Genomic DNA, 72,089 nt, shown 5'->3' with positions numbered 1-72,089 from the left:
CTATTCATATTGCAAGTATGTTATTTTTATATAGTATGCATTAAATATTGTGGTTTGTTGAACCTTGTTGACTGATATTGTATTACCGAATGGTATTGTATGATATTGGGGGTCTGAATAATATTTCATGTTGAATGGTTTGCTAAACCTTATTGTCTGATATTATTTTGCTAAATGGATTTGAATGAAATTGAGGGGGCTGAATGGTGTTTTTGAGTGGTTTGTTGAAGGGTGTGTATGAGCACATTGCTGAATGGTGTGCTAAATGTTGTTTTTGTACATAGTATGGTATTAGTTGTATTAAATTAAGTACAATAATCAATTTAAAGGGTCATAATATGTAATTCATATAATTATGATCAATATTACAGGTAATATGGATTCCAAGCAACATCATTCTCCTTCTAATAAACATGCAAAAGAAAGAAATGTAGGGTAAAAAAGAAAGATAAGGGGCCCAAATAAACAAATCAAAGTGACTGACACAAAAATTCATGTTGACTTCAATCAAAGTGGGCAGTTTGTGTCAAAAAGAACTGCCAAGGTGACTACTCATATTAGAGCCATCGTCCGTCGGAGGATTTCAATTATGTACATCGATTGATGATGAGTTCTTGATGATCTAAAGGATGAGATATGGTAGTCCGTTGTGGTATGTTTATTCAACTATTTCATAAAATTTGTTATATGATCATTTAACTGAAATTCAATGTGTTGATACTATTTGTGTTAACTTATTTAAGAACGGTTCGACGTCCCAATTAAGTGTAAAAAAATTATGTTGCAATCTACTGAAAAAGCTTTTAGACACTTTAAAAGTAGATTGACAACTCAATATATTTTATCGCTGGCTGGTGAAGGTGATGTTTTGGCTGTTCCACCTACGATATATGCAGATGTCATAAGTGTTGAAGATTGGATAAATTTTGTTCAATATCAACTTTCAAAAGATTTTTCAGTACGTAAATCCATTACCAAATTAGTCTAAGTTTATAAGTTTTTATGCAATATAGCCTTTCATCTTCATATGTGATTAAGGTAATTTCTTGATTTTATAGAAAATCAAAGAACAATATTAGTACATTTAGGCTAAATAGTAATATCACCATCAAACAACAAGAAAAGGATATGCAAATGTGAAGTATGAGCTTGTATGTATTCACACACTTATTTTATACTCATTAATGAATATTTATGAACATTCATTTCATACATTTTGATTCTTTTATTACAATAATTTAATAAGAATCACTAAGTTCAAACACAGAAGTTTCTAGATGGGATGTCTGAAAACAAAGATATCTACGGAATGATGGATTTTTAACAGATGAAGCAACCGAAGAAATGGCAAAAAAGATTATATGTATAACTATTTTTTTGATATAATGTATGATTGACATTGTGGTTGTATGCATAAATGTATACTAGCTTACTAGATTTATTCTAATAGCCTAACTTATTATTGTCTTTCAGGATGATTATGCTGCCAAAGTAAAATCTGGTGAATTGGCAACCTAATATGGTAAAGATCCTTTGTCTTTAGCATTAGGCGCTAAACAAAGGCCTAATCGGATTTGTGGGGTTGGTAAATTTGTTTTGCCATCAACGTATTTTGGTAAACAACCAAAAACCCCACAAATGAGAAATGCACAATATGAAGCAATAATTGAACAACAACAGTAACAAATTAATAACTAGAAGCAACGCTTCAATGACCAACAGTAAAGACTCACTGCTTTGGAGTCCATGTTGGCAGCAATGCAACAGGTTATGCTAGTACCCCGGCTTGATAGCATCGTCCCCGTACGAAAAGCTACCATTGCAAGTAAGAAAGCCATCCCATCATCTGCTACCATCCAAGAAGTATGATATTGTTTATAATTTGAATATTAATTTGTTTATTATATTGATTGATTTGGTTTTAATACTTATATTTCATTAAATATTGTAGGATGTTCAGACTTAAAGTCTGACCCTTGCCCAGGCTTCCATAGATGAGTTAACAAAATATTTGTTGAAAAATTATACTAGCGAAAACTTCATATCCATTGAGTCTGAGGAAGACTTATTTGATAAACAATCTTTTTTTTTCATTGGTGTGGATAAGGTTAAAGAATTTTGTGAAATTGATGAATTATCAGCTACTGAAATCGTTACTCATATAAGGTTAGCTTATAAATACAAATATGCACATTCAATATGTAGTAAGTTAGTATTATGGTGTAATACTAACCAGTAGTATTGATTGTTATCGTGTAGCTTCTTATATAGAGAGTTAAAGGGGAGACAGTTGACGAACAGATTTAGATTTATTGACCCCAACTTCATTAGTAAATAGAGTGGTATAGTCATGTATCGTGCTAATCATATGATCCTTTGCATGAAAAGACCAGCTGATTAGTATTTGCTCCCGTATAATACGTAGTAAGCTATATTCCAATCTTAATTACTCCAACCTACTCCATTTTATGATCTGATGTGTATTCTGAGTATATCAGTATTTTACAATCGTCATTGAGTGTTTATTGTAATTGACACCAAATCCTTAAGGCCATACTTTCTTAATTCAGTTAATCCAACGGTGATGCCTAACCTCAATATTCAAACTTTTATAAAGAGGTATTATAGTACTTTATTATATTATATATGTTTTATTTCTTCATAAGAAATTTTATTTATGTTCCCACTAATTTTTTTTTTCAATTTAAGGTAATATATGCATTCAATAAAAAGATAAAGAAACCGAAATGGGTGTCATTACCTGTAAATATCAAATTTATTCTTTTAATGCTGAGTTTGTTTAAATAAATATTTTCTAAACCGACTCAATTTAATTTTCAGTACCTCATCAATCCGGTAATACTGAATATGGATATTATGTCTTCATTTTATACGGGAGATAGTGTTACATGATTTTATGACCACACCATTCAAGGTTAGTATAAATTTCATAAACCCATTATATATTCAAAAAAATAAAATGGTACATTATGTTTTCATTTTTTAACATTTACTTTTGATTTTTTTTTAGTGGGAGGGTAAAGAAAGCTTCACAGAAGAGAAGCTGGATGAAGTCCGTAAAGAATGGTGTGATTATGTATTATCATTTATCAATGTTGATAAACCTTCAGGTTAGACATTGTTGGTTAAATGTAAATATATATGGAACAAATTGTTATAATATTTTTAACATGCCATGTTGATTGGAAACTTTAAGTTTGTACATTGGGGGCATTGGTTTAAGATTATTGTTATACTTAATATGAATACACTATGTGTACTTAATAAATTACTCAGTACGATTATTTTAGAAAAGTATATTAATATGACAACGTTATCAGTTTTAATTTTGGATGTATGCTCAATTTTTTGAAATACAATAATGTTCATTATGCAAATTTCAAAATGTAATTCATAATATCATATATATAAACCAAATATTTTTTGGGTATAAATATACAACTGACAGCAAACGTTTTTCTTGGCATAAACCTACAACTGACGTCATATATAAAGTATCAATTATGTTTTTTTGATGCGATTAATGAAGGCATTTTTAGCAAGAAAACACATTTAATCACCCCTAATAGAAAATATTAAAGGCGTTTTTTTACCAAAATCACATTCAATAATCCCCTCAGGAAATTATTGTCTAGAATATTAAAGGTATTTTCGGTAAAAAATGCCTTCAATAATATCAACTAAAAATTAATCGAATGGATTATGAAGGGCATTTTTCTATGGGTAACACCTTCAACAATCCCTACCAAAATGTTTATGAAAGCGTTTTTGAATATAGCCACCTTCAATAATCCAATCATTAAAATTTATCGTTGAGAATATTAAAGGCATTTCGAGCCAAAAATGCCTTCAACCATCCCATCCAAGTTTTGTCTATGGAATTTTGAAGGCGTTTCTTACAAAATCACCTTTAAAAATAAAAAAAAATTTACTGATTCGATTATAGAAGGTGAATTCGACCAAAAATGCCTTCAAGCATTGACTTCATATTTTTTCTATCGATTATTAAGGGTGTCTCTCCATGAAAAACGCCTTTAATATTCTATGAAAATTTTTTTAAAGCAATTGGTGAAAGCGTTTTTCCCCAAAAAAATGCCTAGAATAATCAATAACAAATAATCAATAACAAAAAAATGCCTAGAATAATCAATAACAAAAAAGGTTAAAAGACGGATAAAACCAACAATCTTATGGTAAACATCCGTACGATCCAAACAAGTTATAAGCTTAATATTGAATGTATTTATAAAGAAAATAAATTCAATAAGCCTAGGGAAATTTTTGGTCCAAATATTAAAGGCATTTTTTTTAGACAATGCCTTTATTAATCTTATACAATTTTTTATGACGTGATTATTAAAGGCGTTGTCTGCCAAAAATATGCCTTAACTAATTACTAAAATTTTTAATAAAAAATATTCAATGTATTTTAGTCGAGAAACGCCTCTAATATCAAGTCTTAGGTGGCGTTTATAAGTAACAATGCCAGTATTTGAATATTTAGTAGCGTTTGGATAATAAATGCTTGAATTTTTATAAAAACACAAAAACTAGCTATATTTGTAAGTGAAAGGCCGCTGCAAAACTGTTGCTAATACACCATTTTGCTGTAGTGGATTGATGTGTTTGAATGTACCTTTTGCTCAAAACTTCATCTATTAATGCGAAATCTTAGGAGTTCAAGAGAAGGCTTTGATTGCAACCATATTTTGGTCGAAGATATAGATATATATATATATTTATATATATTACCATATATTAATAATAAAAATTAACTTTTACATATATATAGCATCCAATAGTGAAGCTGTATTTCTTCACTACTATAGACATATAGCATATGGGCGTTTTATTGATTCCATAACTCATTTTATTATCTTATGCTACATATGAAGCCTTTATTGAATTGATTATGGATCCCCATGACCCATCCTCTAAGTTCTACAAAACACTTAATTAGATAACACTTATAATACAAAAAAAAGGGTACAAGAAAAAGAAATCTGTAATGAATTTAGTGAGCACCAAATTTTTTGAGCTTTAGTTTGGTATAACTTGCATTTTTAGTCCTAATATTCTCATTGTTAGTCTAACTGTAACTGCTGCTACTGTTGTTGTTAGGAATAATAATTCAAATCTCATAATAGATTTATTTGAAATTAGTTAAATATTATTGGATGGACAAAAAGACTTGTAAAAAAAGAATTTTAAGAGGAAAGAGATTCTTGATAGGTAAGTTTGTATACTTATAAATAAGTAGAGTCTCTATAGGGTTAGGTACGAGAAAAATATGTAAGAGAGTTGTTTAAATAACAGTCTCCTGTGTGGTTAATTGATTATTTGATTTTACTTTCGCTAATGTGAATGTTTAATTAGATTACGGTTTTTTACCTAACAAATGGTATCAGAACTGAAAGTCTGAGACACAGGAAAAGGCAAGCCCATAGAAGCTCGATTCAAGGAAAGAGTTCAAGTTTGCATTTTGAATATCGATTTGCATAAAGCATAAAAATATAAGAGAAGATTGTTACAAGATTTCCATTGTTTAGGGAGCTAAACATGTCTAGCATGAAAATTGATGATTAATAAAATTTGAGTCAAGGTGGAGATTATTGGGAATAGTGACTCAAATCCCATAATAGATTTTTTTAAAATTAGTTAAATATTACTTGATGGATAAGAAGACCTGTAGAAGAAAAATTATAAGAGGAAAAGGATTTTTAATAGGCAAATTTGTATGCTTATAAATAGGTGGAGTCTCTATGGAGTTAAGTATGAGAAAAAAATATAAAAAAGTCATAAGATTTTATTGGGTGGACACCTCATAAAATTATTAGAGATCAATGTCCTTATAAGTATGTGTGAATTTGGAATGAATTAAAATGCACTACTTAAAAAATAAATACAATCGGGTTTTATGGATAAAAGAAAAATGAAATCGTCCATAATAGGTAACTAAAAACTAGGAAACAAACTTCCTAATAATCGGGTAACAATCTTTCACAATCTCTTAAAAATGGAAACAAATAAAACAAATAATCATAGAAAATCCCTACCTTCTAGTTTCCTAAAATTAACAAAATAAATAATTACAATAATAATAAATGCTGAAATATTCTACACTTCTTCTCAAGCTAAGCTAAAGATATTGTACATGCCAAGCTTGGAACAAATTAATCAAAGCTTTTCCTTGGAAGGGTCTTGGTCAGGATGTTAGCAACTTGAAAACTAGTTGGTGTGTAGCAAAGAGAAACTATTCTATTGTCATAATGTATAGATCTATAGACCTATCACTAGACATAGATTAAAGGAGTCACTACCAATCTTTTTTGTTTAGGTGTGATTGGCCATCTGACAAAGTCTGTCCCATTTAAAGAGGAGTCTCAAGATTGACTTAGATATATTTAAATAGTAGATTATAGTCTATATAACTAAAATTTAGGTTTGAGAGTACGGTTATGTTTGAGAAAATTTATAACATCCTCATAGCACTCATCTAAAAGATGTTATCAGTTTATTTTCAAGTTATATAAACCTTAACCATATTTATGCTTTACCAAAATATTTAATATTGAAAATTGACTTTAAAAGTACTCTAATAGTTTGATAACAATTTAAGATAACTTTCTCACCTTAAGAGTACTCATGAAAACTAGTGTCCCACTTTGAAGAGACTCCATCTTCGAATACCTTTAATTTTGCTTCTATAAATAAATATCTATAAACCAAGTTTATAGTTAGAAAGGTCATTTAATTTGTTGGTAACATTTTTTGTTAAAAATTATCCTCCAATCTATTGGTAAGATTTTTTTAAAAAATATTTTTTAAGAAAATTCATTAAATCCTCCAATAGTTTGATAAGACTTAATTCAAAATTAGTTTCTCTAATAGTTTGGTATGATTAAATACATTTTTTTGAAAACCTTTGTTTTTAATTTGAAAAGGAAAAAAATTAATTCAAATGAAAAAAATCATTATGCAAATAACACCATGCAATAATAATATATTATATTATGTAATAATAATATACCATGCAGTAATATAATCATGGAACAATATAATATATCATGCAATTAATGCAATTAATTAATAATCATGCAAAATAAATAGCACAAATAAAATGAAATATACTCACATAATCACATAAATAAATATAACGATAATTAGGTGATTAAATATAGTCATACAATCATGCAAAATATATCATGCAAAAATTAAATCTTAAAAATAAGAGAATAATTTATAATAATAATAATAATAAAAAAAAGTTAAAAAAAGAAAAAAGGAAAAAATCAAAATAAAATTAGAAATCAAAAATAAAAAAGAAAAAACAACCTATGATCGGGTTGGGTCTGGAGTGCGAGTTAACATGCGATCACCGAGTTTACCTAGGTCAACCCTTTGCCAAAATGACACCATTTCAATATGGGTATAAAATGTTCAATCTCAGCCTTTTTTTCAGTTTTTCACTTTCTTCTCTCTTTCTCTCTCTCTCTCTCTCTAGTCTTAGTTCTTTTAACTTCTCTTTTCAACCCTAAGTCAAAAACTTCAAAAAGTTCCAAAAATAAGTTAAAAACCCAAATTTTAGTTTCGGAATCTTCAAATGAACCCGGACTCCACCCAAAAACCACCATTTTCAGCCATTGTGAATATCACCAAAATCTTCAAAGCTTCACTAGAAAAACCAAACTAAACCTAGAAAATTATAAAAAAAAACCCAAAATTTTTCAGAATCTTCCCAAACCCAAAAAGTAAAAAAAATTTCAAGAAATTCACCAAACTCTACCTAAAAACCCAAAATTATTTTCACAATTTCAAATCAAACAAAACCTATACCCAGACTTCTAGAATCAAAAACAAAAAAATTAAAACCAAATTCCTGAAACCCAACCTTCAAAACCCAAAATTGAGAAAATAAAAATGAAGCTTAAAAACTCATCCCCCATGAATGATAAAACCTTAAACCAATTTTAAAAACACTTAGAACCTAGAAATAAAAATCTAGCTACTTTTCTTTCTTTTCTTTTTTTGTCTACCTTAGAATATTTATAAGGATTTCTATTAAAAACCAATTTTAGGGCTCCTTATTTAAGATTGAATCTGTCATAAACAGATTTGATCTAAATCATGGCTTGATTTTAAGTTTTAATTTGATTGTGGTTTTTTATTTTGTTTCCAATTCCACGCACATATGATTTTTGGACTGATCTTTAAAAAAATCTGATTTCGTTTCCTTTTTTTTTTTTTTGTTTTTAATGAGACTTTTGACTTTTTTTTTTACTTTTTAAAACAAGGATAATTAAACCAAAAAAATAGTAAATAAACGAAATTAAAAATTTTTCTATTAGGTTCGAAGCTTTCCAATTGGACCCAATTTACTATCGAAGCTCATTTTTCAATTTCAGATCCATTTCAAACAAAATAGGGTGTCTACAGTTGTCCATCTTTACGCATTTTATGTAAAACAAGAATTACGCAAAGATATAGACAATTATTATATCCAGTTCAACTTAAGGATCCTCTAACTAGAGGCATGCAAATTTTAAAAAATAAATCAACAAACGGGTTCCTTTAAAAAACTTTAAATAGGAAACGACTTCAAAAAATCTTTAAATAGGAAATGTCAAAAGACATTAAAATTTTTAGCTTGAAATCCAAAGATTCACGGTTTAAAAATTCAAGGGTTCACAAAACTGCAAAGATTTGCACAATTCCATAACAAATATTGAAAGATTCCAAGACTCCAAGATTAGTAAAAAATTCGTAATTATCCAAAATTTGCAAAGATTCAAGATTCGTAAAAGTTCTCAGATTCGTAAGAATTTCAAGTTTTGCAAAGGTTCCAGATTCATAAAGATTCTAAGTTTCACAAAGGTTTTAGTTTTGCAAGATTCTCAGTTTCGTAAGATTCCAAGTTTTGTAAAGGTTCCATTTTCTCAAGATTCCCAATTTTGCAAAATTTCAAGTTTTGCAAGGTTCCAACTTTCGTAGAGGTTTCAATTTCGCAAGATTTCCAGTTTCACAAATATTCTAGGTTCACAAAGGTTTATGGTTTGCAATGACTTTCAAATTCGTAAGAATGAAAGATTCATAAGAGTTTAGACTTGCAATAGTTTGTAAGAGCTTTAGATTCACAAAAATTGAAAAATTCATAAAACTTTTAGACTCGTAAAAATTTTAGGTTCACAAGAAATCAAAGACTTGCAAAACTTTCAAATTCATAAGAACTTTAGACGGAAGATTCACAAAAATTTTAGATTCGCATGAACTTCAAATTCACAATAGTTTCACAAACTATAATTCACATATAAGATTAAAAAATTCACATTCAAAAGATTTTTGTTAATGATTCACACCCAAAATTTAAAGCTTTATATTTGAAAAATTCATAGATTCACATAAAAGATTTCAAGGTTTATAGCCAAAATTCAAAGATTTTCATTCAAAAAATTTTGAGATTCATGTCCAAAGTTCTAAAGATTCATATTCAAAAAATTTTAATATTCCATAACCAAAATTTCAAAGATTCTCATTTGAATTTTTTTTTTGTTTCACTTTTAAAATTTCAAAGATTCACATTCAAAAAATTTTGGTGATTCACATCCAAAATTTTAAAGTTTCTCATTCAAAAAGCCCTTTTAAACAAAGGCTTTGTAACTTCTAAAGTTCAAAAAGTTTTCCTTGTAAAAAATCTCATCATGAAAGATCTTCCTCATTTAAGGAATCAAAAATCAAACATTTTCTCCAATCAAAGTCAAATTTTATAAGCAATAAATGTCAGTGCAAATGTCTTCTATATGTTACAAATGTAACAATCTAGATTCTCACTAAATGATGCAAATACATGTCTTAAACAATAATGCAAATGTCATACTATGATTCAAATATTCCCTACATGATGCAAATGTATGCCCCAACCATAATGCAAATGCAATTTTTAAGAATTTAAATACAATGTAAACATAATGTATGTAATGCACATGTCACTAAATCAATGCCATGAAATTCCTATTGGGGTAACAAGGTTCTTAAGACATCACCATTTCATATATTCCTAATTAGCATTAATGATCTTAAAAAAAATTTCATCATTCGATCCATGTTATTTTTCTCATTTGGTCACAACTCATAAGTTATGCTGATCAATCCATCATTGTATTCATCACTGGGTCATCTTATTTGCCTTTTTTTAAATCATCTTATCAGGCTTTTTTCACTTTTTTCATCTTAGATTTCTTTCAAAAGAATGAAAAATTCTTTTACAAACATTGTCATTCATTTATTTATCATCATTTCAATTTATAATAAACATTATACATTTTCTTAATTCACTCAAGGGATGTATACTTCGTAAAGAATAAGAAAAGTAAGTATCATTATTGAAAGAAAATCTGGTTAAGAATAAATTAAAGATAGATAAAAGTAAAATACTGTGGTTGTTTAAATGGGATATTAACATCCATAATAATGAATGTTCAGACAATTTTGAACTTTGACTCATAATTCTTTTTCAAAAACACATTCTATCGATATTCTCAATCTTTAAGCTAATCATTATCCGTATTCTTAAAATCTTCAAATGAAACTTTTTTTTTTTTAGTCTCTATTTTTACTTAAACCGCCATTTTGGGTTTTCAGTTTAAATCTTCATTTTTCTTTCTTTTTTTTTTCATATCTTTTTCTCATCCTCTTTTTTTCATTTCTCTTTTCCCTTTATCTATTAGTAACATTGTGATTAAAATCTTGAATAATCTAATGGCAAACCTATCTTGGTTTAATTCATGATTCTTTAATTTGAGTATTTACATTCAATCAAAATAAACTTTTAAAGGACGTAATGCAAGCTAGGGTAAGGGTTTATAAATGAAATGGATAAAATATACCCATAATGTAATTGAAGGGTAATCACACTAAAAATCATTTCTTTTCATGTAGAGCCCTTTAACATTTTGCCCCATCAATTTTTTTTTCTTTTTTTTTGCATTTTTCATCATTTTTAAAAAAGATTTAAATACAAAAAGGCTTTGCCCTTGAAATCAATAAGGATCTTCACTTTTCTTTTTGTAAACAATATTTCTCAAACTTTGCTCCCAATATAGGGTGATCTTTGGTTAGAGTTTCTAAAAAAAAAAAATTTAACAAGCTCAAATGGGAAAGCAAAGGATAATTTTATTCTTTTTGTGAATGACAGAAAAAAGATAACCATTTATTATTTCCAACATGAATACTCCCAATAGAAAACATTGATTGACCAAAAATAAACTTGTGAATGAACTATTATAAAGATCATGTCCTGCATTAATTTCATCTTTCAACGTGCAAAAAGTTTTTACCACATGTATCTTCTCTTATTCAAGAATTCCAATAAATCGACAATCTCAATTTATCAACATGAATGATGTTTTAAATCTTGAATTGTTGTCATGATTGTCTAAATATTCATTTTTTGGAATCAAAGAATAGGTATAGAAAAATGTGAAAAGGTAAAAGCATAAAATGGTAATTCACACAAAAGAAGAAATGAAAATGCAACATATCTGCCATTTTTATTAAAATGATAAAAAAAATAAAATAAAATTCTAGTACAATAAAAAAAGTCCATTATTCCAAAGAAATCATAAAATGACAAGTAATTCCAATCAACATTTTTGTATCCTTCCCAAAATTATGCCCATGAGTGATTATACAAAATGCCTTTATAGATATTTAGCTCTCCTGATTCGTTAAAGCTCACTGAGCTTGCTCGAATCAAACTTTGCATTGATGCTTGAAAATAGGGTAAGTTTTTATAAAGTAACCCACATTCCAATTATGGTAGTCACATATGGCATTAACATTGTACCATTTGAGATACGGAGGTTTCAATGGTTCTAAAAAGATTGGAGATACCAATTCATTCTTAACCAATTTTGCAAATAGTTCAGTATAGATTATAAGGATAAGATCAATATGAGCTTTTTTTTTGTTGCCCCTAGATATTTCCAAATCACTCGCTTGATTGTTAGACCTTAAAACTAGTGTAGTGATAGGATTAGGCCCATATGCAGGTACTTGAAAGGCTAGTTGATAAGAACATGGGTAAAGGTTATTCATGGTTGGGTAATGAGGTTGGTAGGGGACTTGTGCAATATTATTGATTGCAAGGTAGTAAACAGGATGAACAGGTGGTAGATATGGAGTATAACCTCTGAATTATTGTCTTTCAAAACTCATAGCATAGGCTTCAGCTTTTTTTTTTTTAGGCCATCCACCTTTCTTAGCGTCATTGGTCTCTCATTCCTTAAACTTGTCATCTTAATGACATTTTTAATAATCTCCCCTGAGATTACCATGTCAGCAAAATTTTTTATTGCATTTCCTATCATATTCTTATAATAGGGTGCTTTTAAGGTGCTAACGAATAATACTATCATTTCTTTCTTAGTCAAAAAAAGTTGAACTTGACAAGCCATATCCTTTCACCATTGAGCATACTCTTTGAAGGACTCTATTGCCTTCTTCTCCATACTTTGAAAAGAAATAAGATCAAGGGCCAAGCCAATAATGTGACAATATTGGTTGATGAATGCTCAAGCGAGCTCATTTTAAGAGCGGATGTGAGTTCGATCTAATTGAACATACCACTTTATAGTTGAGCCAATAAAGCTGTCTTGGAATGGATGTATAAATAGCTTTTCATTTTTGGCATAGGCAGTCATTTTTTATTAGTACATGATGACATGAGTTATCAGATACTTAGTACCATTATAGTTTTCAAACTTCGAAACTTTAAATTTAAGAAGAATTACAACATCTGGGACCAAACAAAGGCTAACAACATCCATGGAGCCATAAAAATCTATCCCTTCAACAACTTACAAACTCTTCTCGAGCATTTTTATCTTGTAACTAGCTTTTGAATCTTTCAAAGTCTCAACCATTTTCAGTTTCTCTTTTAGGACGTCTAAATTTGAAACTTGGACCAATTTAACTACCTTTCAATAATTGCAAAGTTGTTGTAGCTTTGGACATTTCTTTTACTGGGTGCAAATGGAATTTCTGAGTAAGCTTTCCCTTAATCTCCTCTCATGCTTTTTTTAATTTCTTAACATGGCTTACATTATCTTGTTCCATGCTTTTAGCTTGGGACTACATGTAATACTGGTGTTGAGTTATCTTTAAACCTTAATTTCCCATAATTATGGTACAAATTTAGAATGATATTTATGAAACCATTGGATTATGCATGAGAATGAATGCAAAAAATATATAAATGCAATAAAGAGAATTTAATGATGTGAATGCATGCATATACAATAAAAGAGAAAGGTCAACAAACATGATATATGCAAAAAACAATATAATATATATAAAAAAATTGCATAAAAGGGTTAGTATACAAATAATATATACAAAGAGAAATATATAAATTTACAAATAGAATAATGTCCCATCATATGCCCTATTTAAGATTTTCTAATACAAGAGAAGGCATCACTCTAACCTAGGTTTGGACCCTTAAGGTTTATTCATATGTTAGATTCAAATATTTGACAATCTAAAGATTCTCAAATTATTTTTTACATTATTATCTATTATAAACTAGTAAGGCACCACAGTTCTCACCTATTATAGGCTATAAGTGGAAAGAATTTAATTTGAGTAAGAGTTTTTTGCTAACCCATACGAAGATTTGAAATCTCATGATAGTTTAGATACTTTACTCCTTCCCGGGTGTAAAGCTTATGTTATGTATGTACAAATGAATGACAGATATATAAAATGAATAAATAAATAAAATACAAACAAGGAAAATTTTTTTTAAATATTATGGCTTGGATAACAAGAAATTATTTATCGGCCTAACTCTTGATATCCCTAGCAGAATCACCAAACTATTATAATATATAGATCCATAAATCTATCGCTAGATAAGGATTAAAGAATTCGCCACCAATATTTTTTATTTAAGTGTGATTGACCACTTGACAGAGTCTATCCCATTTAAAAAGAAATCCTAAGATTAACTTTGGTATCTTTAAATAGTATATAGTCCACATAACCAAAATTTAGGTCCAAAAGTATGATTATGCATGAAAAAGTTTATAGCACCCTCATAGCACCAATCCAAAAAATGGTACTAGTTTGATTTCAAGTTATCCAAACCTTAACCATGTTTAAGATTTATCAAAATATTTAATATTAAAAATTAACCTTAAAATTACTCCAATAATGTGAAAGCAAATTAAGATAATTATCTCACTTCAAGAGTATTCATGGAGATTAGTTTTCCATTCTGAAGAGGCTCTGTCGTCAAATTCCTTTAATTTTTCTTTTAAAAATAAATATCTATAAATAAAGATTATAGTCAGAAAGGTCTTCCAATATGTTGGTAAGACTTTCTATTGAAAATTATCCTCCATTCTATTAGTAAGATTTTTTAAGAAAATTAATTAAGTCCTCCAATAGTTTGATAAGACTTAATTCAAGATTATATTCTCCAATAGTTTGGTAGGATTAAAAATGTTTTTTTGAAAACTTTTTTTTAAATTTTTGAAAGGAAAGAAAATCAATTAAAATAAAAAAAATCACATAGATAATAACATGCAATAATAATATATTATATCATGCAATATAATATACCATGCAGTAATATAATCATGTAACAATATAATACATTATGCAATTAATGCAATTAATTAATAATCATGCAAACTAAATAACACAAATAAAATGAAATACACTCACATAATCACACAAATAAATATATTGATAATCAGGCAATTAAATATAGTTATACAATCATGCAAAAATTAAATACTAAAAATAGGAGAATAATTAAAAAAAGAATGATAATAAGTTAAAAAAGAGAAAAGGAAAAAAATTAAAATAATAAAATCAAAATTAAAAATTAAAAAAAACCTACAATCAGGTTGATCTGGAGCACGGGTCAACGAGCAAGTCGTTAGGTCTACATGGGTCAACCTCTTTGCCAAAATAACGCCATTTCAATGAAGGTATAAAAGGTTCAATCTCAGCCTTTTCTTTAGTTTTTCACTTTCCTCTCTTTTTCTAGCCTTAGTTCTTCTGACTTCTCTCATCAAACCCAAGCCAAAACTTTAAACAGTTTTAGAAACTAACCAAAAACCTAGATTCTGGTGATGAAATCTTCAAACAGTCATCGAAATCTTCAAATGAACCTAAAATCCACCTAGAAACCATCATTTTGGCTACCATGAATATCGTAGGAATCTTCAAATCTTTATCGTAAAAACCAAACTAAACCCAGAATGTTACTAAAAAACCCATAATTTTCCAAAATCTTCCCAAACCCAAAAAATCAAAAAAATTCCAAGAAATTCACCAAACTCTACCTAGAAACCCAAAATCATTTCCACAATTTCAAATCAAATAGAACCTATACCCGCACTTCCTTAATCAAAAACAAAAAAATCAAAACCCAATTTCCCATAACCCAACCTTCAAAACCAATAAACAAGTAGATAATAATCAAACCTAAAAACTCTTCCCCCATGAATGATAAAACCTTAATCCAATTTTAAAAACACTTATAAAAGTCTAGCCATTTTTTCTCCCTTTCTTTTTTTGTCTGCCTTAGAATAGTTATAAGGATTTCTAGTTTAAAAAAAAAAAATTAGGGATCCTCATTTAAGGTCAAATCTGCCATAAACAGATTCGATCTAAATCATGGCTTGATGTTAAGTTTTAATTTGATTGTGGTTTTTTATTTTGTTTCCAATTCCACGCATACACGATTTCTAGACTGATCTTAAAAAAATGATTTCATTTCCTTCTTTTTTTTCGTTTTTACTGAGACTTTTGATTTTTTTTTTTACTTTTTAAAACAAGTAAAATTAAACCCAAAAATAAGAAATAAATCAAATTTAATTAAATTAAAATTAAAATTAAATTTTTTTTTATTGAGCTCAAAGCTTCCTAATTGGACCCAATTTACTGTTGAAGCATGTTTTTTGATTCCTAACCCATTCTTGAATAAAATGGGGTGTCTACACCTATCTTTGAGTTTTTTTTTTTTTTTTTTTTTTTATGAAATGATGGTCAATTTCCACTTGCTTTGTGCGATCGTGATGAACTAGATCTTTCGCAATGCAAATAGCCAATTGGTAATCATACATAAGAATCATAGGCAGATCTAGTTCATATGAATTTCCTCTAGGACCCTCATTATCCAAACTCCTTCGCAAATTCTATGAACAAGAGCTCAAAATTCAATTTTTGCACTACTTCTAGAGACCACCAATTGTTTCTTACTTCTCCAGGTTACCAAATTTCCCCAAACATAGGTGCTATATCTATAAATTGATCTTCTATCATGGACTGACTTGGCCCAATCCGCACCACTGAACACTGTTTCATTTTTGTCTAAGTCTTTTTTGAAGAACAACCCCTTTCCTGGTATAAGTTTCAAAAACCTCAGAATCCTATAAACTGTTTCCATATGCTTCTCTCTTGGGTCATTCATAAAATGGCTAACCACACTAACTAAAAAGCCAATGTCAGATCTTGTATGGGAGAAATAGATTAATCTATGAATAAGTCTCTAATATTGACTTTTATCAATAGGGGTCCATTACTCTTATTTTTCAAGTTTTTGAGTAGAATCCATAGGTGTATATATAGGTTTGCAGCCCAACATTCCACATTCGATCAAGAGATCAAGAACATACTTTCTCTAAGAAGCTAAAATACCATCTCTAGTTCTTGCCACCTCCATTCCTAAAAAATATCTTAGATTTCCTAGATCTTTGATCTCAAATTCTTTGGCCAATAGTATTTTTAATTCAGACAATTCTTTTAATAAATCACCAATCAAAATAATATCATCCACGTAAACAATCAAAAGAGTAAGGTTTTTTCTAGTTAAGGTTCCCTCTGGTTTATCTCTTCATAAATAAGGTATGGTCAGACTAACATTGAACATAACTATACCTTTTCACCATGTTGGTAAACCTTTCGAACCATGCACGTGGAGATTGCTTTAAGCCATTGACTGATCTTTTAAACCTACTGACCTTACCCATTGTCTTTCTGGTCTTAAGACCTAATGTAATGTTCATGTAGACTTTTTCACTTAGGTCACCATTAAGGAAAGCGTTTTTCATATCCATCTGATAAGGGGGCTAATCGAGGTTAGCAGTCAGAGATAACAGAATCCTGATGGTATTAAGTTTAGCCCTAGGAGCAAATGTCTCTTGGTAGTCTATACCATATGATTGTGTGAAAACCCTAACAATAAATCTCGCCTTAAACCGATCCATACTACTATCTTCTTTGTATTTGACAGTAAATATCCATTTACAACTGACAGTATCCTTTTCTTTTGGCAAACCAGTGACCTCCAATGTCTTGTTTCTTTCAAGGGCTTGAATTTCCTCTAAAACAACTTTCTTCCATTTAGGATCTCTTAGAGCTTCATTAATGGACTTGAGAATTTAGACTTCATCAAGGCTTAAAATGAAAGCTTGAAAGTTAGGAGAGAGGCAAGCATAAGAAACATACTTTTGGATTGGATATTGTGTGCAAGATCGGACACCTTTCTTTAAAGCAATAGGCTAACTCGATTTATCATTAGGTAAGTCAACAGAAGTATTTTTAGAATAATTGTTACCTTCAAGATTGCTTGAAGTTGGATCAGGTTCATGGTAGTGATCAAAGGTCCGTTCTTGATCTTTCTGTCAAGTGCAAGATCTCCGTGAGTAGTTGTTAGGTGGTACACTATGACTCGAAGGGTTTGGAATATGACATGATTTGAAACTAGGGCTTTAAGGAAACTTGAGCTCGAACTCAAGAAGATGGAGAGGCTCGATTCAGAAGGTATGGACTCAAACTCAGACTTAAGAGGAATAGACTCTAGAATAGACTCTGGTGTGGATTCGACCTCAAGAGATGAGTTTTTGTGATGAAAAACTTTTTTTAATATCTAAAGATGGGATTCTTATGAATAATTGGTCCCCCCTGAATCTTAGATTTAGGATAGAAAGGTTGACTTTAAAAAAATGTGACTTCTATATAGAAATAATACTTTTTAATTATTGGAGAGTAACATTTATATCCCTTTTGACTCGATAAATAAGCTAGAAAAATGCACTTTATTGCCCTAAGATCAAGTTTACCCCTAGTATGATCATGAAGATGTACAAAAATTTTGATTGGTATAGATGCAATTATCCGAGACTGAGGATAGAATTTTGTAGTATGTGGCATGGGGTTTCAAAGCTGAGAGGCTTAGAACGCATTCGGTTTATAAGATAAGTGGTTGTAAGAATGGCATCCCCTAAAAATGTTTAGGAACACTAGTAGAGAACCTGATTGATCTAGCTACCTTAAGTAGATTTCAGCTTTTCTTTCACTGACTTCGTTTTGTTTAGGTGTATCAATTCATGAGTTTTGGTGTATGATGCCTTGTTTTGACAAAAATTTTCCTAGAATCAAGTTGAAATACTCTTTCCCATTATCGGTTATCAAAATTTGAATTTTGGTTTGGAATTGGTTTTGAATCATGTTATGAAAATTTTCAAAAATAGAACCAACTTCAAATTTTTCTTTCATAAGAAATATGCAAGTTAGCCTTGTATGATCATCAATGAAAGACACAAACCATCGTGAACCAAAAACATGTTTGGTTCAGGAAAGACCCTAAACATCGCTATGAATTAATGAAAAATGATGAGTAGGAATGTATGATTGACTCTGGAAAAGAACTCGAGAATGCTTTGTATATTGACAAATTTCACATTGAAAACTACTTAACTTTTATCCTTAAACAATGAAGGAAATAGTATGTCAAGATACAAAAAACTTGAATGACCTAATCTAAAATGCCAAAGCATGACTTGACAATTAATTGGAGATAAAACATTGAACGAACTCTTTTGCAAATGACATTCTGACATGGAAGTGCTCACCTTCTGAATTTGTCTACTTGGAGTAACACTACTCTTGAGAAGGTACAAGCCCAAATGTTCTTCAGCACTCTCAATCGCCATCTTCGAATCCAAGTCCCAAAATTCATAATTATTATTGAAAATTTAGCCACACAATGGTAATTCTTTGTCAACTTACTAATAAACAATAAGTTGCAATCTAATTTCGGAACCAACAAAATAGAATGAAGAGTGAGACTATTTGTTAGCACCACAAAACTGGTTTCTATCACTTGTGACCTTGATCCATCAATAATTTTAACCATCCACTTCTCTTAACATGGTTTAAAGTTGGTCAAAATTCGAATATCCCCCATCATATGATCTGAAGCTCCTGAATGAACAATCCATGTTTTAGTTTCATTACTCTTCACATGACAAACCCAAATAGGATTACCTTTTTATGCTACTGATCCAGTGGTAGTGGTAAGACATTGAGATTGAGATTGAGATTGACCAACAAACAATTTTTGGAGAAATTTGAGTTGTTTTTTGCTGAACAGTGCAGTTTTTACTCCTTCGGAGGTCACTTCCTCTCCTTTGATGTTGCAGTGTTCCCACGTCCCTCTTTGTCCCTTAAAGGTTTGGCATCTGCAGGTTGGCCATGAATATCCCAACATGTCTTACGAGTATACCCCAATTTTCAACAATGATCACACTAAGGCCGACCTTTCTTTTTGTTAGTCTATGGCTGACCACCTTTCGTAGTAAGTGCAAAATTTTTCACAGTGGTCGAAATAGAATTTCCCAACATAACTTTCTTTCGAGTCTCTTTTCTCCGGATCTCAGTAAAGGCTTCTCTAAGACTTAGCAGAGGCTTGGTGGAAAGAACTTGACTACAAACATCCTGAAGACTCTTGTCCAGGCCAATTAAGAAATGGTACAGTCGCTTTTTTTCCATGATTTTCTTGTATTTAAGACTATCTCTTTTTTCCATGATTTTCTTGTATTTAAGACTATCTCCCAGACAATCCTAATTGTAGTCTTCAAACTTATCCAACTACTGCCATTGTCAGTTGAGAAGACTAAAGTATTGAGTCATAGATAGGTCTCTTTGAAGTTGACCATAGAGAGTACCTTCAATATTGAACAATTATGATGTATTTTCAACATGAAAGTATGCCTCCTTGGTAGCATCCCAGATTGCCTTAACTGTTTTGTAGAGAAGAAAATTCTCTTCAATTTTATTCGTCATGGAATTGATTAGCCATGACATGACCATGTTGTTTTTTGACTTTCAGATGCGAAACTTGACAACTTCTTTTTCCTTTGGCTTGACTGCAAAGCCAGTGAGGTAGTCATATTTTCTTTTCCCATAAATAAACATCATAACAGATTAAGACCATTGAGGGTAGTTTTATTCGTTCAGTTTGTGACCGGTAATGGTGAAGGACATGCTTTCCATGATACTGCCATTGTTGCTCGAACTTAACACAATCTTAGCAAGGATGATGCTCTTATCAGTAGCCATGAATGAATTTTTGGTGTTTTAAGGTTTTAGAAAGGGCTATGATTAAGTATGGACGGCGGTGTATGGACATGTATGACAGTATAGGTATGAGTTTTGAGATTTAGGTTTGTAGGAAAAACTGCCCTAGAATACTCAAACTCTGATACCATGTGAATTTAGAATGAATTAAAATTCACTACTTAAAAAATGAATACAATCAGGTTTTATGAAAAAGAGAAAAATGAAATCCTCCATAATAGGTAACTACAAACTAGGAAACAAACTCCCTAATGACCAAGTAACAATCTTCCACAATCTCCTAAAAATGGAAACAAATAAAACAAATCATAAAAAATCCCTCATTTCTAGTTTCCTAAAATTAAAAACCAAATAATTACAATAATAATAATAAATGTTGAGATATTCTATAGTTTGTATATTTGAATATTTGTGAGTGAAAAATTGAGAAGATCCACATAAGAACGATGACAGACTACATAAGAACGATGAGTGTTTTGTTTAGGAGGACCAGAAGAAATTGAGGTGGTCCATATAAATATAAGTGCACATGAGTATGTGTTTTTCTTGAGTTGAGAATACTTCATAAAATTAAAAAAGATTAAGAAGGTTTATAAGTATTGATTATGAGTATTTTATTTTATTTATATTATAATTCTTTACAATTAGTGGATCTTTTTTTTCATCCATAAACATAGATCACTTAGGCCAAATCACGTTAAATTATTATTTCTTGTGTAGTTAATTAATTGTTTGATCTCACTTCTGCTGGTGTGAATGTCCAATTGTATTAGGGCTTTCACTTAACAATTGTCACCATAAATGCCATCTTTAATCTTTTGGAGAAGGCCTATCTTCTTGTTCTCACCACTCTTTTTGATCTTACCCTAGCAAGCCATACCACCGGATACACGGTGAGATTGGTGGCCATTTGTCTAGGTTGTGCATTGATTCTGGCTTATGTGGCACATACTATGGTGAGGATGATGCCTTTGGGTTTGGTTGTAGCATTCGGTAGTCTAGCCATGACTGTGGAGGCCATCTCGGACACCTTCTGGCCTAATAAGGATTTTTTGTGTCCTTGGGGACAATAAGTTTTCTCATCAAGTTTGTGGCATTGGACTGAAGCCATTACAGTTGACTAGAGAATTAGTTGAGAAACCTAATATGCAACTGTTAAATTCTGAAAAGTTCTCTTGTGCTCTTTATTTGGCTTCTGCGTGTTACAAAGTAGTTTTCAAGCTTATATATAGGCTTGGAGTGAATGTGATTCCTTCAATGTCACATCACATTTTGAATCTACTTTTTAAGTGTGGTTTTGGACAGCAATTTGATTATTCTAAGAAAAAACACAGAAAAAGGGGAAAATGGCATATATATGCCATTTAATCTAGTAGATTAGATTTTAAAAAGGAAAAGATGACATATATATGCCATTTAAACTAGCAGATTAGATTTTATCTTCTATTTTCATTCAAACAAATTTATCCTTGGTGCATTAAAAATGTCTAATAATCTTCAATTTCACGTCATGCTGTTTCAATTTGTTTTGCTGTGAAGTTCATAAAGAATATTTCTATTTAGGGATGGAAGAAACTAGAATTGTATAAAGAAATTTAGTTTTTTTTTTTTTTTAAGGTTTCTTACCCATAATATCTATCTACTATCACTTTAGCAAAATTCATGTGATAATAACTTCAATTCCTTGTTTAGCTTTGACACATAAGACCTTATTTATTTCATTTATGCATAGATTATTTATTATCAATTGACCATTTTTTAGCTTATTTAAAAAGTTTTGAAATTTCTATTTTAAATGTACACTTCTAAATAGGATATAAATAAATATAGGAAGAATTGACTCAAGCAAACTCATGATATTAGGAAAAAGAGAAACTACCTAGTGATGATTAGATGAATTTGTTGAGAATATGGGGTCCAACCCTCTTCCTTTGGATCAACTAAAGGCCATGGGCCTATTATCTTTTAACCAAGAAAAAGCCCACATAATAAAAAGGTGGGGGCTGTTGTCCAGTGTTGAAAAACAAGAAAAGGTGAAAAGAACAAAAACCAAAGGAAAAAAAAAACAAAAAAAGAAAGAGAGAAGGGAAAAGGAGAAAAAAAAAGTTGCCAGTTTGATCAAGTAGTTGAACGAAAGTCGATTTGTGGTTGGATTGAGTTGAAATTTTGTTAACATATTCACAATTCAGTGTTCTACATTCTAAATGGTGGAAATCATAGTTGAAACTCTTTAGAAATAAATTTAGGCGTATTTGTCGAGTCACCTGTTTAGTAAAATTTTTTCAATTATCTCTCTAATTATTATTTACCTCTAGTTTTAGTTAAAGAACTTCTATGTCCATTATTTGATAGTGAAAATTTTTTTTATGGTCTGTGATTTTTTTCCTCTACACTAGAGGTTTTTTATGTAAATTTTGGTGTGTTTTTTTTGTATTATTGATTATTGATTGTTGTCTATTTGTTGTAGGTTTATTACGATATATTACGTTTGCATGGTTGTGTTTGTCGCTTTAGGCCTAATAAGTGGTATCATAGTTACAATTATTATTAAAACATCGATACAGTAATAACCTAAGACAGGATCATGAAGAGTGATACAAGTTTTACGATAAAATTAACAGTATCAAATTATTCAATTTGAAAGCCAATGATGGAAGATCATTTATACTATAAAGATTTGTATAAGTCAGTATTAGGTGATTCAACTAAACCAATAGATATGAAAAATAAAAGCTAAAAAAAACTAGGTAAAAAGATGCTGGTCATAATTAAAAAATGGGTTGATATTAGCATGTTTCATTATGTAGCACAAGAGACAGATGCTCACACCATTTGAAAAAAATTAGCAACATTGTATGAGAGAAAGATAGGCATGAATAAAGTTACGCTTATTAAAAAGCTTGCAACTTTATAGTACAATGATGGACAATCGATTACAAAGTACTTGAGTTATTTTCAAGATATATTCAGTTGAATGACTATTATAGAGCTTAAAATGGATGATTAAATGAAAGTGTTATTTCTTTTGGGTTTATTTCTAAATAGTTGAAATACTCTAGTTATGATTGTTCTTAATTTAGTTCCTAATTATAGGAAAACATTAGAGATGGTAAATGATAATATGCTTAATAAAAAAACAAGGTAAAAAAAATTCAAACTTTGGGAATTAAGCTCTTGTCATAGACAATAAGGGTAAAAATATCAACAAATATCATAACTCAAAAGGTCATAATAAGTCTAAATAGAGATCTATGTTCATAGATAAAATAAAGTGGTACCACTATGGTAAACCCGATCATATAAAGTGAAACTACAAATTCTTAATGCAAAAGCAAAAAAATAAAAAAGGCAAAAGCTTAAATAATGACAATGTTATAGCGATGAATTCAGACAATGATTCAATTACTTTGATTTGTACACATGGTGATTGTAATAATGTTGGTGATCCCAACATTAAGCAGATAATTGACACAAAAGTGATATATCATTGTGTTCCTAAAAGAAAATTGTTTATAATTTATTAAGTAGGAGACTTTGGTTGTAATAAGATGGGAAACAAAAATGTGTAACAAATTGTTGGAATCAATGATTTTATTGTACAAACTAATACAGATTGCATGTTGACTTTGAGGGATGTCAAACATATTCTGGATATGAAAATAAACTTATTTGTGATTAATGTCCTTAATAAAAAAAAGATATAAAAGTTGACAAAAGAATGGATAGTGAAAGCTTATCAAAATATCTATGATAGTTGCAAAAGAAAAATGATGCCACATAATGTATAAGACATTAATGCAATTAAATGACAACCAGATAAATATCATTGAGGCTAATGCTTCAGCAAATTTATGGCACAAAAGGCTGGCACACATAAATGAAAAGAGGTTACAGATTTTGGTAAAGTAGTCTCTCATTTTCTTTACCAAATGAGATTGTTTGCATGATAAGTATCATAAAGTTTTCTTTCGTAAACGTTCTCAAAAGAAAGAAAACACATTGGAATTGATTCATTCTGATATATGTGGTCCTATTGAGGTTAAGTCACTAGACGGTATCGAGCATTTTGTTACTTTTATTAATTATGCTTCAAGTAAGACTTGGGTGTTTATGTTGAAAAAAAAAAGTCAAGTACTACAATAGTTTTAAAAATTTTATGCCATGGTGAAAAGGATGATAGGGTTGCCCTTAAAGTGTGTTCGAACTAATAATGATGAAAAATACACATCCAAAAACTTTAAAAATTATTGTTCAAAGTATAGGATCAAGCATGAGATGACATAACTAAAACACTATAGCATAATACTGTAGCTGAAAGAATAAATTACATCATTGTAAAAAAAGTCAATATGCTAAAAATGACAAAATTACCAAAACCATTCTAAGGTAAAATAATTAACATAGCCTGCTATTTGTTTAACAGATCACCATCATTTTTTTAGGTTTTGATATTTCAAAAAAAGTGTAAACAAGAAAATATGCCTCATACTCTCACTTAAAGGTTTCGAAAGCAAAACATTTATACATATGCCAAAAAAATAAAGATTAAAGCTTGACAGTAAAGCCTATAGTGTGTGTTTTTAGGATATGGTGATAAAAATTTTGACTACAAGGTATGGATCTAGTGAAGAAAAAGATAATCAAAAGCAAAGATTTGGTCTTACATGAAAAAGAAATCATAGTAGACCTTAAAAAAAATGAAAAGATTATACAAGTTACTGTTAAGTGAGATGTTTCAAACCCAAAAAAGATTCTACCAAAAAAAGCCATAAATGATGAAAATGAGCAAATGATAGAACTTGAGGATACAAATAAACTAGCTACAATTAATGATGAGCCAAATGCAATAAGTTTTGAGCAAATGGAGTAATCCTTTTTGCTAAAAAATGTTGAGTAGGGAGAGTTACCTTCAACATCAGGTAATATAGACTCTCGATCTAAGAGATCTACCAAAGAGCATCGACTATCCACTAGGTATCTAAGTTTAAATTTTATTTTGGTTACTAGTAAAAGAAAGCTAAAAAGCTTCCAAGATGTGTAGACCATTACATATAAAGAGCATTAATTAAATGTAGTGAAAAAAATGGAGTCGTTGCAAAAAAATGGCACATATGTCTTATTAATATTTCAAAAAAGAGAAAACCATTAAAGAATAAATGGGTGTTCAAATTGAAAAAAAAAATAGTGACAAGCTAGTGAGATACAAAACTCAATTAGTGATGAAAAGTATAAAAGAACGGTAATGATCCTTGTGTGTATGTTAGAAAATTCTCTACTGGTAACTTCATTATTATATTATTATATGTTTATGATATGTTGATTATGAGACAAAATGTTAATATGGTTCTCTAGATGACAGAATAATTGTCTAAGTCCTTTAACATGAAGAATTTAGGTCTAGCAAAACAAATTCTCGATATGAATATCATCTGGGATAGGAGAGCTAAAAAGTTGTGGTTGATCACAAAAAAAGTATGTTAAAGGGGTGCTTAGTAGATTCAACATGCAGCATGCTAAATCAATTAGCACTCCACTTGTTAACCATTTTCATTTGAGTAAAAGTCTTATTCAGTGATTAAGGAATAGTAACCAGCTATGTCTAGTATTTTTAATTTTTTTTATAGTTGGTTCTTTGATGTAACTTATGGTTTGCACATAACCTAACATTGCTCATGCAGTTGGTGTAGTGAGCAAATTTCTTTTCAATCCAGGGAAGGTTTATTGGAAAACAATGAAATAGATCTTCAGATATTTAAACGGTACCTCAAAAATATGATTTAGTTATGAAACTTTACAACCAATTCTAGAAGGGTTTACTAATACTAACATGGCAAGTGTTTTTATAGTAAGAAATCTACTTCAGGGTATTTGTTTACTTTTGCTAAAAAAGATGTCTCTTAATAATTTAAGTTATGGAAGTGTGTTGTCTTGTCAACTACAGAGGTTAAATATATTGTAGTAATCAAAACAAGTAAAGAAATGCTTTGGATGAAACATTTTCTTCTTGAATTGAGGTTGAATCAAAAAGAGTATATGATGTTTTGTGATAATCAAAGTGTTTTAGATTTTAGTAAGAATGTCATGTACCCTACTAGAATAAAATAAATTAATGTTAAATATCACTAGTTACGTTCAGAGATTGAAAAATAGTAGATGCAGTTAAAAAAAGTTCATATTGATAAGAATATAGTAAATATGGTCACTATACTGATAGTAATATAGTAATAATATAGTAAAAGCTTAAGCTTTATAGTAACTTGGCCGAAATGAATTTTTTGGCCAAGGTAAGTTTCAAATGAGATTGATATGATAATGAATATCCTCCTAATGGGGCCAAATGAGGAGATTGTTGAGAACGTGAGGTCCAACCCCATTCTTTTGTACCAATTAAAAGTCATAGGCCTATTATCTTTTAACCGAGAAAAAACCCTATATAATAATAATTGGGGGCTATTATCAAGTGTTAAAAAGCAAGAAAGGGTGAGCAATGCAAAAACCAAAGGAAAAAGAGAAACCAAAAAGGGAAAAAGATATGAACGAATTGCCAATTTGATCCAAGGGTTGAATAGAGGTCGATTTGTGATCCAATTTAGCATAAACTTTTTCAACACGTGCACAACTCAATGTTTTACATTCTAAACGGTGAAGATCAAGTTTGAAACTCTTTAGAAATAAATTCAAGGTAAATTTATTGAGTCACCTATTTAATGAGATTTCTTTAATTATCTCTCTAATTATTGTTTAGCTCTAATTTAAGCTAGAGAAAAACTTTGTACATCCATTATTCGATAACGAAGATTTTTTTGGTGGTTTATGATTTTTTCTCTCTACACTTGAAGGTTTTTCATGTAAATCTTAACGTGTTTTATTTTTCATGCATTATTGATTATTGATTGTTATTTGTTTGCTATAGGTTTATTACAATATATTACTTCTACATTGTTGTATTCATCGCTTCAAGCCCAACAGGATTGCCTAAGATATACATAAATATAACTTTCATAATCATTTTCAAATTTATAAATTTGTTGCATTCATATATGATGATAAATTTGAAGTACTTATATATAAGTATTTACAAATTTGAAATTCATCTTCTTATGCCTTTCAAATACATAAATATATTAAATTTTAATTAATTTATATATAATATATGCATTTTAATAAGTACTATTTACATAATAATTTAAATTTAGATCTAACCTTTCATATTCACGTTAACATAAATTTGAATGATTATTTTTATACATATCACTTTGGGCTTGAGGGTTTAAAAAGAATCCACTATTTAGATAAACCTCTGGGATTTAGGCCTAAAAGAACAAAGAATCAACCTAGCAAAACAACTACAAGTAAAACCTTGTTACTCTTTTTCCATTTATGTGTAGCAAAAGTCAGTTCATGAAATTCTTGTATAATAAGACACCTAAGCTCCTTTGTCTTTTCATTTACCATATATCTTTTCAATAACTATTTTATCAACTTCTCTCTTTTATGGAATTGCATTTTACTTTATTAACCCTATCAATTTTTAGAATACATTGCACCATCTTTGATTTTTCTCTCTCATCTTCTTCCTTTTCTAACTCGTTAGATTGCTAGAGAGCATTAATTATCTCTTGTTTGTAATTGTATGGTGTGTGGAGAAAATGGATGAACGTCCCTGGAAACAAGCAAAGACCTCAAAATCCACCCCTAATGGTATCTGATTCCTTCTTTAGCATACAACATACTATAGCTTTTTTGTTATCTTTTTTTAGGACTATGCATCTATCTTGATTTATTGTCATCCATGGCATTAAAATCTACTAAGAAAGACTTTAAGGGTAGGCTTCTTTTTTTTTGTGTTTTTTCACTTGTTTCAGGTTAAGACGTTAAATAAATAAATAAAAGAAAAGAATTAATAGAAAAAAATTTTGGCTTTAAGGCATAAGGAACACTTTCTTAATAGTAATTATACATCTAGAATACAACAAAGTCTCAAAACTCTCCAAATTAAAAATAGTGAAAATTAGTTATACTGAAAGATCTATTTATAATGAATGAATAGACATAAACTTCTATTCAAAAGGTTAGAACCTTTTATATAATCATGACCTTTATAAACAATAATCTATTTATATTCAAATAGTTATAACCATTTATCATATAATAATTATTTCTTTTTAAATATAATTATTTAAAATATGAATGAAATTAATACAAAAACTAATTTTATTCATCAATAATTATATCTTTCTATCTAATGTGGAATGCGCCACATTCTAAACATTAACAATCCCTTACTAGTTTGGAATGTTGGTGTTTAATCTTTAACCTTTCACACATATAAATATCATGAATACAAGAAGGTATCTCTCAATTTAAACCTTCAATTAACGTATATACCTTAAAATTCTAACGAAGTTAATGGTGTTCACAAATTAAACCTCAACTCTTAGTGTTAGAATTGAAGATATAACATATATAATACTTACTTATTCTTCTGTTAGAGGTTTATAACCGCTTTAACACTATTAAAGCCATGTGTTTATCCTATTCAAAAATATTTATACGAGAGATTACAATTCTTCTTGTTAAAATGGCATCATTTATATGTTTATATAGGTGGAGTTTTCATTATGTCTCTATTGCTTTAGACATTTAAAACTCCATTAAAATTATAATAACTCATTCTACCCATGCAATGGATCACACTAGTTTCTAAAATTTGAATAGATTTTACTAATGCTTAACAAATACATAGCAATAACTTGTTGTTACCCATTAAACTTTGTAATTAGAGTTTACTAATTCAAAGTTGGGTTCCTATTATTGGTGTCAATACTAAAGGTTTAAATCCATTCTATTTGTAATACTACTAACAAAATATCGTAGAATTCAATTTTTTTATGGTAATTACCCCTATTTAAGATTGAATCTCTAATATAATCACTTCAGGCTAACATGTCCAAAGTATTCATTTGGCATATCATTTATATGCTCTAGATATTGTTGTCTCATTCTTATCATTTTAAGAAATAGATGGTATTGGTTGTGGCCACAACTCTATACTCATAAATTTTAACCATTCTATTTTCATACTTTTATATATTTTTAATACAATTATACTTCTAGTATAATTAGATAAACTCAAATAAATAAACCAAGTCCTTTTAGTCCTTTTAAGATTTTTAAAAACCTTTTTATGATTTTACTTTAATAAGTGTACTAAACTTATTAGCTTGTATAATTTGCTTATAAAATTATACTAAAATCTTACAACATTATGATGGTAATTTTATTCTTTTTTATTCTTATCACCTCCACCATGGACAAATATGCAATTTTTTATTAAAGAATGTCTCATTCAATTATCAAGATATCATATATACTTAATCAAGTTGCCATTTCATTTATCTTTTCACTACTTGGTGTTTTTTTTTTTTTTAAGTAGGAAGCCTCCAAATCCACATTTAGTGAAAAATAGCTAGTAAATATTCTATAACTTAATATTTCCTTTTCATAAAAGTTTCAAAACTTTTATTTCAACTCAATATAAGAGTATGCATCAATAAGTACGATACCAAATATAACCACCCTCAAAACTAGTAAACTCATGCTTTCTATAGTCTTCTTTCGAAACTTTCATTCTAACTCTTGGGTATTTAAAAATTATTTAATCATGTACACAAAAGCCATATCCACCATGATTCATGTCTTTAAAACAGTCAAAATATCATGTATAACCACACTATATTATAAATGTTGTGTCCAAATTATAAAATAAATGAAAAATTTTTACCTAACAAATAAAAAGCATTTTAACTAGTTACAAAGAATTATATAACTTCTCCAATTAAATTGAAGTTATCCTAGATAATATGTTTATTTGTTTGTCGAAATAATATTATATAAATCAAATAATATGAATCATGCATTATTTTCTTATCAATAAAATGCAATCATGGAATATAGACCATAAAATATGAAATTATGATAAGAACATACATACTTGCTTCTTTTTCGAAAAGATTTATAAATTCACAATTTATTTTATGCCTTAAACTAATTTTTGAAATTTTTTCATTTTGATTTGATAACCATGCTTTATCAAAATATAACAAAGCTATAAAAGATTTATAACCAAAGCTAACAAGTACTCCATATCCATTTTATGCTCATGACCATTCAATGCCATGATTAAGAAGATCCACATATAACATACTATAAAATCATGAATCATAAATTAAATAATTTAATTCATAATCAAAAGATTAAAAGAATAGTCAATAAATAAAGCAAAATTCAATAAGACTCAAAGTCTCTTATGAATTATTAATCATCAATTCTTTTAGTAGAATATAAAAACTAGAAGGATAATAGAAAGAAACTTATCTTGTATTTAGTATTTATTTAACCAAGAAACTATTTGGATAATTAAAGCTTTCCATGCTTGTTTCAAAAGTCAATTTTGCCAACTTTGTCAATTTCTTTTCTTTGTATCTTCCTCATGCGAAATATGTATTTCATAATTACCTTTAAATTGTTAGAAAAAAATAAATAAGAGAAGAGAAATAGTAGAAAAGAATGTTGGCTTTGAAGTATGGAGAACATTTTTTTAAAGATAATTATGCTTTTAGAATATAACAAAAACTCAAAACTCTTTAAATTAGAAGTAGTGAAAATAGTTATACTGAAAAATCTATTTATAATGAATAAATAAACATAAATTTTTATTTAAAAAATTATGACTTTTTGTATAATCATGACTTTTATGAATAATAATCTATTTATATTTAAATAGTTATAATCATTAGTTATAGAATAATTATTTTTGTTCAAACATAATTATTTAAAATATAAATAAAATTAATACAAAAATAAATTTTAATCATCAATAATTAAATTTTCTTTATTTAATATGAGATACATTATATTTTAAACTACCAAAATAGAAGTGAGCAGTGCCTAATGAGAATTCATATCGGTTACTGAACAAGAAGAAGACTTTGTGCACAGGATCTACAGGTTGGTTGGAGACAGGTAAATAGTTTTGGTCTAACGAAATTCCTTGGCTTTTGTTTAATATTTCCAGCACTACACTTGAAAGAGATCAATACCAATTTAATTTTCTATTGAAAAAAAAATGATGATGAAATCCAGTATAGATTGGCTTGTATATAGAACCTTGTACATGTATAGAGGTAGTCCTCTTTGTTTATGTGACCCTGCTAGCTCGATGCTTGCGTGAGGGAAGGAGATATGTTGGAGAAGAAAAAAAATCAGAGCCAGGAAATTATGAGGGGCGTGACGTTTGACGCAAGGTGCAGGGAAGATGAAACATGATTACTAATTCCATGGAAGACTTCCGCTGGCGAACATGATTTGATGGAGTAATATTTTCAGCCAACGTGCTGTACTTTCTTTGTAGTTTGCTTTATATTGAAAGATTAAAATTAGAAAAGGTTTATTCTAACCAAATTTTATGGAGTATTTATACAATTAATGTATGTCAACCCGCGGAAATTCATTCTTGACTTGTCCCTATCATGTTTACCCTTTCTTTTCTTTTTTTTTCTTTGGTCCTGGAAAGGGTTTTTCTTTATTTACAATCAATGTCTGCTTGACCAAACTCCCACTGAACCCACCAAATTCCATTTTCATCAGACTATTGCTCTGCTTCTTTTTCTCTGCAGTGCTTGCTTCTCACGTTATTTGGAGGAGTCTTCCTTTCTTAAATTATACATACTTTACTTTTAACATAAGTTCTAATTGAATTTAACAGATGGGATTTGATAGCAGGCAGAATTACGGGACGTAGAGCAGAAGAGATAGAGAGGTTTTGGACAATGAGACATGGTAAGAGATGTTTGCTGATAAAAGGAAGGAGAAAGCCAAATTTTCATGAAGTTTTTCTTCTAAAGGTTGACTATAACCCAGATTTCTTCTTCAATTTATTTCCTTAGTTGCTTCCATATTCTTCTTTTATATATCTATTTGGCTTTCCTTTGGAAATTTGAAATCCCTTTGTTATGTATCCTCCTTTTATTTTCTTCGCATGAGTGCTTATTATTAGTTGAACCTTGATTGAATGTACCATTTACCTAAATTTCTAATATCAAAGTTTTGGGTTAATTGAATTGTTTCTCTTAGTATCATTAAGATTTTAATTAATTACATTTTAATAAATCAATCAACATGAAAATTGTCATGTAAATATGATAAACAAATATTGAGAAATTGAAGTGTCAATTTAATCAAAGATTAATTGTATAAAAAGTTATAAAATGGTATACTTATACTACAGAGGATTAGGTCTTTAGTGGCTTTTTTTTGTACATTTAGTAACATATATAAACGTCACTAAAATATTTGTAACGTTTGCCAAAAATGCTACTAAGAGCATTGGCTATACCTGTGTTGAAAAAAATAACGACGTATGTCGTTAATTTAGTAACGTTTATATAAAAAAAACGTCACTAATTTAGTAACATTTGTATCAAAAAATGACATTTTATTTAGTAGTGTTTGTGTTCAAAAATGTTGTAAAATGCTAAATTTAGTGGTGTTTGTATCATAAAACGTCGCTAGATTTAGTGGCATTTTAAAGCACAAACACCGTTAAATGCTAAATTTAGCGATTTTTATAGTAAAAAATATCACTAAATTTAGCAACATTTTATGATATAAACACTGTTAAATTTAGCATTTAATGGCATTTTTAACACAAACGCTGCTAAATTAAGAAATTTACTTTTTTCAAATTTTCTTTTAATATTGATTATTATCATTAAATAAAAAATGTTAAGAGAAATAAAAAAAAAACTTAAATTCATAAACTGAATATTATAAATGCATAATTTGTACAAATATGTAACACAAAGTTTAATAATACATACAATAACATTCAAATTATTTTAGTACATTAACAAATAATTTAAAAAGTATGAAATTGATGATTGCATAGATTTGAAATACTACCATTTGATGAAGAATTTTTTTCCACCTTGGTCACTAGCATACTCAATAACCTACTAAATAAAGTAATAGAAGTTTTGACACTTAATAATAAGTTATTTTTTATATTAAAAAATATAAATAATTACAAATATAATACCTAAGTTGGTGGATCACCTAGATTAGTTCCTGAAAATTGTTGTTGTACAAAATTCATAAGAGTGTCGAATCGATCATGCAATTGCTAAAATTTTGCATACTCTTGGTCTATTCTAGCATGTTCTTATTTAATTTTAACATGCCCATGTTCTCTTTCTGTTTCCATTTGCTTGAAACGTTGTTTCATAGTTTGCAACTCCTCTCACAATATGGAGATGTCTTGTGAAGACTGACTTGCTGAGAGTGTAAATTGCTGAGAGTTATATCCATAGTAGCTAGATGGTGTTGGACCCAATCTAAAGCCTCGAATCCATCCATATCTTTCTTTTCTAGCAACTTCTGTGAAAATTTAATTTTTCAATTCTTGCATGTTAACAATACCATCAAATATTACTTCAATTTCAACAGTCATTTTCTCTTTCGTTTTCTTCTATAAATTAATCAAATAAAACTATCAAGTTTAATAATTAATTCATAATATACTTAAAATAGTAAATATTTACTTTCTGTATAAAATAAATTTAACAAATTACCATAATTTCTTATGTTTCGATATTCATGTAAGATCTGTCTTTTTTAGTGTGGGTTAATAAAAAAAGTTTTACACATCTAATTTTTTCATCCATCTCAATCTCTTACATAAAATCATATGTTATTGTTAAATACATATCAATTGTAACTTATTCATGTATATCAAGCATGTCAATCAAGTTTAAAATTTTGAATAAATTTAATATCATGTATTTAATTTATCTAAATTGTTAAAATAGAAATATAACTGTAAAATTATATTTTTACCCTTTAACAGCACAAAAGTCTTAAACAAACATAAACAATAACAGCATTTTACCTTTTCACATATATCAATCATGGAAACTAAATTCAATTATTTAGACAAGTTTAATATCATGTATTAAAACTACCCAAACTGTTAAAATAGAATAATAACAGTAAATTTATATTTTTGCCTTTTAATGGCACAAAAAGTCCTAAAAAAAGTAAATAGCAACTTTTTCACATATATCAACTGTGAAAACTAAGTTCAATTATTTGAAAAAGTTTAATATCACATATTGAAGCCATCCAAACTATTAAAATAGAACAATAATAGCAAATTTATATTTTTGCCTTTTAACGGCATAAAAAAATCATAAACAAAGGTAAACAGTAATTTTTCACATATATCAACTATGAAAACCAAGTTCAATCATTCAAAAAAGTTTAATATCATATATTGAAACCATCTAAACTCTTAAAATAGAATAATAACAGTAAATTTGTATTTTTTCCTTTTAACAGCAAAAATAGTCCTAAATAGATATTAACGATAACAATTTCACACATATCAACTATAAAAACTAAGTTCAATCATTCAGACAAGTTTATTATCATATATTGAAGCTATCCAAACTGTTAAAATAAAATAATAATAGCAAATTTATATTTTTACCTTTTAACAGCATAAAAAGTCCTAAGCAGACAAAAACGTTAGCTTTTTCACATATATCAATTATGAAAACCAAGTTCAATCATTTGAAAAAATTTAATATCATGTATTGAAGCCATCCAAACTGTTAAAATATAATAATAATAGCAAATTTACATTTTTGCCTTTTAACGATAAAAATAGTCCTAAATAGATGTAAACGATAACTTTTCACATATATCAACTATAGAAACCAAGTTCAATCATTCAAACAAGTTTATTATTATATATTGAAGCTATCCAAACTGTTAAAATAGAGTAATAATAGCAAATTTATATTTTTTCCTTTAACAGCATAAAAAGTCCTAAACAAACATAAACGTTAGCTTTTTCACAAATACCAACTGTAAAAACCAAGCTCAATTATTTGGTCAAATTTAATATCATGTATTGAAGCTATCCAAACTGTTAAAATAAAATAATAATAACAAATTTGCATTTTATCTTTTACCAGCATAAAAAGTCATAAATAGACGTTATAAGTAGTTATGCACACTATAATAATATCAGTTGAAGGATTTCCCCAGAATACTTGAACAATTTCTTAGTTTCTTCAACCACAGATATGAAGCACCATAAGAAGTTAGTTGACAAGATAATTGCAACAGTTTTTCCCTCTAATTTAACTTATTTCTTTTATTCAACCCAAAAAAATAACAAAAAGCACAAGTTCAACCAAAAACAAAAACTAAGGTCAGATGACTCTAGTTTATACACTCTTCTATACACATAAAAAAGCAACCATGAAAACTAGCCTAATCAACAATATAAGCCACAAAAATGATAACCAATGAAAAAGGAAAAAATGATGAAAGAAACAAAGAAGGTTCTAAAATAAACTACTATTTACCTAAATCAAACAATTTCTCTTAGTGGTCCATCAATTCCACATCCAACATCCAACATCTAATATAAAAAATAAAAGCCCAAGTTGAAAATTCAAACAAAATAGAAAACAGCAAACTCAAAATTACAATATCTTTGCACTCTTTAGAAGTGGAAGAACCTTGTGTCTAGGCTTCAAGCCAAGTTGTAAAGCAAGAAAATGTTCATGCCACTTTATGCTCTCTCGAAGAGATTCCACATTCCATCTGCAAAAGCTGAAAAAATAGTAAAATGAAGTAAAAGTTAAAGTAAAGAATGAAAGAATAGTAGAAATAGAGTTTCAAAAGTCAAAACTAAAATAGTAAAAGCTAAAGGAAAAAGAAAGTAAATTATAATTGGTCTGAAAAGAAAAATAGTAAAATAATGAAGCTAAAGCTTGAAGTTGAAGATTCGAAACACTAAGTTTGAGGACAATTTTAGTGGCATTTATATAAACAAACCCCTTTAAATTTGACAAATAAAGGCATTTTCAACAAACAAATGCCACTGAATTTTAATGTTTTGAGTTGGAATGACTTTTAAAAAATTACATTTACCATTATTAAAAATTTAAAAATTATTTAGGGGATGTTTAGTTCACAAAATCGTAGATTTCGAAGGAAAATGTGATCCTAAAAAAAGTACGATACCAAAGGTTTCTTTCATTTTCAAGACATCTCATGTTCAAATTCATTCATTTGGTTTAGAAAAATTCACATATATTAAATCATAAATAATTACTATAATCTCCTTGGCATATATGATGGTAATTTAAATAACCACATTCAATTAATTGAATGGAATTATTCAAGGCGTTTTCTGGCTAAAAATACCTTAAATAATCTCTTTTTATTTTTTTAAAGATTATTCAATGTGTTTTTGGCTAGAAAATGCTATGAATAATCCTTTACAAGAAATTGAATGGGGTTATTTAAGGTATTTTTGATCAAAAACGCTTTGAATAATCCTCTTCAATATTAATAAGAGGATTTTTCAAGATATTTTTTATCAAAAACAACTTAAATAATCCCCTCCCATTTTTTTTGGATTATTCAAAATATTTTTTGCTGAAAAATATCTTGAATAATCCTTTACAAGAAATTGAATAGGGTTATTAAAGGTATTTTTAGCTAAAAACGTCTTTAATAATCTCCTTCCATTTTTTGAAAGATTATTCAAGGTCTTTTTAGCCAAAAAGCGCCTTGAATAATCCCTTATAAAAAAATTGAATGGGATTATTTGAGACGTTTTTTTATCAAAAATGCCTTCAATAATCTCTTCCCATTTTTTTTGGATTATTTAAGGCATTTTTAGCTAGAAAATACCTTGAATAATCCCTTATAAAAAATTGAATGGGGTTATTTAAGGAGTTTCTAGCTAAAAATGCCTTCAATAATCATCTCTTAATTTTTTGAGGATTATTCAAAGCCTTTTTTACCAGAAAACGCATTGACTAATCCCTTAGAAAATTCTATGACTGTTAACCATAAGGTCGTAGAAACACCTTAAATAATTCATTGAAAAACCTAAAAAATGCTAGAGAGAGGTATTGAACCTACAATCTTATGGTTAACAATTGTATGCTTTAACTGACTGAGCTACTCCAATGATTTTAGAATTGAAAGGTATTATTTAAAACTTGAATAATCCCTTCCCATAGGGGATTATTCAAGATTTTTTCTACCAAAAATACCTTCAATAATCCCCTCTCATTTTCAAGAAGATTATTCAAGGCCTTTTTTGTCAGAAAACACCTTAAATAATCCCTTATAAAAATTTGAATAGGGTTATTAAAGGTATTTTTGACAAAAAATACCTTGAATAATCTTTTTTTTTTTTAGATTATCCGAGTTTTTACCGAAAATACCTTCAGTAAAAATTAAAGGGGATTATTCAAGATATTTTTTGCTAAAAACACCTTCAATAACCTAAAAAAATGTCTTGAATAATCCCCTCATAAAAATTAAAGAAAATTATTCAAGGTAATTTTAGTCAGAAATGCCTTCAATAACCCTATTCAATTTTTTGTTAAAAGATTATTTAATGTATTTTTCATACCAAATGCCATATATAACCAAATTTTTTACTAATAGAAACCTACAATTGACTTGCATTCATTTTCATACATGTTTTTCAAAATGGTAACATCTATTTCACAATTTTTTAGTCAGGTTAAATTCGAAAATAACGTGACTTTATTCCTTGAAATCCTAGAATACCATAAAGAGAAGTGAGTTTTTTATTCTGAGACTTTGGATACTATTGAGAATATGTCAGTTTTCCCCAGAATCAGACTATCATAAACCAAACATTGAAATCAAATACCCAATAGTAAAATTTTAGGGGAACATGTTTGGATTCTCACGAATCAATCGCCTTTTTAGTGGTATTTTTTCTATAAACGCAATAAAATTTTTATCATTAATAGCATTTTACTTTATAAACACCTCTAAATACAAATTTGGTAGTGTTTTATTTTACAAACGTCATTAGATATATATTTATGGTGTTTATAATACAAACGCCGCTACACTTAAAAAAACATGAAACTTCATGATGTTTTTAAATGAAACACCGCTAACAAAGTGCCATCAATTTTCCATTTTCTTGCTACAAAAATTGATGTTCAAAAATGCAAAGAAATAATGTGTACGTCTAAATGAAAGTATACTTGAGGTGAAGTTTTAGCATGAAGATAAAGAACTGAATTACATGTGTTATGATTTGAACTCTAAATCTATTGTATAAAAACTTTTAAAAATAAATGCATGAACTAATTAGACTAAAATTTTGGTTGAAATTATCCTTTCATTCAATTTATGTTATAACTTACGCGTAAAATATTTTTGTTACCATTAAATGATATGGAAAAAAAGACCCTTGCCTTTATGATGTTAGAATGTTGTTTCCTACAAGTTTTAAAATATATACAAAGAGAGACTTTTCTTATTTACAAATTCGTTTTTTGTGATCATATATACAATTTTTTATCTATAATATTAACAAAGTGTATGAATGAGTTGGTATCACGAGTCAAGTGACACCAAGTCAATTAAAATATTTTTTAAAAATTCAAAATAACGTTAAAATTACAAAATGAATTCATGGTATTTTTGTCTTTCTATTTATTAGTTTTAACAAGCACTCCATGTTTTCTTCAAAAAAAAAAAAAAAAAAAAACCTACTACTTTACTAATGCAACATCTTCATTTCTTTTAAAACAATTAAAAAACACATAATAAGTGACCAAATTCTAATAAATAAATATTTTCGAGGGAAAATGCATATTTTATGGGGATGGAAAAAATTAAAATAAAGGATGCTTAAAAAACTCGGGGTGAATGGGGCGTGTTCTTATTTTATGTATTTAAGGGGATTTATTTAGCTTATTTAGCATTGATTAGCAATTAACAATGATACCAGTCAATGTAGTATACAAATTTTACCAAACAAAATACAAAAATGTGATTATCTCTTAAAAAAAAAAAAGAAAAAGAAAGAAAGGCGATGTGTTTTGGCTTTTAATAAAAAGATATTTCAAATTTTAGGTTATAAACTTAAAAACAAAAAAGACCCCGGAAGTAACTTCATGAGGATGCCAAAAAATGGGTCAAGGGAACATAAAAGAGAAAAGAAAAAAAAAATTGTTTGGATGAAATAAAAGTGTCCAATATGAATCAAAGCGTGGTCAAGACTCCGAAGGCTTTGGGCATTGTTGTTAACAATTTGGTTGTTGGGGAAAAGTCTTTGATGCCAACTTTCGCGTCATTTTCGAACTCCATCATCTTCCGCAAAAAACGCGGTCACTATAATACGGGGACGTACATGCATAATGAATCGTATGTTGCTACTATTGAAATGGAGGCTGATATTTTATTTTATATATTTCTTTTTGTCAGAGGCATATGAATTTTTGACCTGTCATTGTCAACCCCCACTCTTTTTTTTTTTTTTTTTACTTCAACCACCGCTATAGGAATACCATTTTATTTTTCCTTCCAAAATATGAAAAATGACATTAAAAAGCTAAAAAGCAGAAATCCAGTTACACCAATTGCATGCACGATTAATATTTTAATATAGTTAAAATTATAAATAGTTCATGAATTATAATAAAATATTTAATATAATACTTAAACATTAAAAATATTTAATGATATCTAACTATAAATATATTAATTAATATAACATTTATTTTTAATGTGATTAACTTTTAAAAAATACACATGATAGATAAATATTTCATACATCAAATCAATTAATAAATTCATAATTCATCTAACATATTAAATTTTTTTAAAATTTAGATTAACATTAAATATTTAACTATAGTTTAACAATCATTTTTTACATTAATTCCATTTCAATAAACTAATTATTGGATTTAACAACATAATCATATTCGTCATGCACATAAAATTTTCAATCAATTTAATATTTCTATCATATTTATGTGGGAAGTTTTTTTATTATATGTATTTAACGGTTGAATTTTTTTATATCAAACAATTAATTAAATATTTTTAATTAATTTAAAATTTGATTTGTATGATCCCCATAAATATAATATGCAATACATCGACCAAATGTTTGGTTTTAAATTAACTGGATATTCTTACGTATCTCACCAAAATTAACAAGATACTATGACTGGTTCGAAACAAAATATATAGATATGTTGACACTCGGTGTATATATTGTTAAATGATCATTTGCAATTTTTTTTAAGTCAAAAAAACATATAGCTATACATCATTGAAGAGCTTTGCAGCTGCAAGTATGGTAGCACTAGTTTATTTCAAATTTTATTAATTTGAATTTATTTGACCAACCTAAGAGTTTACATAAATTATACCACAAATATCTATAAAGAAACTGCTTAATGAAATTAAAAAGTAAAAAAAGAAAAGAAATTGCACAAATCAACCTCCTACAATCCTAAATGTATGCATTTGGACTAACTCTTGTCAAATAGTAATATATTTCCTAACTTCTAATATAATTGTAATACCTGTATAAAAAAAAAGACTATTTTAAATATTTTTATAAGTGAAGGAAAATTTTAATGAAGAATGAAAAATGCATAGTACTTAATGATAAATAACTCAATTTTTAATAAGGTAACATATACTAGTTGTTTGATTGATAATTGATCAAAATAAAAGAAAGGGCTTAAGGAACGAGTTACTATTTACACCCCAACAATTACTCTATGCACCCCTTACTTTTAACATCCATCTTTTACTCATCACCTTCCACCCTCAACACACAAATTTACCTAAAACCCAAACACCCCATTTCTTTTCCCTCACACCCCAAATCTAAATCGTAAATCCTAAGATTTGAAGCCCCAAATCAACTACTTAAAGTTAGAAAGGATAAAATCAAAGATAAATCATTTATTTTTTTTTCTTTTTCATTTGATTTTGTGTTTATTTTCGTAAGATTTCATATTAAAATGTTTGGGTGCATTCAAAATGTTCGAAAATAAATTTTTAAAGGTTTTCGAAAATAAAATTTTAAAAATTCTTAAATATAAAACCTTTAAGAACTTCCTAAAATCCATTTTCAAAAGTTTTAAATTGCACATAAATATTTTAACATGAAATTTCATTAAAGTCAATACGAAATCAAATGAACTAATTTTTCTTGAGTATCAACAAAAGTAACCTATAATGAATAGTACTTTTATTGGTCACAAGAACTATTCATTATAGGTGACTTATCCTTAGTCTAGCCTGCAGCAGTTGTAGAAACCCAACCAGAAGTCGACTAAACTGGCTTTTCTTGAGTATTGTTTTATCCCAACCACATGTCGATTGAACAGTTTTTTCTTCAATCACTTTGATATTCCAACCAGATGTCGACTGTACTAGCTTTTCTTGACCTACTTTGTTGTCCCATTCACTTTTCTCTCTTTCAAATATAGGATCACATGGCGGTCAATCAAGTCATTCTTGAAATTGGCTTTACAAAGCAGTATTTCTTGTAATAAGAAAATCATTATCAGTAATGGCAAAGTGCTATATAGAAAAAAAGGCTTAAGCACTATTTAACCATATCATTCTACATAAGCCCAAATAAACTAACAGAGAGTACCTTCATAAGTTCCTAAGAAGAATGGTTACTAGGAGTTAAATCAAGAATTGCTTTACTTCTAGAAATCCAACAAAATCAAAATTCTAAAAAAAATAAAAATACTTCCAAAATTGCATTGTTTTCAAGAAATGTATTTCAATACATTGAAGAAGTTTTTTAAAATCAATTTTCGATAACTTTTGCTCACTTTCAAAAATTAATTTTTGGTAAATAACTTACTTTTTCGAAAATGAATTTTTGAAATTTACTAAGCCATTCCAGATATATATATGTCCGACTACATTTACAATCTTTCAAAAATTCATTTTCGGTAAAGCCTATTGGTAAAATAAATTAACTTTTTGTTAGGTTTAGGGTAAGAAGAAAGTTGGTAGTGCTAGAAGAAGAAGAAGAAGAAGAAGAAGAAGAAGAAGAAGAAGAAGAAGAAGAAGAAGAAGAAGAAGAAGAAGAAGAAGAAGAAGAAGAAGAAGAAGAAGAAGAAGAAGAAGAAGAAGAAGAAGAAGAAGAAGAAGAAGAAGAAGAAGAAGAAGAAGAAGAAGAAGAAGAAGAATGGGGTGTGAAAAACAAAAAGTAATTGACTAATGGGTATTTAAGTAATTCATTAAAGGTTAAATTTGTAATAAAATTTTTGAGGGGATTGAGTAGTTTTTGGGGTGCAAACCCCTCAAGATTTATTTCTCTTCTCTTTCTTATACAAAGCAAACATGTTGAAAGATTTCAGTTGATCAAGAATGAAATCTACAAAAGGATTTGTTTTCCAAAGGTGAGTAAATATCCTATTTCAATTCTAGAGAAATGGTTTTTGATTGTTGAGTCTTGGACTTTAAGTTGTAATCAAAAAACCTAAAAACCTTAGAAATCCATTATCACTCTTTAAGATTGGTTTTGGCAAAACAATTAGACTTTAATTAGTTCATAATAAAGTGTTAAGAAAGTTTAGTAATGTGATTTTATAATTGTAAAAATAGAAAACAAAAATTGAATGGAGTTAGAAAAGGAAAAAATTATGTTTCATATGAACTATGGTATTTATAGTAGTGGATTAAAATAAAATTCTATATTAAGAGATAAAATATTACTATGATTATTATATATCATTAGAAGCTTGTTGAATCTACTTTCTAATGAAATAAATAGAAGTAAATTTTGAGTTTTCTATGAAAAGTTGTTTAATTTTTACCCAAGAATGTGTCAGCTATCTAGCAACAGCAGCAAGGAAGAATTACGAAAATTCTATAAATTTTTAGACAGTGAATTATTAATTGAACCATATATGTTGAAAAAGATTATTGAGTCTACTTTCTAACAAAACAAGCAAAACTGAATTTTAAGTCTCCTATGAATAAATATTTAATTTTTACTAAAAGTTATACATGCATGCCATCAGGCAACAGCATATGACATGGATTGCATAAAATTATTACAATCAATCTACAATGAATTAAGAGGTGAGACATATATGATTAGAAAATTATCGAGTCTAGCTTCTAACACACTAAAAATATCTTAATTCTGAGTTGTACACCTTAAGATAGGGTCATTTTAATGAAAAGAGCATAGGCTACTAGTATTAGTCAGTTAAGTTAATATTTATATAATTTAGTTATTTTTAGTATAAATGATCTCAAAACTGGTTGATTAATTTATGATATGTTAAAATGATCTTGAATAGGCCATTAAATATTTTAGAAGAAAAACCAAGTGGTGAAATCAAAAGGAGATAAGTAGAATCTCACACACTTTATTTATTTTCAAACCTATATATATATATATATGTATATTTTTAAATGAATGCATGTTTTATTTCTTATTTTTTATAAATGAAAATAGGATCAAGCATCTAATTATTTTACGTTTTGCTATATAAAAAATAAATCATGTTTATGAATGAAATGAGACATTAATTTATACTTAAAGAACGATTTTATGATAGTTATAAAATTTCATCCCTATGAGGTGGCATCAGTGACATTATAACTCATTTTACAGTCCTAACTAATGAGTTATGGTAGTTAGCATAGCTATGATTATACGACCCTAGCTAATAGATTATAGTAGTTAGCATAAGGCTCTAATTAGCGGGTTATAATAGTTAGCAATGATCATAAGGATGAAATTGTGATAATAGCTATAGTGATGGGTTATAACAGTGACTATAGTTAATAATAAACTAATAATAACGATGATGATTTATGATGATGAATTTATGATTTTAAAAACTATTTCATGATTTGTATAAACAAAGATTATAAAAAGAATTGATGATAATTTACGATAATTTCTAAAAATTGATTAATTGTTTAATTTGATTATGATATTTGAATGACATTATGAATTGATATGTTTTGATATTGATTTATGAAATTACAAAATTTTTGACATAATGATGATTTTTTAAATGTTTTAATATTATAATTTAATGAATATTTTGAATGATTTATATAGAATGCAAAAAAACGATGTTTGATCAGTAAAGTGTGTAAGTCTATACTTGTTAAACTAGAATATGCTCATTTCACTTTTACTTTCTCTTTATAAATGATATAAATTTATAAGTATGTTTAGTCTTATAAAGAGCTAAAAAAATTTGGGCATTAGAGTTATTATTTGACAAATAAAATTTTACGAATTTTTTTTATTTTATTAGTCGACATTAACTATTTAGAAAATTGTTAATTATTTAGTTTATAGATATTAAAATTTTTTGAGAACATTATTTTAAACGAAAATTTTTCAATGATTAGAAAAAATATTTCATATTATTTTAGAATTTTATTTTAAGATAATATCACTATGTATGTCTCAATCTTAGGATGTGACACTAATAAAGAGATTGTTTATAAAATGACACCAATGGAGCAAATTAAACAAATTCATGTTTCCAAATCCAACAAATTGACACACGAGTATAGTTAAAAAGTTTCTAAATTTAATATATTTTTCATTAATTTATTTGATTTGAGACGTTTCACGTTAAAGACCTACAAAATAGTCTCTCCTATAAAAATGGAACCTGTTCCAATTTTATTGGATGTCTCTAAGTTTAAGGGACACTGTCAATTCCATTGGTTATGCTCATGTGTCTGTCTCATGGCAGTTATTGAATGAAAAGCTTAAATCAACCCAATAAATAAAATAAATAAAGAGCCCAAAAAGATAGAAGTCAAACCTCTAACGAATGGCTTTATATTCACATTGAAAGGTGTAGTTTAGTCACATTAATTATATTTGTATTTATTTTAATCATTATTGAAAAAACAATTTCTTAATAAAAAAGGGTTGTTGGGTTAGATAGAGAATTCAAGACAATGGCCTTTCCACCCTTAAAATTAAGGATGGGTTGATGCCTTGAGGGCTACAATGGCGTGAAATTCTTGCCTCTGATGAAACTTGATATTATTCTATATCTTCAAATGTGATAAGAGTTTGGTTCTTTTAAAAGTTTCCCATGATTAAAATAAAAAGAATCTGCGGTTTCCAAAAGTGCTAGTAACATGCTTCGTGTTGAATTTGTTTGATCATGGTAACAGGGCAATCCGTCTAGAAAAAATAGAATGCATTCAGGTCAAGGTGGCTCAACGATGGCGAGACTGAGTCGATCAACGTTTATTCGTTGCGTTGCATGTTCTCCACAGTTACGATTCATCATTAAAAACAAAAATATTGAAATCCCCTCTTACCACATGAAGCCACAGGAAGAATCCAACAGGGAAGAGCAGATGGGCAAGTGGGTGTAATGGCATCTTCATTACACGGAACCTCTATTTTTCCCGCATGGAAAAGCATAATGGCAGAGCAACAAGGCGGAATATGGTTTGAAATTTATTGGTCCAACTCTTCCATTCTAAGTCGCACTTTCTCCATACTACTCTTGAGTTTCCATTCTTAACCTCAATCATTCGTGTCACAAAAGGACAAATAAGGAAAAAAAAACAGTTCCATTTTAGAAGTAAATTTGAAGGGAGAATTGGTCAGACTTTGGAGGTAGGACCTTTCCTCACTCGCCACTCTTACTTCTAAATTATCATATGACCAAAGACTGGTCTTTGCGGAAAAACTCGGTTTCTTTCAGTCAAACTTCAAACTTTCCATTTTCCCACAACCTTTTCTATCCAAAGGAGCTCCTTTAAAAGCCCAGACCTTCATCTTCTTTTTCAAAACCAAAAGCTTTCCCTCCCCTACTCTCCCTTGGCTTAAGCTCAGCAAAAAAAAGTTTCAACCGTTCAAATTTCGGCTACATAATCAACTTTTATTCAGGTCAAGTTCCATGGTTGCTGCTTCTTGCTTTTCACCATTCAGGTTACCTGAACCCCTTTGGCTGCTTCTGCTTGTGTCCCTTAGGGGAAAGCTCTTGCTTCTTGATAACCAAATTTGCCCAGTTTAGTATATTCGGAAGTGGTAGTGTTATGAATTAGTACTTCCAAGTTTCAAACGAGGAATCCCTCTCTATTTCCTGTAATAATATCCTGCTCTCAGAACTTAGAATAAAAAAAAAATGGAGCAGAGATGGAACTGGGAGCAGGGGATACTAATCAGTGAGCTGATTCGAGGAATGGAGTTAGCAAAACAGTTAAGGATGCATTTGGATACAGCTTCTTCTGTTGAATCCAGGGATTTGTTAGTACAGAAGATTTTGTCTTCATATGAGAAAGCTCTTCTGATTTTGAACTTGAGTGGGCCAATGGGACAGACACAACAGAATGTGGGAGAGACATCTGGTGTGCCAGAGTCTCCTCTATCCATCAACGGCAGCCCTCGGAGTGACGATTTAGATAACAAGGATAACCAGGATATCAGAGATGTCTCAAAGAAGAGGTGAATTTGCAAACTACAAGTTATAATTATTGTATGTTACTGCAAAATTTATAGTTAATTTGATGCTAATGATTCCTGGAACATGTTTTTGGAATTGGGTTTTGCAGAAGGATGTTGCCTAGATGGACGGATCAGGTGAGAGTTGGTTCTGAAAACCTGCTCGAGGGACCTCATGATGATGGCTATAGCTGGAGAAAATATGGGCAAAAAGATATCCTCGGAGCCAAATATCCTAGGTGATAAGTCTTTTCTCTTATCTTGAAAGAACTTTTTTTCCTTGGAATTCGTCTATTCATTTTAACATTTGTTTTTGACTGCATTCTTGCCGTTGAAGTTCTAACCTCGTATTTATTTAGTAAAAATCCTGATGAGAGATTGTTTACTTTTGCAGAAGCTATTACAGATGCACCTACCGTAAAACTCAGAACTGCTGGGCTACAAAGCAAGTCCAGAGATCAGATGAAGATCCCACCATCTTTGAGGTCACTTACAGAGGAACTCACACATGTGCCCATGGCAACCAGGCAGTTCCACCACCAGCTTCACCAGAAAAACAGGAACATAAACCAAACAACCTTAATAATAACAATAACCAACAATGGCAATCACAGGATATCCTCTTAAATATTCGAAAAGGCATAAGGGTCAATACCGAGGGCTTAGACAATAAAGAGATGGCACCGTCCTTTTCTTTTCCTTCAACATCATTTGGGTGCCTTAAGAGTGAAAGCCATGGTTTTTTACCTTCAGGAGTACTTGATAATAACAACATCTCAGGCAGCTTTTCTTCGCCTTTCATGTCTCCTGCTACACCTAAAGTAAACTTTTCAGTTTCTCATTCTCAGATGAACAACTCTGGAGGGATTCTTAATACACAACATTCTGAATCTGATCTCATGGAGTTGATTTCAGTCAAAACTTCAGCTACCAATTCTTCAATTATGGACTTTGATTTCTCACTTGATCAAGTGGAGTTGGATCCAAATTTCCCATTCAACACTCCGGAATTTTTCCCCTAATTCTTTTTCACAATCGAAATAAGCCAGATGTAGAATTCAGGTTCCACTGACCAGATTAGCTGGTTGTATCTGTTCATCCTAGCTGGTTGTTAACGCCTAGAGCTACTGTAGAATACATAAGTATGTTTCAATATGATGTTGGTTGTGAGAATTTTCTTGGATAACAAGTTTCGACATTTGTTCTAATCAGAGTTGCAATAATATTGGTGCCCAGATTTTTACCCAAAAGATAATGTTGGCATATAGAAACCTTCTGGAGAAACACGCAATAATTGCATAAATAATGCAAAATGTCCTTTAACACATTCTGCAACTTCATTGCATTTGCAAACGAGTATTAAGTTATGGCGATTTAGAATTCAAATAAGTTGTCCATAATATGATATTGTGTGAAAGTAACAAATCCAGGATTTGAGATGAGAAAAATCTGTATACACGGGAAAAAGAATCTACATTTCCAATGACCCCTTTAGTAGACGCGACATTGCTTGTCTTGACGCTTAGAAGATAAAACAAATGAAACCCATTAGTGGTGCGTATAAGAGATATTTATAAAATGAGGCTTGGAGAAACCCGACAGCATTAATAAATCTCGATGGGAAACTTGCAATCTGTTAGAAGAGATTTGAAATGAACCAATAACAAAGCTCTAGTCAGCAGCAAAGAAGAATTTTATGTTGCATATGTGCTGAGGGACTCTCAGGAGAGGAATAGTTACAAGGTAACAGTTCAGAAAATATAAGGTATTTGATGTCCTTCTGAAACAGGAAAACTTCCGGAAAAAAAGCAAAATCCAACAGAACTGAGAAGAGCTCATAGTATTTGAACAATGGAATGGCAAGGATATCAACTTATATCGAATTTCACTTACTCCGATATGCAAGGCTTCTTCCGCTTTTTCATGTCTGGAACAGAGCTTGATGTGCTTTCTTTTGCATCCTCAGTCTTCCTAAGAGCTTGTCTCAACCCCAAGACAATGAACAAGTTGGTTAAAGTGAGAAGTGATTCAGCCCCTCCATGTAACCAATCCACATTAGATAAGGAAGTGCCATATTTCACCTTTGCTGTCTCAACCACATGGATAGGGTCACAATTTGGCATCCATATATAAAAAGTGTTAAAAGAAATTCTTGTTCATTGGTGAGAACTTACCATATATTCCAGCTGGGACTGCTTGGTAGACATGAAATCAGCAAAAGACCAATATGAAGGAAATTAGTAGAGTTGAAACAAAGCTATCGATAGCAAAATCAAGTTGCAGAAAAAAGCATCCAAAGTTAGAAAATCTTTACAACACTAAATTGAATGAAGCAGCATTTTGTTTGTTCTACAACCCTATCCAACTCTCTTTTCTTTTCTGTTTGCTTTTGGCAGAAATGTGTACTTCATGCTGCCCATATCTACTGGTTTGAATAGAAAATTAGCAAACATGCTTAAGACCTGAAAATGTATTTTAGGCAGCATATGTAAAGATGAAAATGAGTACCCAGGAAAAAATGAAGCAAAAACAAGATAGACTTGCAGTTAAAACAGATAAATCTATGTGAAGTGCTACACCAGAGATCAGTGCTGACAACACAATTCTCCAGCCTCACAACCGAGAAGAAATCACATTGTAGAATATATAAATGAATTAGAAACGAGCTGCCAGCCTCCCCCTGGTTCGGAATGACCAAAAGCAGACAGCAAATTTTCTACCATTCTAAGAGAAATGTTACGGCTTGCAGATGCCCCATCGTTGCAATATGTATCTCTGCCTAAGCTATGACAAGCCATCAATTCAGAATCTCAAAATGCAGCATACTATTATCCAAAGAGAAGAACTAGCATAGAATATGGGAACAATAGCAATTAAAGTCAAATATCTAACATATGAATTTCACAGTTTGATAAAACAAGAAGGGAATATATGCTAAAATGACGGTATCTCAAAATAGGCTTGTAAAAACATTACAAAAGGTAAACTAATAATCCTTTCAATTTGTCTACATCCTAGCTCATTTGTGTAATTCTATTCTACTTTTTTGCCTAAAAAGCTAATTTCTTTATTTCATAGCAAGAGAATCCATCTCCTACTCCCAACTCCCAAGTCAAAATTCACCTCATTTCTGAAATTTAGAACAAAAGACAAAGCACAAAGTAACCTCATAGTATCAATCACAATAATAAAAGATCTGAGAAAGATATACGTATTTCCCAGAAAACTCACTAGTGGCACCCACAAAGGCAAGCAAGAAGTAGAAGCCAAAAAGGGTGAGCTTTGGAGCAGACTTAGACTTGGTGATGAAGTACAAGAACCCAATGTATGGAAACAAAGAAACTGCAAAAAGCTGTGAAGCAATGCTTTCTGAGTCAATGTTTGGTGCCCATGGATCCACTGGCAATAACCACCCACGTACAATTCCTCCTTTCCTCTTAACAAATTTTCCATCTTTGTAACTCCTGAAATTTATACTTGATTTACTTGGGTTTGCTTGGTGATTGTTCAAGGATGAAGAAGTACCTGGAAATGTTACAGGGACAAGATAATTGGGTAGTTTAAACAAAGGTTGTAGACAGCTGAGATTCATCGTGACTAGACTACAACTTCGCTTCCACCTTCTTGCTTTCTAGTTGAGTCGCTTGCAGAGAATAATAGCATAGCAGTACTGTGGATTAGAAAAATTTGATCTCCTGGGTTTTGGGTTCTAATGGGAACAATCTGGCCATTGGTTAATGATCTGGGTTGATTGTAGTGGACCTAGCCCAAAAAAATTAACAATCTATGTTTCATTAGGACGGTCCATGATTGGATTTTCCATTGAGGATAGTGTGTTTGCTCGTTGGTGTAAGTTCGACTATTTAAAAAAAAACAATAATCTAATAAAATAGTTGAGCTCAATCATGAATTCTGCAAGTCTAACAAATAATAATGTGTGAGATTTTTCATTTATTTATTGCTCAAAGTTGACTTCAATTTTATTAGAATCAATTATTATATAATAATGAAATTAAATTCAAGTTTCAGCTTTACTATTTATTTATTATATATTTGTATATATTGTAAATGAAAAAGATATAAATATATCCAAAAAAACACACCATTTGCGAAAAAAATATAACTTAATTTACATCAATTTAAAACTGGATATTTATAACTTCACCTTTAACTGTAGATGAGATGAGGAAATCGAGTATAATATTATTTTAGTAGAGTTTAGGTATAGTTCTTCAACACACCTAGGTTTGACTAGTTCCCATCTTAAACGAAGACAAGAAGACGTAAGATTTAATCAAATGTCATCTTCCTCTAGCTTTGTCCTAATTTTCCTTTACCAGAAGGATCCGATACTTTTAAAGCTGAGAACTATAAATATATATTTTAAACAATGCTTGTCGGATGTATCTTATAAAAAGAATTTTGTGTTTAATATGTATTGTTTTAGTTTGAATTCGATGAAATTAATAAATAAATAAACAAAAAGAATATTGTTTAAAATAATAATTTAATGATTAATCTTAAAAAAATGGTTATATACAGTAACGTTAACCAAACCCTAAAATAAAAATGCTTGCAATAATGAAAGTGAAACTTGTGATTGTTTATATAATTGTTATTTGTTTTTTTCTCAAGTACCCCAAGAACATAGCAATTAGTTGAATTTGAAAACTTAAGTGATGTGGCTTCTCTCCTTTTTGAACAGTAAATGGAGAGTTTTGTTGATGATCAAATTAAAAGACACATAAACATAAAAGAAATTTATAATTCAATCAGTGTCATGTCAAAATTGTAAATAAAAATAATATTGTTTGATAAAAAATAAAAAAAATTTACAGTAAAAAAATTATTATAAATTTTATTTGTGTTGATATGATCTTTTATCCGACGGTCGATAGATTTTTCATTTAATATTGAAAAAGGAAATGAGCCAAATCCAAAGTTAACAGCATAAAAACAAATGGAAGAGGCCAACGAAGTCCAAACAAGCAAATGCAAATGGTTGAAAACAAAAGCAAACTTAGCGAGATATATTGAAGAAGCCAAGATTCAGAGAGCAAAATTGTACTGTTTGTCCAAAGGAATTTTATTTTCTGGGCTACATTCAGAAGAAAGATTACTTGATTTGAGTCATATATGCCAGAAACTAATTACTCTCTTTATCTCATGTCTCATGAATAATGTTTTAATTTAACTTTTAACTTTGGTTTTATTTTATTTTAAATACATTACTAATTAAATATAAGAAAATGTTTTCTAAAATACTTGAATGAATAGTTTTCAAACATAATTTTATAAAAATTAATTTAACAAAATATTTAAAATTTCAATACTCAAAGTTGATGAATTATGATTGTAAAAAAATCAAATCAAATCGTATAACTTATGAGAGGAATGGAGTAACTAGCATATTTTCTATACTGCTGCCAATCACAGCAAGAAATGAAGTTTTCAAATTCAATCGATTTTCTTTTTATTTAAAAAAAAATTCAATCGATCTTCTGGATAAACTTCAATATAAGAATTACATAATTAAATTAGAAACGGAAAAGTTATAGGATAATAGTTCCTGGCAAAGGCAATATATATCACTAGCTTGTTACAATCGTTTGCTTTATTTTCCATATATATTAGTACGAGTACAGTTTATTTAATGGTGCCCGAATCCAAGTTATGGCTGCTTGACCATAAATTCATTAATTGAGAAAGATAGCTCCCAGTCGCCTTCCACATTTTACACTATCATCAAATATTTTCTTCATGTCGTGTTTGTACTCGAAACCCATCTTCACCAATTTGCTGGAGTCACATCCAATGCCTTTTTTTTCTTCCCCCATGAACCTGTACATTGAAATCATCGAAATCAAACTATCATATATGAGCATATATAGAGCAAACTACTTCATTTAGATCTATAATTATTTTTTCTTGATGATTCCTGGCAATTATATATACATACTCTTCTGTTATCTCGTATTGTGGATAATTTTCTCGAAAATACGTTGCCATTTCTCTGATGGTTGGTTTAGCTGCTGCACAAATGAATCTGCCTCTCATGGAGGGTTTCTCCATGCTAGAAGATATGTGCATCACAAACGTCTTCAATGTGTACCATAGGAACTGATCCCAAAACTTCTCCATAAATTCTAATCCCTTGAAAGTATGTAATTTCCCAATAAGCCGTGAAAACATCACTTCAACGCTTGAAGGCAAGAAAGAAAGTAATGTCTCTCCTCCAAATAGGCCACAGGGAAGAGTTACAACTTCTAACTTGCCATCAGGATCATTGTCGTTATACCTCAATGCCTCTTTCTCCGCTAAGGTTTTTGATATAGTATATGCCTAACAACAGGAATTTCATCCAATAAAAGAGCTCAAATTTTCAAAGATAAAGTCTATTTGAATTGACTGAATTTAGCCATGATGAAACTAGTGATTTAGCGGAAAAGCAGAAAATTTTTCTTTTCCTTTTTCTTTTTATTAATATATTAATATGACCCTAAATTAAAATTTCTTTTTGTTTGGTCACCAAATAACATTTAAAAACATAAGGTAGTAACTATTTTCTATTCACGAAATAACAAAAAAATTTCTAGAAGTTTTTACATATTACAAATATTCAAGAAGGTAATATTGTTTCTGACAGAAATATATAGATGATATGGTAGTAATTTTAAAGGCTAAGGAAACACGTTGTAGTACTAAAGCACTGTGAACGTTAAAGTAAGGGGCAGGGCCGTGCAAGCCCCCACTGGCTGTGGCAATTAATTAATGATTAAACATGGTGTGGACATATTTGTCTGTCATTGACCTGCAATGGAAATGATGCATGGCGGTGAAGAAGAGCGTAACCGCATATATTCAAGGCCATGGTTAAATGTGACATCAACAGGAGTCCAACACGATTCATTTACGTAAGATTTGATGTTAAATCCATCTTTCGTTAGTGGTAAGGAAGCCAGCACAGAAGCTGTGTGGATAAGCCGTTTAACGCTTTGTGATCGGATGCAGGACTCAGCGATGCTCCTCACTCCCGAAATTGCTACTTCAACGATTTCCTTTGTAACCCCCCAAAAGAAAAACCAAGTCTTAAACTAATGTTACAATTAAGCAGCTATGGCTTATGGAAATGACACAAGGAAAAGAATCAATGATCAGCAGCTAATTAACTTGATTAAGAGACTAACCTGTGAGGTTTTAGTACTGCCGGCTATTTGCTGCTAAGTAGCCACGTGGAAGACAAATTCACACCCTTGAATTGCATGTTTAAACTCAATGGTATAGTATAGTATCAGCTTGAAATAGAACTGGTTTGGTCCTGCACCAGGGAGGGACTTTAAAAGCCCAACCTTCGATTTGTCCTCTGCAATTCAAATATCAAATTTTGTATCAGAGATTGCATTAACTGGAGGAACAAACACACATAGAGGGGAAAAAGAAAAGAAAAAAAAAGAAGAAGAAAACAGGTGAACGAGAGAGAAAAACCCAAGTTTCGTAGCGTTGCATGGACAGTGTATTCTTTTTCTAAGAGCTTCTTAACAAGGCAAGAACCTAAATATCCAGCACCACCAGTAACGCAGACCTTGCTTGTAGCTTGTTTTCCCATTCAGATCTCTTTCTTTTAGGCCCCCTTCTATTACTTTAATTTATAATTTGTGAGATCAGTTAGAATTAGAGAAGATGTATATAAATATGCAAGGTACCTGGTTCTTATTTTAATGGAGTAGTTAATAGTATTAAAGAGAGAGAGAGAGAGAGAGAGAGAGAGAGAGAGAGAGAGAGAGAGAGAGAGAGAGAGAGATAACAATACCAGCTTGCTGTAAATGAATTGAGAAATGGTCAACTGAATAAAATAGTGTGATGAGATGGTTTCTTTTGGTGCGCAGCTTCGTCCTTAGCTATCTCTCCCACATTTTATAGTAACTTATACTAATCACATGGGTAGGGTAGGCAACCGTCATGAAATGTAACAAGACGAAAGCAAAGAAAAAGTGCAAACAGCAGGTGATTTTGTTATGTTTGCTCTTCTCTCTTAAAGGATCAAGAATATTTGAACTTCACTACCATGCTAAGGAATATCAATATCAATAGCATAATATTAAAGTTGTCCCCGTTCAATCTAATGCAAGAATTTTGCCAACTCAAAGCTTAATGTTTTACCATGTGTCTTTTAATTAGTTTTTAGTTTGGCCAGCTTAAGGTTTAATATTATGTCATTTGTTTTTTTATAGATCCTTCTTTAATTATATATACCACTTAGCTCATCAAGTCTTACATGTGCATTTTTTTTTCTTCTTTAATGGTAAAAAAAAAAAATTATTATTTAAATTTATTTATTTATGCTTTTTTTATTTTTCTTTTAAAAATATTTTTCATAAAATTTTATATTTTTTTATATTTTTCAAATAATACGTTAAAATTTTATTAGTTTGGTAAAAAATTTTTGAATAATTAGAAGTGATAAAGAAAAACATAAAAATGATATAATTGATTAATAATAGTTACCTAACTTTCAAATAAAAAATTAATAGATCAAATATATTAATCAACATAATAAAAATAAATTAAAAAACATACTAATGTTTTTCTAAAATTAAATCTCCACATTTCTTGAATTTAGATTGTCTCAAATTTGTTTTTATTTCCTTTAACGCATACAAAAATTTTCAAATTATTTTTTTTTTACATTTTATCTTTTAAATCTATTGTTTATCAACATTATAAAAAAGTAAAGAAAATAATATTAAAATAATTAAATTCAAATTTTCTTATAAAAAAGTAAAGAAATAATATTAAAATAATTAAATTCAAATTTTCTTAGACTCCATCTCAAATTATATACGAATATTCAATTTGGAATGAAAAGAGTATAAAATTATATAATATTATAAATAATTTTAAAATTTATTTCAGTACTTTCATATGATAAATACAATTACATAATCTAATATAAACAATTTTAAAATTAACTTTCAGTGGAAAAATACAACCTAATATAAATAATATCATAAGTTAATGATTATTTTCATTTACAACTAAACTGTATAGTTTTTTATAAAATAGTTTTGTTTTTATATAAAAAAAAAAAGATAAAATATTAATGTTTTGATAAATCAATTTTAAAATAATTGGTTCCATTATTACAAAGCCACCTCAAATTTTGCTTGGTTCAAAAAAGTTATTTACCCTTTTTTTTAAATAATTTGACAACAATAGATTCCATTATCACAAAATTTCCCCAAATTTAGTTTGATTCCAATAAGTAAAATTTTACGTTTTATATTTATAATCATTTTTAGTAATGAGAAAAAAATCAAATGCAAATATTATTACAAAAAATTTCATGTTTCAAAAATAAAAATTGTATTTTATAATATAATAATTCATTAAAAAATTTTTGCTTAATTTTTATGATCATAAATGAGAAATAATAAAAATTATTGTAAATTATAATTGATTGCAACTAAATTATCTAAATTATCAATTTGTTTTTTTTCTTAATTAATTTAATCTTTTTATTATTTTTTAAAAAAACTATTCTTAATAATATTTACTTTTACTTTTATTAACTAATATTATTTATAATATTATTTAATTTAAAATTATTTTTTATGAATAAAAAATTCGAAGTGAAGCGAGGCTCCATTCTAGTTCTATATAAAAATACCAACTCCAAATATGGAAATTAATAAAAAAAAACAAATATTCTCTTGATAATTTATTCAATTAATTATTTTCTCCTCTATTAATGATTTTTTATTAAATTAAAATATTGACCAATTTTTGTTTACCTTCTTATTAATATTGAAGTCCTTATTAAAGTAAACTTTTCTTAATTTGAAACTTTATCATTCTTTTAAATTAAAAAAAAAAAAAATTAATGATGTGTAGTGAATTATTTTTTCCCAGATGCAACTCCTACTATTAGTAACACAATGACGGAAATCCCCATGAACATATAATTATTCCTTTTGATGCTTTCGTTGCTTACAAACTTCTATTAGCAACAAAATGATAGGAATCCCCTTAAATATGTTATTACTTTGATTTTTAGGCTCATTATAAATTTCAAGAACAAAGATACCACTTTTTTTTTATATGTTAATACTTTTTCTTATGTTTTAAAAATGTTATCACTTTTATTACGTATTACTACTTTTTCTTAATCTTCTTACGAATTAACAAATTTTCGTATCATCTGTTAATTTTTTTTATAAGTTACCGCTTTTTACCTCATAATAAATTATTAGTTTTTTAAGTGTTATCATTTTTCGCATTTTAGTCCTTGTTATACTTTTTCTTATGTGTTAAATTTTTTTAAAAATTTTTCTAATGCTTTTCTACTTTTTACCATGAATTACTATATTTTATCTTATGTGTTTCAACTTCAATTACAAAAAATAATCAACCTTTTAGTTCATTTTCAATAAAACACGAGTAGACTATCACTAACATAAAATGAAAGTTGTTTACCAAATGAGAAATTCAGCTATGATGTGATAAAAAAACGGATGCACAGACAATGAAAGCCTCCTGTTTTGACTCCATTATTATAGTTAAAAAAAAAAAAATCAAACAACTTAACGGGGATGAAGATGGTTTTTGAAACTATGCACTCACAAACAAATGCACAATTTGGCAAGCAAAACAAGAAAAGAGCGAGGGAATTAAAGACGGGACTAGGAAGAAGTGGGTTCAAATGCTGCTTGTTCATGCCAAGTGCCTTGCAGGTTGGATTGCCACAACCTTACAAGCCCATCACTTCCCGTAGTTGCCAAAGTCATTCCGCTCATATCCCATTCCATCTGCCACACCTTACCATCAAACAAACAAAAAAGACTTTATCATCTAACTCACCTCCATGAAAGTGAAACAAATCTACCTAAAGTAAAATAAGCTAGGACACTAGGCACACAGAGTAAATAAAATTCAGTAGTTTCTTTAAATTCATAATAATAACCTCTTTCTCTAGGTCTTACATGCATTTTTCATGTAATGAATGCCTACATTATCCAACTTCCTCTCCAAAAGATGAAGTAATTGAAGTGTAGTCATAGAGGCAAAGGAATACAAAAATAATGCATATGCTTGTATTTATTCAGTAATCGATATCAATACTGATCCAACTTGCCTCCTCAAAAAAGGATGGAAATTTGACATGCATGCATATGGAGGTAGAGAAATACAAACCAATACCTGTTATATTTTTAAAGGCGTTTAAAGGGCCAAAACTTTTCTTTGCCTAAAAAATTTAATAAAAAAGTAGGTAAATATTCTTAGAACGTCTACATATATCAAATATGTTATCTCTATCTAGTTCGGAGTACCACACATTCATCAACCATCAAGGTACCTCTCTAAACCTTAAGACAAAATGCCATTCATCAACCATCATCAACCTGAATTTCACAAGAAAATGAGAAAGAAAAAGGCAACAAGATGCAAAATCCAGACTGGTGAAACGAAACAGAAATCTAAAATGAAATGAGAAAAGGCTAAGATAAAGACAAAAGAAAATGATGCACTTTTGTGGTGAAGAGACAAATTAAGGAAGAGGAGGTAGACAATTTAGCAGGTAGAGATGGTGATAAATTAAGATCATCAGTGCCAGCCCAGGGCTCTTAGCCTCTTACTATTTCATGATGAGAAACAGACAAAGAAGCTTTGAGAATTTTCAGTGAGATAGTTTGGTACATTGCACTAGTATTGTAACCTTTATCCTTCTCAAAATTATGTTAAAGGTCGCATATTTTGTACCAGAGTGCATTTTAGATGATCAATCTCACCATCTAACTGAAAACTAAAACTATTATGTAGAAAGTCCTATTAGTGAGGAGTGATACGCACACAAATTATACAAATCATATTTAGATTAACAGATAACAATATATGGAAGCTCAAATATAAAGTTTTAACTATAGAATACCTCACTGTTGTGTCCAGAAAGCAATGCAACCTTCTCTATTGAGAGCCTTCCATCCAAATCAGGGGTTGATCCAACATGCCATATAGAAATTCCTTTCTGAGATGCAACAGCTATTACCTCATATGGCCTGTATCACCAAAAAGAAAAAGGTATTTAGTTTGAAATGAATTCACAATGCAAATGGTCTGGAAATTATCCCAGTTGAACTCCAGCATAAAGGAGGAACTTGTGGACCTTATTTTATAATGTCTAGAATCCCACTAATGGGCAATGGCTTCTAAAAACACAATTTCATAAAGAATAATAATTTCCATTACCGTCCAATGTTCGGTGCCCATGCAACAGAATAAACTTGATCTCCCTTGTCACCAGGCAAAGCCAACTCTGCCACTGGCAGCCATCTCTGATGAGCTGGATCAAATTCCCACATCTATGAAACTCTAGAGTGAGTCTAAATTAGCAATTTTAACAAGAACTCCGCATATTTCTGTCAGTATGCAAGTCAGTCAAGAAAAATGCCACCAGACAAACTCCTAACATCAAAATATAAATATATTTGGCTACTAGACTTGCAAATCTTCCAAAAACTCTGGATTTCTGGAACTTTATAAACCAAACCAAATAAAAGTACATTGTAGACTACAGAGATAATGCTCATGCATGGACTGAATTGATTATACCCCAATCTCATCATATTAGAGCAGAATTTAGCTGCAAGGACAATGAATTTAGGAATACCTTGGAAGAATTGAGTTGTGGAGTATTAGAATTGAAACCCAAAATAAAGCTCGATTCTTGCCCTTCACCCCTTTGAGGATTCCAAGAAATAGACGCTGTTAAGCATGAAGCCTTCCCAAATGTAGAAACAGAATCTATAACATTCTGAAATTCAGCCTGGAATAAAAAACATAAAACAGTTAGAAAAGAAAATTCACAAAATGGATGAGTGGACAGCGTACAGACACTCATCAGAGTATAATAAACCCTGCAAAATTGATGATTGGGAAAGGCTGGATAAAAAAAAAAAAAAAGGAAGGACAGATGCAGAGAATTGATTACCTGAAGTTGCCAGTTGTTTAATTCCAACGGATCAAGGAGCTCAAAGACTTTCACAAAGCCATCTGAGTAAGCAGCAACCTGCAAAATAAAACAAAGAGCAGCTATGAAAATGTCAATTGTAAAAGCAAAATAAACTATATATACTATTATGGAAACATGAAGCAGAATAGCAAAAAAAAAAAAGGTTTTAAAACCCACCATTTTCAAACTCGTTTGATTGACTCCAAATTGAACATCTAAAACCTTGGAACTAGTCTTAAAGCTTTTGCATAGCTTCCATAGAAGAGGCTGTGTACCTAACAAATTTTACAGTATCAATTGCCATTTTCGAAATATTACCACCAAATCTAACCATTAAAAATTTCAAGAAAAAAAAAAAAAAGAAAAAGAAACCTTCTACAAGCTCTTCCCATATTGATAAAGTCCCATCTTCGGAAATGCAAGCAACAGCATCCCCATACTCAGGAGGGATCCAAGTAACCTTCACAATGCCAGTTTCATGCGCCTAAAATCAAAGAAAATAACTTAAAATTTTAGCCTAAAATGCCATAATTATTATTAATTTAATGAAAAGAGAAACACAAAAAGGAAAAAAAAATTTTGTTTTGTTAAGGGAGACCTTGAATTTGGAGGAGCAAGTGAAGGAAGAAGAGGAAGGGTCACGAGAATCTAAGACAGATAGAGAACCGTCAACGGAGCCTGCGGCTAATCTCTCGCCGCAGTAGTTCCAGGCCGAGCATGTCGTGCCTCTATCGAGTGTCGCGACTGGTTTCTCCATATCCGTACAATGTGTTACAGATTCAGGTGCAACAAAACCCTAGACTTTGGGGCTTTCAAAGGTCCAAAACCGAAGCTTGTGGTCTAAAATATGAGCCTTGGATTGACTGAGGTATTGGGCTGAGGCCGTTACTATAAACCATTTTTTGGAAATAAACTGGGCACCACTATCAAAGTTAAATCCGAGAAGTTAATACTACTAATCCAAGTATAATAGTTAAAAAAATCTTGTGAAAAAGTTAAATTGAATTAATTTGGGTTTTACTCATATAATTTAACTTAAAAAAAAAAGACAAGAAGCTTTCCTAAAAAATAATAATTTTTCAACTTAAAATGTAAATAAAATCTTAAAAAATTATTTCCAAGACCAACGTCTAAATTGAAGAAATTCAAGATTATATTTTAAGAATTTATTGAACATAGTTGAACTATAAACTTAAAAATGAGAGTGAAAAAGTAAAATGATTATCGAGAGATGAGATATAAATGTGTAAAATAATGAATATTAATAAAAATATCTATAAATTCAGTGTTAAAAATATTTCTTCACGAATAAATTTATCTTAAGCCAAGAATCACCATTGTTGGAGGGGATCATTATGTTTAACAGATAAGATTACTGAAAATGGTTTTGCTGGTGAGATAGGCACGAGATAAACGACATCGGTGAATAATGATATGAAGAGGCACTCATATCTTTGATTGCTGAAAAAGAATTTGAAACAAGGTAAAGTTGGAGGATGATTAGTTAAGCCTTTTAGGTAGATCCACTGATGTAGTTATAGGAGGCGTAATGGTGGCTGAGGAGAAGTCGATTGATGATAAGATAGTTTCATCTTTGTGGTTGAGACATGATTACCGTTACAGTGCCAAATGTTGATAGCTTTTTATGGTTTGAGGATAGTGATCTGGTGAGATTGGCGAGCAGAGATGATCCGGGACCTGTTAAAGAGTAAAGAATGGCTAAGGCCACTAGAGTTTGAGGTTTGAGATGCGATCCGCTGTAGTCAGTAAAGGTATTGAAGATGGAAGAGAAAAAGATAGTATTGAATATTATTAGAGAATAAGACCTAGGGTTTGGTACCCTTATCTCTTACCTTTTTTATATCTTGTAATATTAATGTGGTTGATTGACATAACTAGAAATGTGTACGTGTGTCTAATCCTTTTTTGACAAGTAAGTCAGGCCTATCTGGACATGTGGTGCCTTTGTCTTGAGTGGTTATTGTCAATGGGTCTCACATCTTAATCTTATCTCGAGCCTTTAGGCATTGGCTTTGCCATTAGTGGGCATAACAAATCCAACAAGAGAAACAGCCTAATTTATCCCATCATCTTCGAGAGTATTAATCATCCTGCTTGTACACTGAGGCATGGACTTAATATTCCCCTTACCCTCCTATAAGTAATATATGCTATTCAATCACTACTATTATAAAAAATAGAGTCCAAAAAACTAATCTGTTAAAAAATTATTATAGTTTTAATATCACTTATTAGGTTAAAAAGTCACAATATAATCACATCAACGAAAATAAAATCAAATAATGAATCAAATACACAAGAGAGAATAATTTAATGTGATTCGATCCAACTGACCTACGTTCATGGATAAAAAATAAGATCCACTAGTTATAGAGAATTATAAACATACATAAAAACATATCAATCAATAACAATCAATATCCATAGACCCTCTCAATCTCCTCTAGTCTTATTGAGTATTCTCGACTTAAACAAACACATATCCATATGCACTCTTTCAACACAACAAAACACATGCTCATATTCAACCATACATCACATCTATGTGAACACTCTCAGTTTCTTCTAGTCCACTTATAAATAAACATACACACTCATAAGACGTAAAATCCCAATACTCCTATAGAGTATCTATCCCACAAAATCTTACAACTCTCTTACATATTTTTCTCATACCTAACCCTACAAATACTTCACTTATTTATAATCATACAAACTTACCTATTAAGAATCTTTTTTTCTCTTAAAATTCTTCTCTTTCAAGTTAAATTTGCCTATTAAAAATCCTATTTTCTTTAGAATTTTTCTTTTGCAAGTCTTCTTGTCCATTAAGCAATATCTGGCTAATTCCAAAAAAAATCTAACAAATCCCAAATAAATTTTCTATGGGATTTAAGTCATTATTTCTAACAATTTTCATCTTGACTCAAATTTCATCAATCATCTATTTTCATGCTAGACATATTTGATTCCACCTGCAATGGAAGTCTCACAATCATTTTCTCTTGTGTGTCTTTACGTTTCATGCAAATCGATCTTCAAAACACAAACACAAACTCGAACTTCTTCCTTGAATCGAGCTCCCCTTAGCTTGCCTATTCCCATGTCTCAAATCATGCTCTTCCCACATCTTGAACCTTTAGCTCTTTCTACATTTCAAACATTTGGCTCTGATACCACTTATTAGAAAATCACCACAACTATGATATCACTTGTTAGGTCAAAAGGTCCTAATCTAATCACACCAGCAAAAAGTGAAATCAAACAATGAATCAAATACACAAGAGACAATAATTTAACGTAATTCGATCCGATTGACCTATGTCCATGGATGAGAAACAAGACTACTAGTTGTAGAGAATTACAAACATATATCAAAACATATCAATCACTCAACAATCAATACTCATAGACCCTCTCAATCTCTTCTAGTCTTATAGAGTATTCTCAACCTAAATAAACACATATCCATATGTACTCTTTTAACACAATCAAACACACCCATATCCACTCATACATTACATCTATGTGGACCCTCTCAATCTCTTCTAGTCCATTCACAAACAAACATACACACTCATAAAACATAAAACCCCAATACTTTTATGGGGTGTCTATACCACAAAACCTTACATCTCTGTTACATCTTTTTCTCATACCTAATCCTATAAAGACTTCACTTATTTATAACCATACAAACTTGTCTATTAAAAATCATATTTCCCTTAGAATTATTATTTTGTAAGTTTTCTTATCCATTAAGCAATATCTAATCAATCTCAAAAAAATTTTTAACAAATCTCAAACAAATCTCTTATGAGATTTGAGTCATTATTCCTAACATAATCAACAATCACCACACATCAATCATACTCATGTCGCTATTGTTGCATAATTGAAAAGTTGGTACAACATTACAAACGTATCTCAAAGTTCTAACTGTTATTTTCCCTGGTTCTTCCATATTTCTGCTACTTTGGCCAGTGATTTTATGGATGATCCATATGGGTTTAAAACCATTTTGGCAGCATCATTCAATTTTCTCATCTTGTTTCTTAGCAATTTCTCTTATTTCCCCTCGATCAGTCCCTCAACAAAATTTACAATGTCTTCTCTCCTCACTACCCTATTTTTGTTCTTTTTTACCCTTAATGCAACCTTCAAATCATCAACTAAAAGCATTGCATTCATTTTTTGTTCTGCATAGAGTGACCAGGCAATTAATGGTACGAAAAAGATGCCATATGAACTCCAGTCACCAGCACCTCAAATTTTTCTCTGAATCTATAAATTCGTATAATGGCCTTCGGTAATGAATTTCACCCACAATGGGTTAAGAACCCTCAATTCGAGCCATCTTTCCTCAATCTCTAAAGCCCAAGACAGCACTAGCGGGCCGACCCCTTTGGTCCTTCTCATGAACCCATCAGGGAGAAAATGGAAAGTGTCTTCCACACTTTCTACAATGAAGTGGCATTTGTTGCCTTTTCATCCAGGCTCTTCACAACCCATAAAAATCTTTGTCCACTCATTTTCAGCCCAAGTGCGAATTCATTTAGCTACTCATGAGAAAAAGTCACACCGCTTTCGAAACGGGCATAAACGCAGATCTATTAGGCTGAGCATCTAACTAATTTAAACAATGGTAAGACCCATTTGGTTAAACTTGTTAGTATTAGTGGTCCAGCTTTGTAAACCGCTGGTAAGTCAAGTTCCAGTTCACCCTCAGTCAAATTTTTAAAGTAAGAATTCATATCATTTTAAAAATTATTTTAGTGATTTAATTATTATACTGATAAAATTATTAAAGCGATTTAATTATTGATGATCTTAAATTATTATATTTGATATAATATTATAAATCACTAGTGATCTTAAATTATTGTATTTGTTATTATACAAAAAAAATAATCATAAAATATAACATATTTAAAATAACCTTACAAAAAAAAATTTTTTAATCCTTATTGAATCAATCATTTATAAAATAATTAAATATTATTTTATAGAAAATTATAAAATATAAATTAATTTTGATAAAAAATATTTTTTAAAAAAATTATTAAATATTTTCATTATTTTTATAATTAATAAACATTTATTTAATTGGAATAGAAAACCCTTTTAAAAATAAGTTATTAGAAAAATAAATTTTTGAAATTTTTTACTAGTTAGCTTTATAAGGCAATGTTAAATACATCTTAAATTAGTCAAAGAATATATATTAAAAATTACTTTTCCATAATAATAATAATACTTTCACATCATTTAGATTATGAATTATATTGCCACTCACAGTAATGATTTTATTACTCTAAGTATTCAAGATCATTGTCACCTAAGATTTTAAAATTAATATCATACTGTAGACACCCTATTTAGTCCGGACCCAAACCTATTGGACCTGATCTAATAGGGTTTGGGTCTAAGCCCATTGGACCCGATTTAGAATCCAACTAGCAGGCCCAATTGGCCTTTATTCTTTTTTTTTATTTTATTTTTTTTATTTTTTATTTTTCTTTGATTTTTTAGTTGATTTATCTGTTTTATTAGATTTATCATTATTTTAACAACATTTAGTGATAAAAAAATAAAAAATTATATCTTTGGTCCTAAATTGGAGGTTATAGAGTTACTATAGGTTTTAATATAAGGTAGGATGAGTCTTAAGTTTTTGATAACCCAATCGAATGAGGACTTTGATCTGATCAAAAATTCTTCTGATCTAATCCTATAAATAGCAACAAAGCAACGAAAGCAAAAAAGAGGAAACCAACCAACAGAAAATGGCAACACGACGACTGGTAGGCAGCGAAGCTGATAAAGTAGTAATAGTAGTGAAAAGAGAATATTGTCGGATTCCAGCTCATCTTCGACTTTCGATGAAGACCTTACCGATGTAAACCCTAATTTCGATCCCAAACTGGTGGATGAACGGTTTGGTTTGTTGACATTGACTGAACCGATCGGATTGAAACATAATCATCGTGAAAATGGTGATGGAATCACCAATGGATCGTTGAATCAAGAGAGAATCAATGATGGCGACAAAGACGATGATCAATTACGAGTGGAGAATGAGGAAATGTTTGGAGATGAAGGGTCTTTGAGTCCCAGTAATAGCGGATACGCCACTGATAGAGGGAGCAGCAGCGCCACGAGCGCGTTCAGGATCGATGAAGCGAGTGAGATTGACGATAGTGAGATTTAGGTAGTGAGAAACGATGGGTCACTCAAAGAAATCATCGATTCTCAGGTTTCCTCTTGGGTGCCCGATAAATGCCACGTCGATGAGGTGATGCTTCGATATCATGGAAGAAGCAAAAGAAGCACTTCTTTATTTTGAGTAATTCTGGCAAACCAATATATTCCAGATATGGTGATGAATACAAGCTAGCTGGTTTTTCAGCAACACTTCAAGCCATTATTTCTTTCATGAAGAATGGAAAAAATCATGTCAAATTGGTGAAGGCTAGGAAACATCAGGTAGTCTTTCTTGTGAAGGGATCAATTTATTTAGTTTGCATTAGCTGCACAGAGGAGCTTTTGAATCATTAAAAGGATAATTAGAGCTTATTTACGATCAGATGATACTTATTTTAACAAAATCGATAAATAAGTGTTTTGAGAAGAATCTTAAGTTTGATATGACACATTTACTTGGAGGAACAAATATTGTTTTCTCTTCCCTCATCCATTCCTTTAGTTACAGGAGGCCAGAACGGAAGAACCGAAAAAGCAATGACAGTGGAGTTCATGACGATAAAGCCACAGCTGATGGTGAAAGCACCAAAGGTAGTTGATGCAGTGTAATTCTACAATATCGTGTTTGACACTATCGATAATAGCTGTACTCTTTTCCTCAAGTGCAAGGTTGAGCAAGAGCTTTTTCATATCCTCTCGATTCAGTTTAAGCTCGCTGGCTCTACCGTTCTTGTATCTGACATCGCTAGTAACTCTACTCTCGTGAAAAGTGAAAAAACTACATGTGTGCTTTGCATCAAGATTGAGGACGTAGAAGCTGTTATAACCAAAGTCATAAGCGCTGGAGCCATTACAAAGGGAGGTGACGCGTGCTGTGGTGGACACGTGGGCAAAGACAAGGCTCCATATGGATACAATTGGCTCATTTGCTCTCTTGCCAAGAATGTTGTTGACGTCCCTACATTGTTGGGATTTGGTTCTTTAAATATTTTTTAGAAAAGTTGAAAGTATCAATTTTTCTTAAAAATAAATTTTTAAAAATGGATTTTTGAGGAAAAATTGAAAGTATTAATTTTTTCTGCACAAAAGCAATCATTTTTTTATTTTCTTGATTTTTTTTAATGTTAAATAATCCGACGATGGAGCATTTGCAAGTGAAACAGTAGTTTTCTTGCATACTCTTGAGGTGAGGAAATTTTTTTTTATTTTTTGCTAAAAGTATTAGAGTCAATTGAGAATAATTTTTAATAATTAATTACTTGGTAAATTTTTAAAGCTTATTGGATAACACAAAATTAAGCTGGTATCATCTTTTGATGGGCGTTATGAGGGTGCTATAACTTTTTTCACACGTAACCGAACTCCCGAACCCTATTTTGGTTAGTAGACCCGAACTTATTCTTTTAGGGACCCTTAAACTTAGGAGTTTTTTGAAAAGATAGATTCCTTAGGTGGTTAATCGCACCTAGATAAAAAAGATTGGTGATGACTCCTTAAGTCAATGTCTAGTGATAGATCCCCAAATCTAGACGTTATGATAGCTTGACGACTCTACTGGAGACGTCCGAAAGTCAGGCCAGCAAATAAATTTGTGTTATCCAAAAGCCTAATAAAATTGAACTTTTTATATAGTTTTTTTTCATATTTATTTATTTTGTTAATTCTGTCATTTATATGTATGTGCATAACATGAGCTCTATACCCGAGCTTCATCCCTCTATGAGGGAGTAAAGTACATATTGCTTTCGTGAGGTTTAATGCCTCCGTAGTGGCTAGCGAAATATTCCCACTCAAATTGAACCTTTTTTGCCTATAGTCTGTAATAGGTGAAGATTAGGATACCTTACTAGTCTGTGACGGACAATGATGTAAAGAGTAATTTGAGAACCTTTAGACTTTAGCCTTGAACTACATATAGTGAACCTTAGAAGTGTCTAACCTTAAGATAGAGCTATTTCTACCCAATGATAGATATACCCTGAAACTAAGACACAAAAATGGTGTTTATCTAATCATTTTGATTGTCTAACTTTATGCATCATTTTATTATCATATGTAACATTATGCATCGGCATCACTTTCATTTCATCTATGAAACTAACTATGTTGTTTGTCTGATTTTATGTATCTGCATTATTTTCATGATCATGTTTTAACACAATCATTTGCATCCATTTCATATTGGATTTCATCTATAAAAATGTACATTTCATTCGTGCATCAACGATCATACATAAAGCATAGCATAGTATTTCTAATCATAATTATGGTACTAAAAGTTCAAGGATAGCTCTACCAAGCAACCCCATTCACCAATATAATACAAGAGCTCGAGCTAGATAAATAGAACAAGAAAATTACAATCATCTCAAGAGATTAGAGAAAGCTCAGAAGAAGTTAGAAGAAGAGTTGAATAAGATTTTAGATGCTTTGAATAAACTAAACAAGGGAAAGGCAATAGAGGAAAATGCTAGCCAACAAGAGGAGGATGACCCATTGTACCCTTTTGATTTTGAGCCACATCAAGTCTAATCTGCACAAGGTCCACCACCATAGTAGTTCACCTATCTTGTAGGGTACACATATCTCAGAATGCTATCAGCTTCAAATCAAAGATAGTACCAAAGTTATATAAATCATGTCTTTACTGAAAAGGCATTAGAACCAATATCAGTCCCTAATTTGAATTATCCAAAAGAAAAAGAAAATTAAGGCCCAAAGAGAAAGGAGCCTGTAGAAGCCTCAAAAGCTGAATAAAAGATAAACTTGTTAGAGGAAAAGCTGTGAGCAGTAGAGAGAGTCGATTTGTATGGCTCAGTTGATGCTACTGGATTCTATCTAATCTCATATGTGGTTATTCCTTCAAAATTCAAAGTGCTAGAGTTTGAGAAGTATGATGGTACAAAATATCTAAAAACTCACATTATCATGTACTGTCAAAAAATGACTACCTATGCTAATAATGAAAAGCTATTAATGCATGTATTCTAAGATAACCTAACAGGCTTTCCTGTAAGATGGTATGTCCAATTGAATAGGACCCATATTCATTCTTGAAGCGATATGGCTCATGCTTTCATTAGTCAATACCAGCATATAATAGACTTGGCCCCTGATCATCTTTTGTATAGAATATGAAGAAAAAAGTAAATGAATCATTCAAAAAATATACCTAACAGTAGAGGGATGTTGCTTCTTAAGTACAACCTTATTTGATTGAAAAGAAGACCACCGTATTATTTGTCAGCACTTTAAAATTTCTCTATTATGAAAAGATGATAGGGTATGTCACAGAATTTTATTGACATGGTGATCTCAGGTGAAATCATTGAGAATACCATTAAAAATGGTAAGCTGAAATGAGGAGAAACCAAGAAGGCACCCGAGAAGAAAGAGACTGAAGCTTAAGCTATAGGCTTTGAGAGATAGTTCAGGGGATATCAACCCTATCCACCTTAAGATTGCTCTCCATACTATCCTGCTGTGAACAATACTTCATCTTATCCATACCAACTAGCCACATATCCATCTAATTCATCCACATACCAGCCCATTTTTATCCCCCAAGCTCTCACATACAGCCTTAACATTCAAATTCCTGCAAGACCCTAAATTCATCCTATTAACCTTGCAAGTGATTCACGAAAGCAACGGACTATTCGAGAAAAGCTCGTATTTGATCCAATCCCTATGATTTATACGGAGTTATACTGAGAGCTCTATAATAGCCACTTAATTGCTTTCAAGTCGTGTGAAGCCGCTCAAGTCACCTTATCCTAAGTAGTATGATCCTACAGCTCACTATGACTACTATTATAGAATTGCTGGCTATTTCATTAAAAATTATATTGTTCTAAAGTATAAAGTGCAACGGTTAATCAAGGATGAAATGGTAAGTTTTGATCAAAGAAAAGTAACAACACCTAATGTTAGTGGTAATCCATTACCTAATCACAATGTCAATACTTTGAATGAGAATCAAGAATATGTTAATTTAAAAAGGCCTAAAAAGTCATAATGAATCAATAGAGCAAGATAAAAATCCTTCACCTAATTGCATAGGGGCATGATTTTAAAGAAGGATGTTAAAACTAGTTGAATGCTACTTGTCATTCTAAAAGTTCTTTTAAAGTAATGTTAGGATTTCTTTTTTGCAATATGATTTCACTTGTTATCATTTTAATAAAGGTAAGTTAATGCATTTTATTACATTTTCTTTTTCATTCAACCATTATTCTATACTTCGTCACATTTCATAACTTTTCATTCCCATCCCTATTCTCAATGATGAATGTTTAGACAATAATACTAACAATAATTCTAAGATTTAATTTTGAAAACTCATTCACATTGATTGAAAGAGATTATTTGAGTAAAAAAATAGGTTACTAACAGATATGAAATGGATATATCTTAAAGATGCAGTCTTTTATAATGATCCATGAGCATATTTTTGTTCAATAGATGATGTTCAAGGAAAACATTCATATTTGAGATGAAAAATAACCATTTTTCTTTTACCACTTGAAAAACCATTCATTGATACCCTTTTGAGCCTACTATGATTTTTTTTTCTAAAAGAATCCCAACCAAGGATCACCCTTCACATTGAGGGGTAATTTTTGATAAAAAAAAAGAGTCTAAATATTAAAAAAGAAAGTAAAAAGAAAAAGAATAAAGCAAAGAAAAATGTCACACCTGATTTGGGGCAAAATAATATGAATCTTTTTTATAAGGAGTGAGGTGAATGTGAAAAAAAAAAGTAGTGAAATAATTGGGCAAAATGTCAAGTTGCATCAAGTGATGATCTTTTGGTTTTGAACCTTTTTAATTTATATTTTGAGCCTATTATATCTATTTTTTATGACCCTTCACCATGGCCTACATTACAATCTTTAAAAAGTCTATTTGGATCAAATATGGATGCTTGAATTGAATGGTCATATGTTGGTTAAGGCATGCTCAGGATGGAATGACAAGATCATGCTTCATTGCTCTAACGATTAATGTGAAAGATGGGTGAACGAATGAAAGAAGGCAAAAAGAGAAAAATGAAAAAACAATAGAAAAAAATGAAAAAACAATAGACAAAAATGAAAAAAAATGAAAAAAAAATGAAAAAAAGAGAAAGAATGAAAAATGAAAAAAGAGAAAAATGAAAAAGAGAGAAAAAGAATACTCAAATTGAAAACTCGAGATGACGATTTGGGTAGAAAAAACATCTAAGCTAAAAGTTTGATGGATAGTTCTAGTATATGGATGATCAAGGTATCTGAAGATCTCTCAAAATTGGGATAAAGTTTGATGAGCTCAAAATAATTTTGACAGTCAATGGAATGAGTTTTTGAAAAAGAATCTTGGATTAATATTCAAAATGGTCTAAATACACCAATCATCCCAATAACATACATCCAACTTATTTTTTCCTCATTCATTTTTGTACCAAAACTCACTTCTCATTTATTACTTTTCTCTCAATGTACTTACTGCTTTTTTGTTCTCACATCTCTAAAATGAATCAAAGAAATGTTTGATTGCATTGTGTTTGTCAAGAATTGAAATGATAATGAATGAATGAATATATGCTTAAAAGAGTCTTGCATTCATTTGAAAAGAAATCCAAGATGATAAAAAAATGAAGAGATCGTAGAAACCTGAGAATGATGATTTGGGATAACACGTGGTGTGATCAAATGATGAAAATGATGATGGGTTGGTCAACAAATGAAAAGAGTGCAAAAACTTGAAAAGGTGCTATGACCAATTGATGAATACAAGGATGAATTGGTTGACATGACTTGCAAGTTATGATTGAATGATGAAAATAATCAGTGGACAAAGTTTGTTTTGGAATGGTTAATGCTGAGACACCTATGAGTAATAACCCAGTGATTGTGGATGAAACTTGTTCTAAAATTTGTTAGTGCTGAGAAGTCCATGAATGGTGGTCAAGTGATGATTGATTGATGAAACTTGTTCCAAAGTATTGAGAAACTAAACAAGGAAGACATACGAAATGGTAGAGTTTTGAGAGCCACATTACCA

The 72,089-nt window shown here is 29.8% G+C and overlaps 4 protein-coding genes across 5 annotated transcripts; 1 reads left to right on the top strand and 3 right to left on the bottom strand.

Annotated features, from left to right (window-relative positions):
* The first annotated feature begins 46,149 nt into the window (after window positions 1–46,149).
* Window positions 46,150–48,021, top strand: LOC111290430 (putative WRKY transcription factor 53). The gene is given in 4 exon segments (XM_022881731.2): window positions 46,150–46,816; window positions 46,924–47,052; window positions 47,208–47,817; window positions 47,819–48,021. Coding segments are annotated over 4 exon segments (1,098 nt in total). The 5' UTR covers window positions 46,150–46,496; the 3' UTR covers window positions 47,858–48,021.
* Window positions 48,022–48,485: 464 nt separating this feature from the next.
* Window positions 48,486–50,680, bottom strand: LOC111290431 (uncharacterized). Of its 2 annotated transcripts, none has more exons than XM_089767820.1 (3): window positions 50,045–50,680; window positions 48,988–49,008; window positions 48,486–48,899 (listed from the first exon to the last, which is right to left on the bottom strand). In XM_089767820.1, exons 1-3 carry the CDS (start codon window positions 50,403–50,405, stop codon window positions 48,703–48,705), a joined length of 579 nt encoding a protein of 192 aa, XP_089623946.1. In that variant the 5' UTR covers window positions 50,406–50,680; the 3' UTR covers window positions 48,486–48,702. The 2 variants fall into 2 exon arrangements, with proteins under 2 accessions (XP_089623946.1, XP_089623947.1); XM_089767821.1 differs by having other exon boundaries at window positions 48,988–49,005; window positions 50,045–50,666.
* On the bottom strand, window positions 50,411–54,419 carry LOC149516004 (NADPH HC-toxin reductase 1-like). Its single transcript, XM_089768708.1, has 7 exons — window positions 54,299–54,419; window positions 54,046–54,176; window positions 53,625–53,871; window positions 53,504–53,568; window positions 52,773–53,155; window positions 52,552–52,654; window positions 50,411–50,575 (listed from the first exon to the last, which is right to left on the bottom strand). The coding sequence occupies exons 1-7, from the start codon at window positions 54,417–54,419 to the stop codon at window positions 50,411–50,413; spliced, it is 1,215 nt and encodes a 404-aa protein (XP_089624834.1).
* A 2,894-nt stretch (window positions 54,420–57,313) lies between these two features.
* SEH1H (Transducin/WD40 repeat-like superfamily protein) lies at window positions 57,314–60,675 on the bottom strand. The gene is made up of 8 exons (XM_022882836.2): window positions 60,418–60,675; window positions 60,192–60,303; window positions 59,997–60,094; window positions 59,799–59,876; window positions 59,478–59,633; window positions 59,057–59,169; window positions 58,740–58,866; window positions 57,314–57,627 (listed from the first exon to the last, which is right to left on the bottom strand). The coding sequence occupies exons 1-8, from the start codon at window positions 60,574–60,576 to the stop codon at window positions 57,493–57,495; spliced, it is 978 nt and encodes a 325-aa protein (XP_022738571.2). The 5' UTR covers window positions 60,577–60,675; the 3' UTR covers window positions 57,314–57,492.
* Between the last annotated feature and the right edge of the window lie 11,414 nt (window positions 60,676–72,089).

Source organism: Durio zibethinus, chromosome 11 (assembly GCF_047325235.1).
Source record: "Durio zibethinus cultivar Kanyao isolate XHJ-2024 chromosome 11, ASM4732523v1, whole genome shotgun sequence".
Taxonomy (NCBI): Eukaryota; Viridiplantae; Streptophyta; class Magnoliopsida; order Malvales; family Malvaceae; genus Durio; species Durio zibethinus.
The sequence above is the reverse complement of the archived record's forward strand: the minus strand, read 5'-3'. Positions and strand labels throughout refer to the sequence as shown.

Coding starts and splice junctions, on each gene's coding strand:
- LOC111290431 (XM_089767820.1), bottom strand. CDS start 50,405: ATGAATCTCAGCTGTCTACAACCTTTGTTTAAACTACCCAATTATCTT. Junction 49,009..50,044: donor TGCCTTTGTGGGTGCCACTA/GTGAGTTTTCTG, acceptor ATGTCTACCAAG/CAGTCCCAGCTGGAATATAT. Junction 48,900..48,987: donor AGTCCCAGCTGGAATATATG/GTAAGTTCTCAC, acceptor TGGTTGAGACAG/CAAAGGTGAAATATGGCACT.
- LOC149516004 (XM_089768708.1), bottom strand. CDS start 54,419: ATGGGAAAACAAGCTACAAGCAAGGTCTGCGTTACTGGTGGTGCTGGA. Junction 53,569..53,624: donor ATGCATCATTTCCATTGCAG/GTCAATGACAGA, acceptor TAATTGCCACAG/CCAGTGGGGGCTTGCACGGC. Junction 53,156..53,503: donor GTGCTTTAGTACTACAACGT/GTTTCCTTAGCC, acceptor TCCTGTTGTTAG/GCATATACTATATCAAAAAC.
- SEH1H (XM_022882836.2), bottom strand. CDS start 60,576: ATGGAGAAACCAGTCGCGACACTCGATAGAGGCACGACATGCTCGGCC. Junction 60,095..60,191: donor ATGGGAAGAGCTTGTAGAAG/GTTTCTTTTTCT, acceptor AAAATTTGTTAG/GTACACAGCCTCTTCTATGG. Junction 57,628..58,739: donor TTTCTGGACACAACAGTGAG/GTATTCTATAGT, acceptor TTTGATGGTAAG/GTGTGGCAGATGGAATGGGA.